The sequence below is a fragment of the Myotis daubentonii genome, chromosome 5, assembly GCF_963259705.1.
Source record: "Myotis daubentonii chromosome 5, mMyoDau2.1, whole genome shotgun sequence".
NCBI lineage: Eukaryota > Metazoa > Chordata > Mammalia > Chiroptera > Vespertilionidae > Myotis > Myotis daubentonii.
In genome coordinates this window covers 66564605-66636693 of record NC_081844.1, presented here as the reverse complement: position 1 = coordinate 66636693, position 72089 = coordinate 66564605, and the positions used below count along the sequence as shown (strand labels likewise).

At 35.5% G+C, this 72089-nt stretch overlaps 1 protein-coding gene across 2 annotated transcripts; it reads left to right on the top strand.

Moving 5' to 3' along the window:
• Positions 1 to 24030: 24030 nt before the first annotated feature.
• Positions 24031 to 65537, top strand: PCDH10 (protocadherin 10). 2 transcript variants are annotated; one of them, XM_059698029.1, is made up of 5 exons: positions 24031 to 27492; positions 29165 to 29223; positions 29775 to 29881; positions 37765 to 38070; positions 62507 to 65537. In XM_059698029.1, exons 1-5 carry the CDS (start codon positions 24853 to 24855, stop codon positions 62524 to 62526), a joined length of 3132 nt encoding a protein of 1043 aa, XP_059554012.1. In that variant the 5' UTR covers positions 24031 to 24852; the 3' UTR covers positions 62527 to 65537. The 2 variants fall into 2 exon arrangements, with proteins under 2 accessions (XP_059554012.1, XP_059554010.1); XM_059698027.1 differs by lacking the exon at positions 62507 to 65537 and adding an exon at positions 44366 to 44635.
• The last annotated feature ends 6552 nt before the right edge of the window (positions 65538 to 72089 follow it).

The following is a 72089-nucleotide window of genomic DNA, read 5'->3' as shown; positions in this document are numbered from 1 at the left end:
TAGGGGGAAAGCTTACCTCCTTCCTATAGCCATCTAAGAATAAAAAGCACATTTATACCAATGTGAGAAGTCCTTTGTTCGCCTTTTACTTAAGTCCTCAAGGTCACAATTACTAGTATACCAGAAGACACAGAAGCAGGGCCAGGTGTGTGGTGTTCCACTCATAGAAGAAAGTCATGTCCCTTTATTCTCTTTGCCCCAGGTTAAGGCCCACTGATTTAGTCTGGGAATCTTCACATCAATCCTTCTTTCGTTATCTTCATCTTTATCATTCATTGTCTGCAAGGGTAACAGTTTGCTTACTTCACAAGTGGGAAGTTTATGTTTAGTGACCTATGGACTGACTTCTGATTTTGAAGCTCAAAAACTGTACTCTTCAAAAATAAAAGAAAAATTACCCTGGAAATAATTACGTAAATGCACTTCAAATCTTTCTTTGAATTGAAAAACAAAAAACAAAACAGAAAGTATTTTTCTTTCTTTCTATGAACCAGTCAGACCATAGAAAAAATAAATATAGCAAGGAAAGAAAAGCTTCTAAACATGATACTTTTCTTTTTTGTCAGCTAACAAAATCAGAAGTCTTATCAGGGCCTCAACTGCCTCCCCCCAACCTTCCACAGCCCTTCCCCCTGGCCAGCCCCACCCCCAGTCACTCCCCCCCTGATCAGGGGCAGGGCTGGCTGGCCAACCTCCTGCATCTCCTCCCCCACCCCCAGTGGCCCAGCTTGATCGGCCCCCATTGGGGCAGGCTGGCCAGACCCCACTGTGCATGAATTTGTGCACCGGGCCTTTAGTGTTTTATAATAAAATATATCACAAAGGTGGAAAAAAACCCATACACTCTGTTTCTTCTGATTTTTGAAATAAGAAATAACTAATTTAATGTGATGTTCCAAGAATTACTTAGCACATATAATTCCTTTTGGTATTTAAAGAAAACAAATACAGTACAAGATTACTCTGAATTAGAGGTGGTTCATAATTGCAGAGATTTTGACTTTAGATTTTGTTCAAGGGTGCTTAATAACCAAAATAATTCTACCAATCATTAGGAATAAAGCCTTTGATCCCAAAACAAAAGGCTCAAAGGCTGCTCTGCATCTTCTCTTTTGCTACTCAATATAATTAGATTGACTGTTTGGATGCCTATATTTACACAAGATCTTCCTACTTTGTGTTCCTTTGAAAAGGTTTTTTCATTTCCGTTCGCCTTCATTTCTCATAGGGAACATTTGTAAAAAAGAATCTGAGAAAACGAAGATTAGGGCTCAAAAAATATTCAAGCATTTGTCCTTTCTTATTTTTTTAATAAGAAAACAAAAGTATTTCTTTAAAAGCATTACTTTGATTTATAATTGATTTTTCTCTCCTTATAATAATACTAGAGTCCCAGTGCAAAATTAGCCTGTGGTAAAATTAGGACAATCCAAACACATGTCACTTGTGGGAAAAATAGTTCTGGAATATTTTCCCTGATAGAAATGCTATACACATTTTTAGTGAAATGCTGTTTTATGTGGCCATGTATATTCATTCAAATTGTGTACATTTCCTTAAAAAATCTTGAAAGAGTGACTTATTATTCTGTTCAGTTGTAATAGTCTACAAATATTCCATTTGCTTAAAGATACACTATAGGTAAAGCATAAAAACTAAACTAATCAGACACCATTCACATCCAAAAGGGAACCATAAATGACACATATTGGAACCACAAAATGCATTTTAAATACTTTGACAGATTGTTTTATATATTTCTAAAAGAATGATTGCATTCACTTAGGACATTTAATCAATAGCATAGTAAAGAAGAATGATTGTCTATTATATGGAAAAGATACCTATAAATGAAAGTTTTATTGAACAGAACAAAAAAATAACCTCTGTCCCAAAAAAATATAGAGTAAAACACATAATTTAATGTATATACTCAGTAGCTATAGTTACATGTTCAAATGTACTGTCTTTAAAATTATTAAAGATGTACCTTATAAACTTTCTGTACATTGACAATATAGTAAATGTAGCAAAATTATACTACTAAGCTACTAACCTTGAGGAATGTCACGAAACTTGCATTCTTCATAGGTGAGGATTCTTAGCCCTTACCTACCAAAGACGAGTGTAAGACTTCTAATCCCTTAGAGATGATCTAGAACAGAGATTCTCAACCTTCTGGCCCTTTAAATGCAGTTCCTCATGTTGTAACCCAACCATAAAATTATTTTCGTTGCTACTTCATAACTGTAATGTTGCTACTGTTATGAATCGTCATGTAAATATCTGATATGCAGGATGGTCTTAGGCGACCCCTGTGAAAGGGTTGTTCGACTGCCAAAGGAGTCACAACCCACAGGTTGAGAACCGCTGATCTAGAAAATCTATTATTTAGCCACCCTCTATGTAAATTGTTAGAGGCAGTCTTCAGCATATCATTGAGATAATAAAGCCATAATGCAATTAAATCCATGACTTCATGCTATTTGGGGCTACACACAAGGACATTTTTGGCTTTTATGTATATGTGTAAGTGTCATGTTTGCAATAGTAAACAACATGTTTTACAGTATTGGGAAACTAAAATTTAAAAGATATCTACATGTAGAAATCATTGCAAATATGTTTCTGAATAATCAATCAGATAGACTCTGCAATGTAAAGAGAAAATCAAATGGCTCATTTGAAACATCAATATCATGAGATTCTAAAGAAAGACAGAATAAATTAAATATGTTTTATAAATTCTTTAGAGTTTCAAGAAGACTTCCTCATTTGGATCTCATTATACTAAGGCCTCATTTAATGTCGTCTATAGGTTCTGCGACTTCACGTGAACCAACATATAGGAAACCAATTTTACCACAGGCTAATTAATATAAATAAGAGTTAAGTTCCCATGGCATCTCATGAACATTATAGCAAAACAGTGTTGATGAAACAACATTACGAGAGTACCTGCTGTACTGAGAAATCTCAGTCCTAAGCAGGACAATAGTAAGAGCCAGGAAACCAGGGTTCTAGTGGCCATTTCACCATTAATTCACTTTGTCACTCAAAACAAATCAATTAACCTATCTAAATCTTACCTACCTCCTCCTTTAAAATTGGCAAATAGATGAGATGATTTCTATAGTAGCCTCTAGCTCTCGTATTCTGTTTACACCTTGGCTTGAGACCAAAAATCTTTAGAGCAAGATAAGAGACTACCACTTAAAGACATTGTGAACTTTATAAATGATATTCCTACAAATGTAAGAGGGGCAAAAGCTTGAAGGCAGTGAAATGAAAGGCTTGTACTTCCCCACAGAGTTGCATGGTTCATTTCCTCCCTTCAGTCAGGGCTCTGTGAAATATCCCCTCGTCAAAAAGACCTTTCCTGAAACAACCCCTGTAACCACTCACCCATCATTCTCAGCACATTACCATTTTAAATTTTTCTTCCTAGTACTCCTTGCCACCAGACATTTTACATTTTTAAATATTTTGGTTGCTTTAATCCCCTATGAATATAAACTCCATAAGAGCTGTTTTGCCTTGTTTTAATTCATGGAAGTGCTTCTATCAGAATGGAGCCTGGCATACAGAAAGAGCTCAGTGAAAGTTTGTTGCCTGAATGATTGATGCTTTGGACAAGTCCATCCATATGACTGGACCACAGAGGTGCCTTGACACTGTGTCGAAGAAAATGAGGCTGGAAAAGTAAGCAGGAATATGGTCATGGAAGGTCTGGTGTAACATCCTAGGTAGGGCTGTCCAATAGAACTTTCTGTGATGATGGAAATATTCTTGATTGGTGCTGACCAATTCTGTAGGGAGTCACTAGCCTTGGAATGAGGCTGTGATTGAAGAACTTTATTTCTTTTATTTACTTTTAATTCTTTTTCTATTTAAATGTAAAGAGCCTCATATGGCTAGTGGCTACCATATTAAGCTGTGCAGTGTTTAAGGGATTTGAAACATTTTGAAAACAAGAAGCCATGGAAGTTTTTGTAGCAAGAATAAATAAATAAATAAATAAATAAATAAATAAATAAATAAATAAATAAATCATAAGAAATATATTTTTGAAAATGATACAGAAAGTAATTTTTAGAATGAATTGGTGTAGAGAAAAACTGGAAAGAAAATGGCTAGATAGAAACTTACAAAAATTTGTACATTAGGAATTGAGGACCTGACTTAGGGCAGTGACAGTATGAACAGAAAGAGAAGAAATGATTGGGAAACATCAAAGAGGCAAAATCCATAGGATCTGGATGTTTTTAACTATGAATGACCCCATGTTTGCTGCTGTAGATGATTACATAGATATCAATATCACTAACAAAAGGCCCCGGGTGGTGGAGAAAAAAGCACACTAGTGTTAAGGACATTCACTGATAAAAATTCAGCTCATTTCGAATACTTTTTAAATCTAGATACCTAAATCTCAATATTTATCCAAACTCCAAATGCATATATTTGGAAAAATATTTTTGCTTGCTTTCCTAGTTGCTCTATAAACAATTACAAAAAACATTTGAATCCAATTTAAAGTTGACATTAAATACTTTTAAGATTAAATATATATGTGTGTGTGTGTAAATGTGTGTGTGTTTACAAAAGCATATACAAAATAAACTCAAAATGGATAAAAGACTTAAACTTATGTCATGAAACCATAAAAATCCTAGAAGAAAACATAGGCAGCAAAACCTCAGACATCTCTCCTAGAAGAATGTTTACTAATGCATCGCCTAGGGCAAGAGAAACATTGGACAAATAAACAAATGGGATTACATCAAACTAAGAAGCTCTGCACAGAAAAAGAAATCATGCTCCAAATGCAAAGAGAACCCACTATATGGGAGAACAAAGTTGCCAATGATACACATATAGTTTGAAAAATAATTTAAGACTTAAGATGCTATTAAATGAATCCACTCTGTTCCTCATTCTCATACAAAGCCACCTGGGACAAGCAGGCGCACATTTTTTTTTTAAATGGAAGAATACATTTTTATTTTAAGTTCACCTCTAAACAGTGACACCCTTTCTATCACAACACAAAGAAGACTTCTCCCATATTGGCAACTGTTTTTATATGGTTGGCAGGTTTCAATGGTTCTGAACATGAATAAAATCTAACTACTCTGCTGGATGAAAAGCTCACAAACTTCCTCTTTTAAAGATGAAGTAGAAAATAAGTGTCAACTGTAAGAAAGCCAAAGAATGATTTAATATTTCATCAACAAAGAAGCCTTGACCCTTATTTGCACCATTGAAATCTTAATATAACAAAGTCATATAATGGGACAGTCAGAATTTAGAAGCAAATAAAATTCCTTGGCAGACTGAGGACTTTTGCCATCTGTATCTCAAAGCAGAAGAAAACGTTCTCTGCGTTCTGACTTGGGAATTAGCACATTGAAGTCAAAGGTGTATTTATATATCCCAAGCTAAGTAGAAATGAAAAGAAATGTTTGCAAGGCTCATGATTTGAATAAAACTGCCTATATTTTGAGAAACCACTCCCTATGGACTTCTAGTGATTACAACAGCAGACAATGGAGCCAAAGAAACTCAAAATTAATTGAAAAGCATGATTTTAAGGAAATTTCCCAACACCCAAAGAATGATAATATAGATTTCAATGTATATCCACTGGTAGGGCATATATTTAGACCACAGCAACCTGATAGAATATAATTCATCTGAGAGACTGCATCTAATAACCACTTTTTATATTCTTCTTCTGAAAGAGATAAGATTATAATTACAAAATATGTGAAGTTATTTTTATTTTTTTTAAATGTTTTTGTTCATTTTAGCAAGAGAGGAAAGGAGAGGGAGAGAGAGATAGAAACTTCCATGATGAGAGAGAATCATCGATTGGCTGCATCTTGCACCCCCTATTGGGGATGAAGCCCTCAACCCAGGCATGTGCCCTGACAGGAAATTGAATCGTGACCTTCTGGTTCATGGGTTGACGCTCAACCACGGAACCACACCGGCTAAGCACCTGAAGTTACTTTAAAGAAGTAGGTGTATGTTAGGATTTCAAACTTATAAACTACTGAAAGTTTTCAAAATAAAAAAAACAGTACCAAGAAGCAACCATATGTAGGAGTATGTGCAGAACATAATTTACTTAGTGGTTAATACTCGTCTGATAGGTTCAGTTGTATTTTGAATAACTAAATTTTCATTAAAATTCAGTGTTATATGGATAATATCATAATTTCTAAGAATCAATTAAATAATAAACTAATTGTTCATAGCCTATGCTAGAAGGCAAAGGGGAATTGGAAAATCTCACAACTGTGAGCATAGGTATTGGATGGTACTTTGTTAGTCCAGACATTGAAGCTTTAAAATTTTCTTGAAAATTTATCAGTTCCTTAACACATGTTCATCTCTTTGTGTAAATAGGATCAAAAGATCCATACTGCCACTTTCCCCCCACTTCCTTGCCCATGCCACGACCTCAGAGATGTGGCATTCATCATTGGTTTGGATTTAGTTCAAGTGTTTGGAATGACTAGTCTATTTTTAAAGAAGAATTCCTGAGATACAAGGTTGGAAGTTATCCCATTACAAAAATATAAATCTGGTTTTCAAGGTTTTAAAGCAATAAAAAAATGTATTCTAAAACTATATTAGCTTAAATGAAAATAAATATCTTGTTAGGAATGAATTTTCAAAAAGGCAACCATCGTCTAATCTACTGCAGACAAATGGTAAATAAGTTTCCTCAACCAGATCTTCTTTTCTTGTCTTGCTCCTATTGGCCTTATTGTCCTTATTTCACTTCTCAGATGTACGCAGTTAAAAACAAACAATGAAGAAGTCTACTTGTCTAAGGAATTGTCTTCCAAAGATTCCTATTACTCACCTAGGAATTCCACGAAGGGAAATAAAATACAGTACATTCAACTGATGTGTAAAACAACAGGAATAACTTTGGAAAGGATAATAAATGTAAGTATTTTATTTGAATATGGATAAGGCAACAATGCTCATAGGAAGAAATTTGGAAGTAGTTTAAATTAGAGCAGGGCTATTGCACTTATTTTTAAATTGGCAGTATTATTTAAAATAATAAGTGAGTTTGTAACTTTAAAGTTTGAAATTGCATATAAGGAAAGTAAAAAAGATCATATTTGAGCATGTATTTTAACTCTTAACTTCCTAACTTGCCCTGGAGTATGTCATTTAATGTTCCTGAATCTCATACTCTTCATCAATAAAATGACCATAGTTATATCTGTATTTATAGCTTTCATGAGATAATTGCAATGCCATATGCAAAAGATCTGGTTAAGAGTAAATTGTCCATGTAGTCTGATACCTAACTAATAGGAAGTGTGACTAACACTGAATAATTGGGGAGATTCTTCATCTGAAGCACTCACAGTAAAACCAATTTCAAACTAACCCTCTTTTGTCTATATTTATTTGATAGCTAAGACCCATCATTTAAAAAAAAGTCTCCAAGAAGACAAAAACAAGAAAATTAAGACTGGTCTGCAAGTTTGCCTGAAAAAAAGTAGGGATACTTAAGTGAAAACTATCATGGAATTTGACTGCACACCTATGAAATTATCAGATAACTAAAATTTAAGCCAATACCATGTACTATACTAGTAAAATATGTGAGAGCAATGGGAACTCATAAACTTCTGATGAGAGGTACATTGCTACAGTCACTTTGAAAAACTGTCATCATCTAGCAGGCATATATCTCACATAAAATTGCAGAGTTATACTAGTATAGACATAAAAAAATGCTCATAACAACAGTGTTTGTAATAGCCAATAAAAAAGAACATAACAAGCACATGCCATAAAAGTAAAATTTATGACTAAGTTGTAAAGGAAACAAATTAACTACAGCCACCTTCAATGAAATATAAGAATCTTATAAACATAATATTAATTTTAAAAAGCATAACAAAATAAACTATGTAATCATGATTAATGTCTTTGAAATTTAAAAAAAAATGTAGATTTGTATTATTTTGCCACATGAGTAACAACATTTTAAAGAAAAGTAATTCCTGTAAAATCAGGATAATTCTAGTGAATAGGGATAAGGAGATGATCATTAAAGAAAGCCATGCATTTTCAGAGTGCTGGGGATGTTCTATGACATATCAATGGGTGGTGTTTACTTAGATGATCACTTTATAATTATTAACACCATTGTACATTTAATATTATGTATTTTTCTGTACTTTTGTTATATTTCACAATTTTTAACATTTTTAAAAATTTGGTCATGCTTATTGTAGTAGGCTGAGTCCTCCCAAAATGTATGTCCACCCAGAACCTCAGGACGTGATCTTACTTGGGATAAGTATTTTTGCAAATGTAATTAAGATAAGAATATCTAGAGACCATCCTGGATTAAGGTGGGTCTTCTTTTTTAATATATATATTTTTTATCTATTTCAGAGAGGAAGGGAGAGGGAGAGAGAGAGAAACATCAATGATGAGAGAGAATCGTCAATCAGCTGCCTCCTGCACGCCCCACACTGGGGATGGAGCTCACAACCCTGGCATGTGCCCTAACCAGAATTTGAATCATGATCTGCTGTGTCATAGGTCAATGTTCAACCACTGAGCCATGCCAGCCAGGCTAGAGTTTCAATGGTATATTCTTTTTTCATCTATCTTAATTGCAGAAATGTATGTTGCACACCAATATGATTAATTTGTTCTGAGACATTTATATATATATATATTCCAAAATTGAGAGATCAAGTAATAGAAATTTGAATGAGCTATTTAGATATATAGGTACAACTAAAAGAAAGAGCTTACAAAGTTCAAATACTGTATTTGGCTTTGGTGATTCAGTATTTTGGACGGGGTGGCTAAGAGCAGAGATCTCTATATTTTACACATTGTACTACTTGGTGAGAATGTACACTAATTTTATTACATTGAGAACATTAAAATAGTTATTTAAGAAACTACAACAACCTGAAAGACATTAAGATCTAAAACAACCAAATATGTCTTAGGAAGATAAATGCTATAATCAATAAATGAGTTGAAACTGTCATAACAAGGTGATTGAAAAATAATGCTTCAAACATCTTCAACTATTTAAAAAACTTGGAAAACTGCTTGACCTCTAAATATGTATACTTTTCCATCATTTTTTTAAATATATATTTTATTGATTTTTTATAGACAGGAAGGGAGAGGGATAGAGAGTTAGAAACATCGATGAGAGAGAAACATCGATCAGTTGCTTCCTGCACACTCCCTACTGGGGATGTGCATGCAACCAAGGTACATGCCTTTGACCGGAATCGAACCTGGGACCTTTGAGTCTGCAGGCCAACGCTCTATCCACTGAGCCAAACTGGCCAGGGCTCCATCAATTTTTTAAAATATTTATTTGTTTAATATATTCTCTTTTTCACTATGTCAAAAAAGTTTAATATGAGACTCAAATTTTCAGAAATTCTAAATTAATCAACTCTGAATTGATGTATGATAGACATTATCATACATTATGCTATATAGCAAAATTCCAAATGCTGGCATAAATGCTGCCTTTGAATCAACCTCAACTCAAAAGCAGCAAAACTGAAAACAATCTCCATAAAAATCTAATATCTTACATCATAAAAATATCAATATTAGGAGAAAAACAAGAAAAATTGTCTCTCTTATCTATCTAAGGGTGAGGTAGGAAATATATACACAAACTGTTCCCCCACTCCATTGCTTGTACACGATCAGGAGACTTCAGTTCTGCGATTTATATCCCCCTGTCGCGTGTTAATTTAAAGAAAAGTTACTCTGCTTTGTTGCTAACGGGAGAGGGAAATGAAAACATGCCTGGCCTGGCCTGGTATCACGCACATGCACCTGGTGTAAAGGTGAAACCTTAAAGTGAAATCAAACAGGGTCCAGGAAATTGAATGAGCTTAAGGATTTAACTATAACCAGGGAATAAAAGGTTATTCAATTTTGCAAAGTCACAACCGTCTCTGAAGAGTCTAATTAAGGAATGAAATTCTTATTTCTTTTACAATAGACCTTTAAACTATTTCTACTCAGCAGTCTCAAAATGATTTCACTAGGAGGGGCCAGAGTTATTGAGCTGAAATGGCAGGTGCTGTTTTTCTTCGTTTCCTTTCTTCCATGACAGGAATGGTAGCTAACATTTGTGTGCAGAATACTTCTCCACTGACAACTCCCCTCTGCTTTGTTTCTCCCCCAAACGTTTAATCTAATTTAGGGCACTCAAACGGGAAAGAATGGGGTTCTTTATTAAAAGTAATTAAAGGCACGATGCCTTTTATTCAGTAGCTTCCAAATTAGGACTGCCCTTTCAGAGAAATATTAAGCTGAAACAGATAAAGTTCATCTTAGTAAATACTACAATTACCTGGGGAAGGAAGGATCTATATGTAAGTCAAGCTCTCCGTGCCTGTGGCTTAGCAATATCCACAGGAAAGGGAGATGAAGCAGCTCTCAATCTGCACTTTGAACTCGTCAATCGATGTCAACATAATAAATCCCTTACTCTTAAAGATCAATGAGGTATTTTCATATTTGAATAGTTTTTTATCATAAAATATATTCAGTGCCTTCCTGGTAACAAGACAGGATTGATATCGACCCTAGATTTAACCATAGATTAACAAGCTTCAACAAAATATTACCTAGACAAATGTATAGAGTTTGAAATTTTTTAGTGAGTCATTTTAGAGTGAACACAACTAAACCAAATGAGTGAGTGGGAAGAAATAGAAAAAGGTGAAAAATCCTCTTATTCAATTAACTAAGGACAAGCTTCCTCAGACTTTTTACAACTAATGATTCTTCCGAGGGTACAAGTAGGCTAATTGAATAGGTACTTTTGTGCTTCTTAATTACTCTAATTTCTTCCAGAAAGATATTATATGAAATTTAGCAGTTGTACCATAGAAGCTAAGATATAAAAGTAAAAACAAAATAAAACACTAAAACATAGTTCCAACATTATGTGATGAAATTAAGTCAGAAACAAGACATCCACAAGTAAATATGTATAAGATAATTCTATATATGTTGTTCTAAAGTAGAGCTTATTATATGTAGGTGGGAAAATGATTTAAATGTGATTCCTTAAATATTTAGAAGGACTATCCATATTAATTGCACTGCAAATCTATAAAGTATAGGAAATTCTTTATAGAAAAAAAACGCACATATATTTTCATGGCAAACCAGTAGGCTAAATATATATGAAGCAATTAAAAAAATAGATTTAGCCAGCACCGGTTTGGCTCAGTGGATAGAGCGTCGGCCTGCGGAATGAGGGGTCCCAGGTTCGATTCTGGTCAAGGGCATGTACCTTGGTTGCGGGCACATCCCCAGTAGGGGGCGTGCAGGAGGCAGCTGATCGATGTTTCTCTCTCATCGATGTTTCTAACTCTCTATCCCTGACCCTTCCTCTCTGTAAAAAATCAATAAAATATATTTTTAAAAAAATAGATTAAGTCCAATCTGCAGTGGTGTCATTTACCCATCAAATACTAAAAATAAAATAAGCCATACAAAATAATTTTATAAAAAAACTTTAAAAATAACTAATCAAGAACTTCACAAACTGTGCAGCTATAAATGTACAATTATCATCATTAATGTAATTTATTAACTTTATGTAAATGTGAACTACTCTGTTGAAATGATTCTGAAATGTATTAAAAATATCTCTACCTCACTGGGAAAAATATAGGCAACAACATATCACCTTTTCTCTTTGTCATCATTATAAATATCAAATACATAGCACTTAACTAAAGTCATCCAGATTTCTGTCTCTCTACCTGCAAACCTAGTAATACTTCTACCTATATCCTCACTATCATCAATCTCCTCTTTCTAATCTATGTGCAGCCATAATCTAGATTGTGGTCCTCAAACTGGGTACTGAACAGGCCACATCACCTTATAACCTTTCATATGAAAACTTTTCATCCAGAAAAAGTGTCGGTAAGTACTTAGCACAATGTCCCAGACATATAGAAGTTCATCTCATAATTTTAATAAGTGAATAAATACATGTGTGAAACTAGTAAGCAAATAAATAAATAAGCTTGGGAGATGGGCATGCTGGTAGAATAAAACAAGGCCATTTTAGCAGAAGGAAGTGTTCCAGCGTGAGCATTTGTGATTACAGGTTTTATAAGCAGCCTGAAAGGTGTGACTGAGAGACCACCGCTTGTCTAATTATATAACTTAATAAGAAAAAACACATAAAGTCTGTGTGGGCTACATGTCTCTACCACTGGCTGATAGCACATTCCAGAAGTGTCCATTATATTGGCATTTAGCATGTGTAGGCATCATCGTTATAACTTGAATATGAATTAAATTTTTGCAAAGGCCAATGGAAGCAGGCTCTTGGGGCAGCCACATTTGACAAAGTTCTTTGTCATCAATTCCCATGGGAAACTTACTGGTTTAAATGACAATAAGTACATTTTTCTTTGCTTTTAATTTCTATTTTTAAATTATCATTAAGTTTTTCCCCGTGAAAGGTAAAGGTTCTGTTAATGCAACCAACAGAGTCCTCTGAACTCTGATGGGAACTCAGTATCCTAAACCAAAGTTTTGCCTCCACTGACAGATTCTTAAACACTACCTTATGTTCCTGCCCCCAAAAAGGGCAACTATCAAAAAAAAAAAAAAAAAAAAAAAAAAAAAAAAGGAAAGCTACTCCATACCAGACATCCCTTTACTTTAAAAACCTTGCCATTAGAATGACAGAGTTATTTTAGTGGTTCTCCCACTAATTTAGTGTTTGGGGCAAATGGCCTAGTGGGAAAACATTCGATTTAGTGGCTAATGAGAAAATCTACTTTAAAGCAATTCCTAAAGGGAAAGTTAAAAAAGAACAGCTAAACTTGTGTTTGTTTTCTCTTCCCATGGCAAAACAACCACAGTCACTAATCACCCACTCTGCTTCATGTCTGGGTCCCATAACCCTCACAAATTTCAAAGGGGGAAAAGTTCTTCATTTTCTATTAAGCAAGCCTCTTAACCTATTCTTCCTTTCCTATTCCCCACAGCACCTTCACCTTCTGACATATTAGATTATTTGCTTATTTAAGACACTCATTTGCTGCCTGTACACACATAAAAACACCAAAACAAAGGTGAGGACATTTGTCAAGTTTATTCATTAACAAATCCTAAGCCCCTTGGCACATGGTAGGTGCTCAATTGGTGTTTCTTGAATTAATCAACCAAAACTTCTTGCCATTTTTTATTTAAAATTAAAGTTGTAGAGAACATTAACCAGTTCATAGTTTCTGGGGGCCCTATATTTAATAAATGTGAGTTCATACAAGTAAAGGGTTTGAAATCTAGATTATCATATAGGTCCATTCATGCACGCACAACCTAAATAAATGATTTTTCCCTTAGGCCTAGCCAAATATGCAAAATAAGTCAAATGTTCAGGTTAAAACATCCTCATTCTTAACTTGCTATTTGACTCAGAAGCTATGTAGGAGAGTAAATTATTCAAAAAATAGGGAGGATATAACCTGGGGTCCATTGCATTATTCCAACCCAGAAAGGAGATTTGGGGTTAGTCTCCTATATTAACAGATTTTCATGTCTTCACTTTATTTTTAAAAAGAAGTTGGCCCAATACTTTTAGCTAATGGCTCCTTCAGTTTCTACAGGTTTATGCCTGTTTTAAACTCCCACTGCTTAAGAGTGTTCAGACTTCTGAATGCTGGAGAAATACATCATATCAAAAAACATTTTGTTGTTTTTTGATATGATGTACTTCTCCAGCATTCAGAAAAATGTATTGGAAAGTACTTAAGAAACATTCAAGTTTAGAGAACTAATCTTACTGACCTTGAAAAAGAGCAGGAAAAAAATCTAAAGAAATAGTTTCTATCTGAATTTCTTTGTCTGCTTATTTGCTTTTAGAATTAATAATGTTTATATATCAGCTGGAGTGAATCAAATGATCCCAAAACAATTGGCCAGCATTAATGTGAGCATTTGCAAGTGAGCATATCTATTTGAAAATTATAAGCTACATATGGGCCAAGAATTGCAAAGTAATTGAGTGCATTAAAATGAATAAACAAATTATGGTGGCGAACAGGACAAGGAAAGCAGACAAACAAAAAACCCACTCTGAAGAAAGCAGAAATACAGAGTAAGGACTGCTTACTTAACAGTGATTGTATTCTGTCAGCCCCACCCTGATAATTATCTACTTGACCCTGGGAGAGTGTCAGTATCTACTTAGTTCTCAATTTCTGCTCTACAGATGAAGAATTTGAAATCAGATAAAAGGATTTCCATTTAAAAGTTCAATATATAAAAGAAAACAACAGGAAAACTGCAGGGCACCAGAGTTGGACCTGCTTGCCTCTTTGACTCTCACTTCCGCTCTCCCTGCACCACCTACCCCTGCCCCCCCATATGTCTCTGAGTAACCTTCAGAAAACCTTTGGATGCGCTTTGTAAAAGTCTCTGGAAGGAATGGTGTCATTGGACCACCATGATGCCTAATGCTCTTATTCTCCATGAGATGTCACAGTACGGTTATTGATCATCAACTTAAGGTTTATTCAGTTCTCTACATCATTTATAATCTATTATCATGCATTCACAGTGGATATCAGGCCTAAAGAATAGCAATTTTGTACTTAGCATTCTTTAGGATAGATATCACCCCTCAGGATAGTAAATCAAGAAAGCATTGCATTTTTACCACCAGGCAATCAAAGCACATTTGCTTGTAACTTTTAAAACAGAAAATCTAAACAGACAGAATAAAAAATTCTCTGTCACTGGTTTGAGATGTAATTCTAAATTCCTTTCAGCTTTAAAATTCTGATTTTTATCAGCTGTTTAGTCAATATTATACTCTTTCCAATACATCTTTATTTAATAACATTTAAAAAAAACCACTTTCAGAATATACATGATATTCAAAATACTTCCCAAGAGCAAGCTATTACCTGAGGGAGTTTATTTGATGTTTTTAAATTAAAAAAAAAAAGGAGGGGTAATTTAGAATGGGGGCTAGAATGACAAAAAGCTTAAATATGAAACTGTTAACCAACTGAAATATCTTCTTTATACCTGCAATAAAACTTGGAATTTAGCTGTGTACACTGCCACCTATAATTCACTGAAATATAACACATTCTTCTCAGATATAAGAAAACAATTCACAAATATCCCCAAACACAGTAAAATTCAGCAGAAACTGCATGAGCATCAACAATTTAAAATTGTCCTATCATATTAAAAAAATGATCTTAAATTCCATAACCTTATTTTTTTCTTTATCCATTTTAGTCATAATTATTAGGGTTAAAATAAAACTAGATCATCAATAACGTTTCTTCCTGTATATAGAAAACTCTGCTTCATGTTTAGGTAAAATTTAAGAGCACCAAAATAAAGAGGGGCTCATGTTACTGTCTCTGTTCTATGAATCAGATCTCATGCTCCCATGCATGTCCTTATTTTAAACATATAAATATTACATAAATTATGAGAGTACTAAGCTAAACCCAAACTACTAACTTTAAGGAGGAGGAAGAGAAGCATTTGTTTTAAAGGGACACTCATTTTAAAATTGCAAACAAATTTTCCCTTTCAACCTAGCTTAATTCTGATGTTCTATTAAAAAGAATCATGATAAAGATCAAGAGATTTTTTTAAGTAAATAAATTATGTGCTCTAGGCTGATCCCTATTCATTCTTTGCCATTCAGAGGTAAACAAATCCTTCTACATTTTAATTGTAAAAAAGATGTAGTTAATCGGATAAGGAGCAATATGCTAAAACATAAATAAGCGATGAAGCAAAAAACTTAAAAAAATTATACTGTATATTTTTGTAAGACGTAACCATGAAACAACCAGTAAGAGCGTTTTCCACCTATCTGTGCATGTTTGAAACAAATCTCACTGTTCCCAAAATCCCTCTCCAATTGGAATCTGAAAAATGGGTTACTATTTAAGGACTCTCCAACTAAAAGAAGCCTCTTCCTTGGGTTTCTGGGACCTCAACACCAAGAAAATGGATTTTAAAAAAATACTGTTAGTCAGGAATATGGTGAAAGGCTACCGGTCTTAACTGCACCTCTTTCCACACCAGTGTCAGAGGGGACTCACATTGCAAAAACAGGCAGGTGGGAAACTTTCAGGCCTGCTTCCCCCTTCCAGAGTCTCCATCCGTTCCCATGACCAGCGGTTTCAGTTGCCAGGGGCTACCCGAGGAGCAGTCTCAGGAGCGGCCAGGTGCTACCCAAGGAGCAGTCTCAGGAGCGGGTACTTGTGTCATGGGAAGAGCTTCCCATTTCTACTATCCCTCAAATATTTGTTTGGGAGCTGTTGTGGGGGTGAGCTTTTCCCCTTTGCTTTCGGAGTTGTGGTGGTGGTTGCCTTTATCAGCCTTTATGAGTCGACCTGAACAGCGTGATGTTAAGCCCTTTTAAGAAATATATCTGGAGTGACAACATATTGGATACATGAAAGGATCTCAATCTAAAATGGAACTGGAGAATAGGAAATGAAGAATTGCGTGCATTTGCCCTCAAACAACTGAGAGACCAATTTCCCTCAATTGCCTAATTTAGGGAAAACTGGAAGTTTTCTCCTGTCCAATAAACATCGGCCAAGTACCTCCCTATCCTCAAGCCAATGAGCTTACTGCTAATTCTCTGGTTGTACTCCCCCCCTTTGCACTCCTTGCCCATAGATATGGCCCACCCCAAGCCCTCAACAGACTCGCCTGAGCTTGCTACAGTTTGTATTTCCAAATTGCAATTCCTCTGCTATTCCCAAATAAACTCAATTTCTGGTCATCTGAGCTTGCCTCAGTTTATCTCTTTATTTAAGTTGCCAGATACTATTATAGGTGTAGCTATCTTATAGTTTTATGTTTTTAAATAATGCTCAAGTCAGACATCCCTCTCGCAATGCAGGACGACTGGCTCCTAACCACTCACCTGCCTACCTGCCTAATGTCCCCAACTGCCTTCCCCTGCTGGCCTGGTCACCCCCAACTGCCCTCCCCTGCCAGCCTGATCGCCCCTAACACCCTGCCAGCCTGATCTCACCCCTAACTGACTCTGCCTCAGCCCCCACCACCATGGCTTCATCCGGAAGGATGTCGGACTTCTGGAAGATGGCTGGTTGACCCGGTCTAATTAGCATATTACCCTTTTATTAGTATAGAAGGGAGAGGGAGAGAGAGATAGAAACATCAATGATGAAAAAGAATCTGATCAGCTGCCTCCTGCCCACCCCACAGTGGGGACTGAGCCCTCAACCGAGACATGTGCCCTGACCAGAATTGACCATGACCTCCTGGTTCATAGGTTGACATTCAACCACTGAGCCAGACCCTCAAACATGCTTCTAAGTTACATCTTCTGATTCTATCTAAGACAGCAGATGTCCTACCATTCGAGCCATATTTACTCATATCATCTAATTTTCTAAGCACAGTGCAATTCTTAGCTTGTCACTGTGACCTAATCAATGGAAAAACACAATTCAGAATACCTGTCAAGGTACAGTTGACCCTTGAACAACGTGGGTTTGAACTACGAGGATCCACTTATATTCTTCAATAAATATACAGTCTGCTTCCCGTCTCCCTGGGTTCACACCCATGGATTAAACCAATCTGGCACGTTGGGAATCCTCGGATGTGAAGGGACAACTGTTTGCATTGTTCGACACTATTTTATAGAAGGAACTTGAGCATTGTGGATTTTGGTATCTGTGGGGGTCCTGGAGCCATTCCCCCATGGATCCCGAGAGGCTACTGTAAGCAGATATTCATATTTATCCAGTCAACATGGTACATATGATATAAAATAAAAGTTAGAAAAAATCCTGAGATGATAGATCACTTTGGAGTACTTGAAGAGAGAAAGAATGCATTTCATTAGTTGTAAGAGATAAAGTATTTTTAACACACTTGTAATATACAGTGGATTTTCTATCTTAGGTAAGATTTCTTTGAAATAAGCAACTTAAAAAAAACCTTTGTCAAATACAGATTACTAAAAACACATCTTCTGGAATTGCGTATAATAGAAATATATTTTAAGATGAATAATAATACCTATAGATATGGGGGGGGGGATATTATAACTTACGTAAAAATGCTTGGCGCACATTGGCTGTTTAAAAGACGTTAGTCCCTTTTACCTAAAACACAAACTAGAAATTTCAATAAAACAAATATTTTACAGTATAGCATTTTCAAGACATTTAAGTAAGGGATCATAAAAATCAAGCTTCTTATATAAAGAGTTACATTAACCAGGCAGTTGAACTTAAAGAAAAACTTTTTTTTGTTGATGCATCTATTTATCTATTCTGTTTACTATTTAATTCTCAAGCTATGTTTGATATTCTTTTCATGATCTGTCTCCAATAACATTGTCAAACTCTTCATAAAATAACACGATGATTTGTAACCCTAATTACAATTTGGGTAATCTCATTCTGTATTTAGAAAGTCAAGGGGCTTCCCCTTAAGAATACAATGAATACTTCCCAGATAAGCATTAGCACTATGCTGATACTAATAAGAAATATACCCACTATCAATAAAAAAAACAAACCCACTGAGGATGGAAAAAGAGAGATCTAGACTCATTTTCTCTTACTCATATAAACTTATTGGGGCTTACAATTAATTTGTGAAATTGTTCTACATCAACCTAAATGTTTAAAGCTTCATTTCTACCTCATCAGTAAACCTCACACATCACCTCTGTTAACAAAGCAGCTGGCTTTTTAAAGGTGATGTCTCGTAGTTCTTATTTACAATCCTAATCACATCATTGATTTCAGTAAACTTTCAGTAAGAGTGATTATTAATGCTGTCAAAAGCAGAAGCTGGAATTCAATATTTTTTTAATAAACCTGAATAATTAAGAGTAAGCCTAATAATGTGACTCCAGAGGCCTCTGGGTAATTAGAACTTTCCTGTGGTTGAGTATTAATATAGTACAGACACTGTCTTCACTTAAAATTCTACACACACTCCAAAATGCTTAGTTATACAAGCCACAAATGGTTAAATAAAAATGATAGAAGTATTCACTCATCATAACTCATTGTAACTAGATTTTTAAAAGTTTTTCAGACTGCAAAACAACCGTATAAAAATTTATCTGATTGATTTTTCTTCTATAATTTAACAGCCATAAGATGTATTTTGTCTATAAAGGGAAAAACAAACAAACAACTAAGGCTATCACCTTTTCACTAACTCAAGTGTGTCTTTAATACACTATGGAATTGAACAATGCTCTGAAAAACAAAGCAAAACAGGATAAAACAAATATGAAAAGGATAAAGACATTTTGGAGAAATGAAATTTTTCAATATCCAAAGCAATGAAAGAAAGGGTAAGATGAGGTAATGCATTTTGATTTACAGAAAAAGAAGCCATGATGTAATAAAGATTGTCATTCTTAATAAGACCAATTTATTTGATTCTGAAGGAAGATGTGGAACAAAATATAAATCCAAAGGACTATTTATTTATCACTAAGAGAGATAACAGGAATGTTAGTATGTTCAATGTTCATCACTACCACCTACCCATACTCAAGAAAAAAATATATCTATTTGCAAGCAGTATCAAACACCATTGCCTAATTTAAAAATATTCTTGGACCTCTTATTGATCAATATCTCTTATAGAAAGGGTGAAAGTATAGCATCTGAACTGAAACAGTACTATTAGAAAATGATACCGTGAGCATTAGGATGTATAATTCATGTTGCTTTCATTTGCTCAGACCATTGTAAAAATCCATAAATCATTTTCTTGTTCATGTATTGCTTAAGTGCAATTTGTCATTTTGCATTAGAGGGCTGCTTCAGCTCATCAGTGCTTTTAATTCACTGTCTAGAGTTTAACAAAATGCTGGCCCTGTCTGCTCACTTGGAAAGACACTGAAGCGTGAAGCCACACCAATGTTAACTAGGTTAAACAAAACAGAGAACATTTCTACTTTGAATATCAAATAAAGCTTCACGGAATAGCTAGTACTCTCAGTCCCCCAAAACACGGATTGGCTTATTCTCTGTTGGGTTCAAAGCCTTAGAACACAGTCACTAAAGAATTACCTGAAAGCTTACATAGCATAGGCTGTATTTTCTCCCCCAGGAATCTCTGGCCCACATTCACTCTTTAGAATAAAAGCGAACACAGTCTGTGGTATTGGCTCCAGAGCTTTGCCTTCCCACCTCTTGTTAGGTTACCCTGCTACAAACACTCCTATTGCATGGCTACCCCGAAAGGATGCAATGCAGCCCAGGCAGGTCCTTTGCTTTTGCTCTCTGCACCCTCCTTGCTGGAAATGACAAGTGCCCAGAACCATCTGGCTCAATCCTGGGCGAGCCTGGAGTCTGAAATACTCTTTATTGACAATTTTATTTTTTTGTCTTCCATTTCTAAAAAAAAAGGTCTTCTCTCAAGGCTCTGGGCACACTGCAATAACAAGAGGATTTAGAAACAAATTGCTTTCAAGTCAAGTTAAGTCACTGCAAACACTCATTTATCCAAACGCTGGTTAACAAACGTGTCTCCTTCCCGCCTTTTCTAGAAAGGGTAAGGAAGACAGCAACCTGGTTACCTAGTTTCAGAATTTGTAACTAGGCATGTAAAACGCGTGTGTGGGATCCTTAGTGCCCCCTATTTCTGCTGCACTCAGAGCCCAATGAAAGAGAGGAAGGTGCCTTATCACTCTCATACACCAAGACTTTCATGAAAATTGATTTTGATATCCTCCCTCCAAATAATCACCGCTTTCCCCTTCTGTTTTAGAACGCAATTTGTTTTGACCCAGATGGTTGGCCCTTCTGGAGGGGCCACGGAGGTGGGGGGCAAGGTTATGTTCGCTAGAGATTGCCTCTCTCTCCCTTGCTGCCCAGGGATGGGGTGTCCAGGGACACAGTACTACATGAGATCCTGCACTTCAAAGGTCCCCAACCCACCACGGAGGCTATTTCTATGCTCATGGCCTCACTAAATTCTGGGTCCACCAAAGAGAGTGAAAAAGAAAAAGGGAGGGGGGAGGTCTGCTTGATTGACACAGCAAGGGAGAGAAGAAACCAGTTACACTTAAGAGGCAAATTTAAAGTGTTGTTTTGTTTGGTGGGTGGCAGGGCGGGGCTGTTCAATGGCTTCAGGTTTCGGAGGTAAAGAAGGCTATCAGTGCCCACCCACTCTGTGAATCTTGGTCCCCAGCAAAATGCTCTTGCTGTTGCCCTTGGCCGGAGTTACCCAGAGGGAGGCGGGCGACTCTGGCAGAAGACCCCGTCGTCACCCCGCCGGTTCCGAGGGTGCCTCAGAGACTACAGGTCAGAGAGGCGAGGCCTCTGCAGGCCCCGGGCCTGCGTGGCCCTCGCGGTCTCAGGCCTTTGTGACCCAAGAAATCCTGCAGAGCCCCCAACAGGCGAGCCCTTCCCCGAGAGAGAAGAGCTCCGAGCAAATTTCTCTGGCTTGCCCTATGCTACTTTTGCCGCTAAGAGGCGCTTGTAACCCACGTTTGCAGAGAGAGTCCCGGTTCAAACACATCTGCTACCAGAAAATAAAAAAATAAAAAGCGGTTCAAGCGTTACAGTGGATGTAGTGGTTATTTACAGGCAAATCTGACCATCTCTCCACATCCTCCTCTCCACCTCAGGAAGCCCTTTGGCTCTCAGCGAACGCCCCAAGTCTGCTCAAACTTCACCTGCATTTTGAAAACAAAAACCTCTTCCCCAAATTCTGGATCTGCATTGTCATTCAGCCGCAGGGCTCTCACACGCAAACACGCACGCACACGCGCGCACACATACAAGCGTGTCCACACGTACATAGGAAAACATGAGAAAATTACCGTCATTTAAAAAAAAATGCTCCAGGGTTCTGATGAGTCAGCTGGAAGAGCTCAAAACCTGTCATTTCAATCCTGCAGTTCTAAAGAAAGCGAAGGGGTGGGGGGGTAAAAGTACAGACGCAATGCCATATTCGTATTCAGATAAACTATAATCCCCTTTTCATTGATCCACAGGTCCTTTTGTAAAGCGCCGCTCCGTTCTCAGTAGCAAGACGTGACGCTAAAATCATTTTAACTGCAGCGGTTTCCACTTGGCTTTGGCCAGTCATCAATTTACTGCAGCTGGAAAAGGATTAGCCATTTTTGCTGGCATCCTTTCCTTCTAACCGCTCAAAGGCAGGACCCTTCACCACCAAAGAGCTGGGGCGGGGGGTGGGGATGGGGCGGGGGGATGGGAAAGGGCAGTAGGCACGCACTCTCGGGACTGGTAGGGGCCTGGCTCCATCTGCAAGCAAGTCCGTGGACAATCGCCGTCCTTAATTCCCTGCCTGGCGGGAACGGCCACGTAGCTTGAGGTCGGGGAAACGGATCTCCTTTTCTCGCAGGTCGTGGCGGTGTTACTCTAGGGTCATTCATTACGAGGAAGCCACCAGGGACCCTCCTATCTCGTGGCTTATGAAGGAAACGGAACAGGGGCTGCTTTGGTGAATCAACACGCCCCCCCCACCCCCCCCGCCGTCGCCCATTACTTCACATAGAACTATGTTTTTAAAATATATTTGTTGGAGAATTGGCATGCAGTCCTCTCTCCAGCATGGATGAGTTCGCTCTGTATTCTAACTTCACAGGAGCTGGGCGTGTGGACGCGCCGCTCTGCCCCCGCTCCTGGCTAGCGGGCACTCGGAGCTCGCCAAGCGCATCCTTTGGGACCCGAGAGTGGGGGATGGGGTTCCTCTGGGACGCACACAGAGCTGTGCTGTGCGCCGCGGCTGGGAAGGATGGATTAGAGCACCCGGAATGTGCCAGCGCGTCCGCCGATCCCCGCAGAAACACACACACGGCCCCGCGTTTCGCCCAGTCTATCCGCCACCCCCACCCACTCCCAAGTTCTCAGCCGCCCCGCTGTCCTCAGGCAGCGAGCGTGCAAGGATCGCTGGGCAAGCACTGGCGCCCCTGTCTAGCACGGGGGGCGGGGGTGGGGGACGAGGGAGAGGGGCTGGGGCATCTCGGATTGTCAGAAATAAAGCCGAAAAGATAGAGCCTGTGCGCGCCGCCGCCGCGTAGCACTCGGCGGGGAGAGGCGCAGGGCTACCGCAGGCTCCTTGCAGCGCCTGGCGGTGCTCGGCGCCCGAAGCCGAGAGGCGAGTGTTCGGTGGGCTGGAGGCAGAGCTCAAATGAAACGAGCCCCTCAGTCTTTGCTCAACGCGCTCGCAGCTCAAACTAGGTCCCCAGACGAGTTAACCTATTCAGTAAGGATATGTGGGTCTGCCATGAAGACGGCAGGAGGCGAGTCTATAGCGTCTGCAGGTCCATAGTATCGGCCAGCCCTGACCTCCTGGGCTGAATCCCACCTCCGACCCACACGCCTGTTCCAGGCGGCGCCTGCAGACCCTCCCGCTCAGCCTGACACAGGCCGTGTTTTATCCGGCTTTTAAATGCCCTGCCCGCCTCTGTCAGAGCTCCTTAACTTAGGTAACCCCTGCCGATGAATAGCCACGCTGCAACTTTTTTCCCGTTCTCGGTCATTTATTTCCACCATCAGTAGCAAGGAAAATACCTTAAAGGAAAAAGAATGTTAGCGTCATCGGAAACCCCGCTCCTGAGAGAGGAGACCGCTCCTGTGGTTGCTATTATGATCTCGCAGTTGCTGATGCAAACGGGGGAACCTCTCTATTCCCTCTCGGTTCCCTGCGGCTGGGGACTGGGAACTTTCCGCGCCAGAGTCCCCAGCCGGCGCCGCGGGACCGGCGGGGCGGTTCTCGCTCTCACACTCACACTCACTGCTACCGCCGGGGCGCGGGTTCTCTCCCGCCCCGCCCGGCTGCCAGGTGACGCGCCTACTTGACGGCCAGTTCCGCCAATTAGCAGTGGCTCGGGGGGTGGTGCTCCTCGGGGATTGGTTGGCAGAATGAGGGCGCTGCGCAAAAACAGAGAAGCGTTGCGCTCGGAGCTCAGAAACTGCCAGCCGAGATCGCAGGCTCCAGGGCTGAGCCGGAGGAGGGAAAGGCTGGAAGGAAGAGCGACAGCTTAGAGGGAAAGAGGCTTGGGAAGGAAACAGCAGGAAAGAAACTGCTCATCACACCTGCAGCGAGTCAAAGGACCGTGGGAATGAGGACGGAGAGAGACAAGACTGTGGAAGCCAAAAAATACAAATAGAGCGAAAGAGGAAGGAAGAAGAAGAAAAAAAATGCCTAGAACATTCATCCGGAGAAATGAAGAGAATGAAAGTTTTATGCTGCAGAGCCGTTATATGCTTTTCCGGCACAACATTCTCTCCCTGCTTTTAAGCCCTTTGGCATTTGCCCGCCGTTGACATTAAGAGGCATGTTCAGCGGTGCCGGCAGCATCTCCTCTTCCTTCTCCTCTTCCTCTTCATCCTCCTCCTCCTTTCCCTCCTCCTTCGCCTCCCATCAGCAGGAAGACAAACCGAGGACAGTCTTGAAATATCGAAATTTCCTCCTTGGGATTTGCCAGCGTCGCGTTGCGCCAAGACTGTCGGAATAAAGGACGCTGACTATTGTATTATTATTTTATTAATTGGTCAGTGGGAAGATTACAGATGAGGAAAGGGGACGCCTGCCACTCTTCCTGCGCAAAGATTGAAAAATGAGGCTGACCTGGGGGAAGCCCTAAAATGAAGCAAAAAGAATAAGATTTTTAAGGACAGAAAGCCACAGGATCCCCCCCCCCCCCACACGTAGAACACTTTTATTTGTATTTAATTTTTTTTTTTCTCGAGCCGGTGGGGGAGGTGACTGGCGGGCTGCGGGAAGCTGCTTCCTTCCCCGTTGGAGATGATTGTGCTATTATTTTTTGCCTTGCTCTGGATGGTGGAAGGGGTGTTTTCCCAGCTTCACTACACGGTGCAGGAGGAGCAGGAGCATGGCACTTTCGTGGGTAACATCGCGGAAGATCTGGGCCTGGACATTACAAAACTTTCGGCTCGCAGGTTTCAGACGGTGCCCAACTCTCGGACCCCATACTTGGACCTCAACCTGGAGACCGGGGTGCTGTACGTGAACGAGAAGATCGACCGGGAGCAAATCTGCAAGCAGAGCCCCTCCTGCGTCCTGCACCTGGAGGTGTTCCTGGAGAACCCCTTGGAGCTGTTCCGGGTGGAGATCGAAGTGCTGGACATCAATGACAACCCCCCCTCCTTCCCGGAGCCGGACCTGACCGTGGAGATCTCCGAGAGCGCCACGCCGGGCACCCGCTTCCCCTTGGAGAGCGCCTTCGACCCAGACGTAGGCACCAACTCCCTGAGGGACTACGAGATCACCCCCAACAGCTACTTCTCCCTGGACGTGCAGACCCAGGGGGATGGCAACCGGTTCGCCGAGCTGGTGCTGGAGAAGCCGCTGGACCGAGAGCAGCAAGCGGTGCACCGTTACGTGCTGACCGCGGTGGACGGGGGAGGCGGGGGAGGAGGAGGAGGAGGAGGCGGCGAAGGAGGGGGAGGCGGCGGGGGAGGGGGCCTGCCCCCCCAGCAGCAGCGCACCGGCACGGCCCTACTCACCATCCGAGTACTAGACTCCAACGACAACGTGCCCGCCTTCGACCAGCCCGTCTACACGGTGTCCCTGCCCGAGAACTCGCCGCCGGGCACGCTGGTGATCCAGCTCAACGCCACCGACCCAGACGAGGGCCAGAACGGCGAGGTCGTGTACTCCTTCAGCAGCCACATCTCCCCCCGGGCGCGGGAGCTCTTCGGGCTGTCCCCGCGCACAGGCCGGCTGGAGGTGAGCGGGGAGCTGGACTACGAGGAGAGCCCGGTGTACCAGGTGTACGTGCAAGCCAAGGACCTGGGCCCCAACGCCGTGCCCGCGCACTGCAAGGTGCTGGTGCGGGTGCTGGATGCGAACGACAACGCGCCGGAGATCAGCTTCAGCACCGTGAAGGAGGCGGTGAGCGAGGGCGCGGCGCCCGGCACGGTGGTGGCTCTGTTCAGCGTGACCGACCGCGACTCGGAGGAGAACGGGCAGGTGCAGTGCGAGCTGCTGGGGGACGTGCCGTTCCGCCTCAAGTCTTCCTTCAAGAATTACTACACCATCGTGACCGAGGCCCCCCTGGACCGCGAGGCGGGGGACTCCTACACCCTGACCGTGGTGGCCCGGGACCGGGGCGAGCCGTCGCTCTCCACCAGCAAGTCGATCCAGGTGCAAGTGTCCGATGTGAACGACAACGCGCCGCGGTTCCACCAGCCGGTCTACGACGTGTATGTGACCGAGAACAACGTGCCGGGCGCCTACATCTACGCCGTGAGCGCCACGGATCGCGACGAGGGCGCCAACGCCCAGCTGGCCTACTCGATCCTCGAGTGCCAGATCCAGGGCATGAGCGTCTTCACCTACGTGTCCATCAACTCCGAGAACGGCTACCTGTACGCCCTGCGCTCCTTCGACTACGAGCAGCTCAAGGACTTCAGCTTCCAGGTGGAAGCGCGGGACGCCGGCAGCCCCCAGGCGCTGGCGGGCAACGCCACCGTCAACATCCTCATCGTGGACCAGAACGACAACGCCCCGGCCATCGTGGCGCCCCTGCCCGGGCGCAACGGGACGCCCGCGCGCGAGGTGCTGCCGCGCTCGGCCGAGCCGGGCTACCTGCTGACTCGAGTGGCCGCGGTGGACGCTGACGACGGGGAGAACGCCCGGCTCACCTACAGCATCGTGCGGGGCAACGAAATGAACCTCTTCCGCATGGACTGGCGCACCGGGGAGCTCCGCACCGCTCGCCGGGTGCCGGCCAAGCGCGACCCCCAGCGGCCTTACGAGCTGGTGATCGAGGTGCGCGACCACGGGCAGCCACCCCTGTCCTCCACCGCCACCCTGGTGGTGCAGCTGGTGGATGGCGCTGTCGAGCCCCAGGGCGGGGGCGGGGGCGGGGGCGGGGGGTCGGGGGAGCACCAGCGCCCCAACCGCTCCGGCGGCGGGGAGACCTCGCTGGACCTCACCCTCATCCTCATCATTGCGCTGGGCTCGGTGTCCTTTATCTTCCTGCTGGCCATGATCGTGCTGGCCGTGCGCTGCCAAAAAGAGAAGAAGCTCAACATCTACACGTGTCTGGCCAGCGACTGCTGCCTCTGCTGCTGCTGTGGCAGCGGGGGCTCGACCTGCTGCGGCCGCCAAGCCCGGGCTCGCAAGAAGAAACTCAGCAAGTCGGACATCATGCTGGTGCAGAGCTCCAACGTAACCAGCAACCCGGCCCAGGTGCCCGTGGAGGAGTCCGGGGGCTTTGGCTCCCATCACCACAACCAGAATTACTGCTACCAGGTCTGCCTGACCCCTGAGTCCGCCAAGACCGACCTGATGTTCCTTAAGCCCTGCAGCCCCTCTAGGAGTACGGACACTGAGCACAACCCCTGCGGGGCCATTGTCACTGGCTACACTGACCAGCAGCCCGACATCATCTCCAACGGAAGCATTTTGTCCAACGAGGTAAGGCTGAAGCGCAAGGACCACCATCTCTCATCTCCTCCATCTGAAAGCCTCCTCTAGCCTGGCCCCTGTTATTCCTGGTGCACTGTGTATTTATTTTTAGGATATTAGCTTATTTGTATCTCTGTGGGAGGGTGACGGGGGGGGGGGGGGTCACCCTCTTCCACTCCTTTGTGTGTAATCTAAACTACATGTTGTCCCTTATTTTTTGCGCTCCACCCCTCCACGTTTATTTTCATTTCCTACCCTCACCCTTGGTGCATTGCCACCTTGGACTTGCTTTCTTCCCTCTGACATCTTGGCTTTAAAATTCCACCCCCCTCTCAGTCCTTTCCCTTCTTAGAAATCTGGGAGTGAAGGGGCAAGTGGGCGGGGACAGGGGGAAGTGGGGTGGAGGAACTTACTGGCACTGGCAAAGGTCTTTCCTCTTTGCGTCTGTCTCAGGCGTTAATAAAGTTCATTGTTTTGCCCTGTTTATCGATGATGCTTTCAGTCGCGTGTAAAAGTAAGCTGTAGATTGTCTAACTTTGCACAGTTGTCTAAACTCGAATGCATGTTGTAGTAAACGAGTTATCAGATTCCTGTCCTCTGAACTCGGGTTGCAGAAAAGCCTTCAGTTCTGTTCTGGACAGCATTTACAGACGCTCTTGAAGCCAAAGGCCCACACAGTGTGAATTTGAATGAAGTTGCTTTGGCACAAGCCCCTGTAAGCATAAACTAAACGGAAGGCTTAAACAATTGTTGTCTTAAATATATCTCTTAGCTAATAATCACCTTCTTGCCACTGTTTTTTTGTTTTGTTTTGTTTTGGTTTTTTTTTGATAAATTACTGCTGTTGGCTTTCTTCATCAAAGGGTTTGGCTTGTCAATTCTGATTTATTCTTGAAAGATGGAGAAGTGGCAAAGTTGGAGGGAAGGAAGGAAAGAGGGAGGGAGGGAGGGAGGGAGGGAGGGAGGGAGGGAGGGAGGGAGGGAGGGAGGGAGGGAGGGAGAGGGAGAACAGAGTTGATTCATATAAAAGAAAGTTTGGACCAGAAGAGGTGTATGGGTGGTGGAGGTGGGAGGAGGATGCAGAGGGCCTTTGGAGGGGGAAAGATTTTGGTGGGAGGGAAAGTTATGAACTCCTTTCTTGGCAGGTTATTTTATTTATTTGAGTCTTAGATATTATTAATTGACTTTCATGAATATTTGTACAGCTCATTTGTATCTTAAGCACATTTTGAAAATAAACAACAAAATAATTCCATAAACCATCCAAACTTTTGCTTATTGAGCGTGCTGTTTTTCTTGTGTCAACCAGTACTCACCTGAACACTTTTTTAGGCCGTTGATAGAAAGACTACAGAGGATAACTAGGTTGCCTCTATTGGAGACAACCCTTTATGAACCCCAGCTGTGAGGTCATTGGCATTCTCTCCTTAAAAACGCCCACACATTTAACATTGGCCTTTTACACCTGCATTTTTTTAACCTTTACTGAAAATCTAGACTGAGGTGTCTTTTCATATCTCCATGCCCTTTCCCAGCAATTGGGCTGAGATCTTAGGACAACATAGAAATCCATAAAAATGTCCACAATTACTTAAGTTAGAATTAGTTTTCAACCTCAAAAGCAGACTATTAGTTAACCCTTAGCATTCAAAGGCTCTTGATTTATTTATTTTTTTTCTAGACTAAACATCAGAGAGCAGAGCTCAGCTATCTAGTTGACAGACCTCGCCGAGTTAACAGGTATGGACTCATTTTTTACTTCCTAGCTTGGTGTATGGACAATCTACTACCCATTGCAAGTAAGAATTAGGTATATTATTCAATAATATAATATAAAACATACAAAGTATTTCCAATTAAGGCAGGACATAAATACTAATTAAGTTGGGTTTCCTACTTAACATTAAAATGTGGGTATCTTATATACAAGTGTCTAAATATTTTTGAATATTTTGTCAGTTTTCGCCCTTACACTGTTTCTGATAGTCTTCCTAACTGTTCCAGGTATATATACACACCTGCTGTGTAAAATGATATACACATATGCGTAGCCCCAATGGTAGAATTCCTATTGCCTAAGCTTTACATGCCTTAAAGGGCTCAAACTGACTGCTAATGCTCAATTTTAAAGAGTTAGGCTTCAGCTTATGAAAACAAGCTTTATGCAGAAATAAAGCCAACTCAGAGGTCTATGAATCTGCAGCGCCACCGGCGACCATGTGGTGGCAGAAGAATGTTTTGTGTGTAACTTCACCTTTTTTATTCTAATGTTCACATTTTTGTACTTCTAGTTCTGCATTCCAGGAAGCGGACATAGTAAGCTCTAAGGACAGTGGTCATGGAGACAGTGAGCAGGGAGATAGTGATCATGATGCCACCAACCGTGGCCAGTCAGCTGGTAAGTGTGATCAAAGAGCAATCTAAATGCTGGCTTTTATAGTTTAAAAAAAAAATCTAGAAAAGATGATGTCCTAAGTAATTTTTTTTTTTGGGGTAAATTTAATGTTGCTACCTCTACAGGAAAGGACTGCGTCATCCTATGTTGATAACTGTATACCCAAAGAGGATTCTAAAAATGCAATGTTCCTTTGGAGAGTTAAAGTTAGAAATTCATTGTGGAATATATTAGAATTTGAAATATTTCCTCCTTATGTAATGTGCTTCAATGAAATTATAATGCATGCAAAAAGCCATAGATCTCTCACCTGGGCCAGTCCCCAGTCTTCAGTCAATTAAGATATTATTAGACTTGTTTGTGGATGAGGTAAGTGAAGATGAATGAAATTGATTGACCTGTACAAGGTCACAAGAGGCTAAGTGGATAACTGGGGCTCAAATCCACATTTCTTTCCATACAGTGCATTTTGCATGCCACCAAGTAGTGAATTTGAGAACAGATGGTGATTGAAAGTCATAAATAGGTTGAAAGCAGGATTTCCAACCCTGGGTTCTTAGGCTTCAGGACATTAGCAAACATTTGATAGTGTGTATTTCCTGACATGTGTTAGGTTTCCTTGTATTTTCAACAGGGTCCGTGACCTGTCAGAAAGTTGGACGCCATGTATATTTATATGTGGGCTTAATGGTAGTCACTGATTGGGCCACAATGGAATAGATATATTTTATTTTATTTTATTTTATTTTATTTTATTTTGCTTTAGTTTTTCCATATGAATTTATTCTTGACATTTTAGAGGACCCTGATAACTCTAATTACTAATTCATAAAGGAAACACTTAAGAGAAATAACATGTGTACCTTAACATAATGAAAATAGTCTCATAAAGTTTGGATTTTCTTTCCCTTTCATTTGCACTTCATCTAAAAGGGTGCTTGTGAATTTTGTTTTCTTTTACCTTTTATTTTCTGATCAAGTTTTGTGTTTATCTGATACATAAGAAAATGGAAAGGCAAGTCAACTTTTGTAACTTCTAAAAACTCCCACCATTGGACCGTCTCTGGGTCAACTTCTTTGGCTTGCGATTTGAGCTTTATTTTGATTAATGATGTAAGCATGGAGTGATAGGGTCCTTTCTTCAAGGCAGCGTTGGTCCTCGAGAGCACCCATTCCTCAACACACTTGGTGGACCTCTGAATGGGGCTGAGGCAGTGTGTCAAAGGGCAGTACACGCCCCGCGGTCGCCTGGCAGCAGTGGCCGCTGCAAGCCTAAGACTGGGCTAATGTGTGCTGTGTCTGAGGCTGCCTTAAGCTTGGGAAACACAGGCAGGAGGAGGGGGGAAAGGCTGCTCAAGGGTCTCTTTATTTTGCTGCAAGTCATTAATATGCAGACCTAATGAGACTTGAGAACTGCCAAGAATCCCCGGAGGTCCCTGCCCCTTGCAGGCCTTCACGCTAAGTGAACAGAGCATCTATTTAGTGTCTGGGAACCTGACAACAAACCAGCTCTTGCCAGAAGTTTATATTGGAGTACAAAGTCCCTTTCATTTTTGGCCTATATATGGCATATGATTTATTGTTATCTTAAGAAGCTGTACATTCAGAATCATGCATTCCTATTCTTTTCTCGGAGTGTCTAACTTAACAGTCAGCCTTTTTTAAAACAAAATCTTTAATATAAAAAAACTGAGTATCTGCTGAGTGCTCCCTGGGATGCATTTTATTCCTTTCCAACTCTACCACTTTGCTTGGTGTGTGTGTGTGTGTGTGTGTGTGTGTGTGTGTGTGTGTGTGTGTGTGTCTTTGCTTTTTTTTTCCTGTGGCACTCCAACCTCAATAAACATTTCAATTAGTTTAGTCCCTCAGACATAATGAGCTATAATCACCTAACCAAAGAAAGAGAAATGAATAAACATCTGCAAAAAGCACTAAATTTGGAAGGTGGATGGGAATATATTCCTGCCCATGCACCTTCCAGTAGTTCTTTTATTTCATAGGCACTCAGTGTTGCCATTTTGGGGATGTTTCTTTCCATGGTTTGAGATGTCAAAGCATTAAAAGGAAAATGAAAATACTAAACTATGTTCTGAAAAACATTTTTTAAAAGTAAGACAGTTTTTTATTTTTCTTTATCAAAATGGCCAGTTCTCCCCATCCTTATGTTTTTAAACATGTGAAAGTAGCACAGAATCTACAACCTGTGTATTTCATTAACAGTTTATAGGGCAGCCACTGCATACTGGGCACAAGAACAGCTGTTTCAGAATTGGAACGGCACACTTTTATTAAGAAGTAATCGCACCTTTGTGTGCTGAATTGCAGTCTGTTTTAATATGTCTAATTTCATTGTAAGAATGATTTTGAATGTTTTCTTTTTAAGCATACAATCCTAAATGCAGAGAATTAAAATGCATTTACTTAATGCTTTTTTCCAGTCAAACTGGTGTTGTGTATTATAAACCCACATGAAAAAGCTAAAACATTTTCTAAAAGTTTAGTCCATTTCAGGATATCCATTTCATTTCACTGAAAAGCCAGGTATTAACGATCTTCCAATGCTGCAATATTTAGGAAATATTCAAAGCACATGCATTTTCAGGTTTAGGATATGAAAACATTTCATACTAATAAGCAAATCTCTCTCAGCTGGATTTTAAGGGGAAGAAGTTAGATTATCAAGGGGAAATAACTCTGGAAAGATATAGAAATCTGAATTTTCTCCTTTAGCTTGCACTGCATTCCATACTGCATTTCATACACTGTTGGGCTTAGTGCTTCGCCTGTTTAAACTTCCTAACTTCTTCTTTATTCCCACATCCTTTTTCTACGTTAACATTACGTTATAGGCACTTATTTAGATATGGCTTCTATTTATTCTTCTATGAATCGTTTTCCTTTTTTGTTCTCCCCTCCCCCCACTTGTCCTCTTTCTAAGCCATTTGAAGTCACCAATTTTGTTCATAGAAGGGCTTTAAATACAGAGGCAGCTGCACAGAGAATCACATAAGCTTTTTCAGTTTCCCACTGCACCTGGATCCTGTGTAAAATTCGTCAGATTGACCACTGCTCTGTGGAACTTTTTTTCCTATAGCCTTGTCAAGGTGCTTTCCATGTCTTTTTCGGTGCGCTATTGATGTATTGGTCAGATATGGCAAAAGTCCAAGGAGATGTGGTAAATGCATGCATAAATCATCACAAGAAGCAAAACTGATTAATCACAGCTGAAGTAGCCAAAGAAAGTCAAGGTGGATTTTAAAAGATATATATTTTCAATTTTGTTTATTTTATCATTAGATTAAAAGATAGGCTTTTTTTTTTCTCATTTAGAATACTGGTACAACATTTTTTGTTGTATATCCTTAGACATTTTCATATTATTGGGAGTACAACTAAGGAGATCTATTAAGTTGTAAGAAGTTGCTTTTTAATTTAAAATACAATGTGCATAATACTAGAATTAAGTATGAATTTATTTTTCATAATTGTGGCTTCTGAAAAAAATATATTGCAGAGGAGAACCCTAATAAGTGATTCTGTAAATGTTACCTCAAAATGTCAAATTGCTCTTAATTTTTTCACTTACAAGGGAACTTAGCATCTAAATGTATTTATTTCTTAACTAATTATTATGAGATTGATACATAATACATGGTCAAATTTTGGCTATACATTTTTAAAAAATGATTTGAATTATCAATATAAACTAGTAGGTAAATTATATCATGAACTGTATTAATATCAATAAGAGAATCCTTGAATTACCATAAATGTAAATTTCCCTTTCCAAAAACTCTAAGAATTTAGAGACTGGCAAAGTTTTTGGCTTTATAAATAAATTGAATTACACCATTGTTTGCAAAAACTCACTAAGGTTTGTGGTGAATGTCTGAGCTACAAAGATTTGTAATTAGAAAAATACATGACAAAATATTGAGAGAAAGTGGAAAAAAAATAAACATTTTGAAAAAATAGGTAGAGAGAAACTATGATAGACATGTTTTGAACTTAATGTTTGAATTATGTTGATAAATATCTGCCTCCGAACCACATTATCCTAATAATTATAGCAATTTCTATGGTTATAATTAACATCTCTCAGTTTCCAGTGTTATGTGGTCAAAGCAATTCTAGAAATTTCCTCAAAAAATTTAAGTGTTGATTTTCTTTAAAATTAACTTATCATGTTTGAAAATAATAAACATCTTTTATGAAGGTTTGGTGCATAAGAAATGTACACATAGTTTTATATTATTACATTCATCAGGAAACAGTACAAGTTAAATACAAATATAACATCTTTGAAATTATAATTTGTTCTCAGTGGTACTATCACTGTCTCCAACAATAAGGGACAAATTATTTGCCAGTTATAAAAGACATATTTTAAAAATTGTCTAAATATATCTGTGCATAACAGGCAGTCTATCACATCAGCTGTTATGCCTTGTAGAACAGATTATTCCTGAGAAGTGAAGAAAATAAATAAGTAGGAGAAGATTTGCAAGTAAAAAAAAAAAAAAAAAATATATATATATATATATATATATATATATATATATATATATATATATGGAAAGAGATTTCTTAGAAACTACCATACCTTCAAAACAGGCTTGTTCTGCACTTTACTGCTATACAAATCCTATAGGTACTACAGTAAGAGCATTTGAATGAGGACAAAAACAACAAAAAAAATCAAGTTAAATTTACTTTCCCTTGGGACTTCAATTAGAGCCATTAAAAAATTCCCCAAGCAATGTGAATGTCAATATGTCATTTTACTATGCCACATGGTAAAATACCGGGCATTCCTGTGCATCATGTAGTCATTTATCCCAATAAACTTAAATATACCTCTGCCTACTTGGTCATTAAAATAATATTTAATAGAGCTAGTGATAAATGAAAAAAGACAAAATAATGTTAGGCTTTCAATGGCTCCCTAAGATGAGGACTGGTTATGAAAAAATGTTGCTTTCAAGCTATATATAAGAAAGAAAGAAAAAATTCATTTTCAATAAATATTTTTATTCGTTATTTTAAATTTATTGATGTACTATTTGTGTTATTAAAATTATGGCATTTTCCTTATAAGAAATGTGTACACTTGCTTTACCAGTAAAACTGGTAAAACACATTCGTGTATAATTTGTGACACCTTATCTTTCCGTCTAGTTATAGAAAGCTGTGTGTTATCACTATGGTAATTCTATTTGAAAGGATTAGTTCACAAATTTCTCAAGAACATTATCCACAGGTGTGTTTTTTTTTCTTCAGTCAAGTAAGATTCTTCCAACAAAAAACTTTATCTTATTCCACCACTGTTCTTTTTATTCATATGTTGTGTTATCTGTACAGGTTCTCAACTCATGAAAACTTTATTAGATCATCTTAGGAACTCTTAACTAGCCTTTAATATTTACAAGAGGCAGAACAGCATACACTTCAAGAGAACAAAGTGGGCACAGTTGAGTATAAACTACCCATAAAAACAAGTTCTACTAAAAGTACCTCCTAATATAATCACCTGCATAATGATGTTGAGAAACCAGTTTATTCAAATTTCTCTGTGTAAGATTATTACTAGTATATGCATAATTATAGGAAAACTGGGTCCAGGCCCTCAAAATATGTGAAAGATTGTTAATAGTCTCGTCATATATTTAAAATGGTATTTTCAGTCATGTGATGAAAAATTGTATTAATTCTAAATTTTGCATTAGGTATCCATTTTGATCAGGATCCAATAATACAATTCTATCTTAATATTTGAATAATTCCATCAACTTCGAATTCCACATAACCTGAATTTATTTTAAAAAATAAATAATTGCTGATAATCATTTTAGTCTTAATGTTAGTTCCATCTATTACAAATAAAGCCCCCCTCACCATGCACATTATTAATAGGGAGCATGTATATAAGTACAGTATGTCAAAATACAAGTCTCTCTGCTTCTCTAGCTTCCACCTACCTGGCATATCAATGCATCGGAGACATCCCTTTCCCTCTTCTCTTTTTCTCTCTACACAGCTGCTTGCAGAAATAGGATTAAAAAACTGAGCTCTGATGTCTAGGGAAACACTGACGTGTCTTACATGTGGACCTTATCCTAGCTTCAGCTCACGTTTCTGTTCCTCAACAGTTCACTGATCAGTAATTTATTTGCAGGCTTATGCACAATAACTGTCAATGGAGTGTTATAATCGAAGTTAGACTTTGCATTATGTTTAATTTAAATTTCAAAGGTCATTGTAAAGTGAGAATCATATGTGATAAGAAGCTTGGTGTTATTTCCTTCAACATAGTTTATGTAATCAATTAATTTTAATTCATGGATAACCTCTAGGGTTAGTAATTTTGCAAAATTAATTCTCTTTATTTTATATATACAGATGTTAACATATACATGCAAATAAATAAATCAGTTTGTGACAGAATCCCATCAGGAATTTAAAACTTAAACTTGCTCAAGAACTCAAATCACTTATGGTGTTTATGAAAGAAACAATCAAGTGTGTTCATTAAATAAATATTACTCTGTTGGTTAAACAAACAAGAAAAATCCCATGCAGACCAGACATGCATTTGAGTTTCTTACATACAGACCAATCCTACTTCGGTTATTTCAAATTGACCATGTTTAAAGACATATTCAATAAATGTGTTACTATGTTTAGAAAAAACATTAAAATGCTATCTTGGTTTATGACTTGTTTTTCTTCATTAGTGCTAATTATAAAAATGAATATCAAATAGTATTCTATAGTGCTCAAAATCGTTATGCTTTATTTAAGAAACTAAATGAGTTTTCTCGAGCCATAATCAGATAATGTGTAATAGTCTTGTCAACCTATGGGACACAATGAAACTTGAAATTGACATTTGAAATCTTGATACAGCAAATCCTCACTTAACATCACTGATAGTTGCTGTGAAATGACTTATAATAAACCAGTTATAGCATAGGCCAATTGATAAGAAAAAAGAAAACGGTTAAGTTCCTATGACATCTCATGGACATTACAATGAAATGATGAGACATTATTCGAGGACCTGCTGTATTCTAGGATTAGTAAGCAAACTGTGCATTGACAAGGACCAGATTTTTCCAATATAGACCAAGTAATAAGGTACTTGTCAATAGTATCTGCAGTTAACTCCCCTTGCGCTTGGTTACCTTGGTTTCACTAATTATAGTCATTTGTTCTGAATTTGTCTAAGTTGGTAAATGATAAGTGGTTTGTAGTAACATGGGCTACTAGAGTGTCATGGAGAATTACCTTTTAGAAAGTAATTTCCTGGGAAGCTAGGGAAGCATGTTCTTGACCACTCCTGAAGTCTTATTTCATTCTTGTTATTTACTGCTTTATCAATACGCGTGCCAGTTTTCTGTTGAAGTTCACTTTTTGTTTCATGTTCAGATTGCAAAAGCTAAATATCTTTTAAAGCACTTTCGTGCTTTGCATATATTTTTTCCAATTTTACTTCTAAGGAAAAAAAAGTCAGATGATTTATTATCACAAGAGATTGTGGATTATGAAAACTTGGCACAATTTTTTTTTTGTTATGAACTTCACCAGAGATTTTTTAAAGTATTCCTTTTCTTTCTACTCACCATTTCCAAATTATTTTTAAAAGTTTAGAGCCACTATATTTCCCCCAATAAGCAGTTTAGAAACATCTTTCCCAGACATCTCTTTGCCCAAAGCCTTATCCTTAACAAAGTAATACAAAGAGATTGTGGGCGGCTCTTAGGTGAAGACAGGAACATTGTGAAGACCGGACATCACTCTGGGCGCTGCCTGCCATCTTCCAGGGCTGTGCCGCGGGCCACGTTGGTGACGCCTACATCTGCAGTCTCTCTTTTTCCTGCTCCCAGGTATGGATCTGTTCTCCAACTGCACCGAGGAATGTAAAGCCCTGGGCCACTCGGATCGGTGCTGGATGCCTTCTTTCGTCCCTTCGGATGGACGCCAGGCTGCCGATTACCGCAGCAACCTGCACGTCCCTGGCATGGACTCTGTTCCAGACACCGAGGTGTTTGAAACTCCGGAGGCGCAGCCGGCGGCAGAGCGGTCCTTCTCCACCTTCGGCAAAGAGAAGGCCCTTCACAGCACGCTGGAGAGGAAGGAGCTGGACGGACTGCTGTCTAGTACACGAGCGCCTTACAAACCGCCCTATTTGAGTAAGTATTCCGTAAAAGGCTGTATCAAGCTGTTCCCTTTGCGGGAAGAAAGTTCAACACGTCATGCTTCTTAGTAAACATAGAGGCGTTCAGATGGTCTTCAGAAACAAGGAGAACAGTGACTGCTGGACGCAGGCAGCACTTTACTGTGGAAAAACGAATTCCTGAACAGGCAGACAGGTTTCTGGGCTAGGACATTGTTGTTGACAACAATCAAAGGCAATGCTTTGGATGTTGTTGGAAACATTCTTCAACTGCTCTTCGTAGTTCCTTGGAATATTCCTCTCTTGCTTGCTTGGTTTCCATGCTGTTTGAAGGGCTTAATCCAGGTAGAAAGACATCTCTTAACACTTGAGGCTCTGAGGGATCTCATTTCTATGGATGTCAGCAGTATTGCTTAATCGCCCTTTACCACAGTAGCATCGAACACATCACCCTAAATTCAGAAATCAGTGCAGCCTTTACTTTGACCATTCAGCATGGGTGAGTATGTAATATGTTGGTGTGGATTCAAGTCTGATTCAAACCAGAGGCACTATGTGATGAGAACATATCAATATAGCAATATTCTTCATTTATTTGAAATAATAGGAAGATTCTTCTAACATTGAAACTTAGATAATTTCACTCATCTCTTTCAATTTTGGGACCATATTCCCTAAGTGGGTTATTTTATACAACCACTGTGAAAAATAAAACTGCTTTGAGATTCTCTGTAGTTTATTTCCTTTGAGGATCTGAGAAATGAAATTATACTATTTATTGTCTACTACACAGGAATCTTTTAGTTAGTGGGTAATTGCTACTGATAACTCAATATTTTGGTCAAACCATGGGAACTAATATTTCATGAGGATGCAATTCATAACAAGTCAATCAAAAGATGACGTTTATCGTGTTTAGCAAATCCATCATACATGATGTTTTCTTACTTTCATTGTCTAGTACAAAAATAAATAAATAACTCCTGGAACCATAAGCTAAAAATGAAAGATGAGATAGATTGCAGATGTAGCATTACTTTTATTACTTATGAAATGGGAGGAAAAAAGAAAAAGTACTTAAAGGTAGAAGAATGCTTATGTTAGTCGTTATGAATATAAATGTGAAAGGCATGGATTGGATGCACCGAGGACCTGGCTACTACTCTGGCCGTTGATAATAAGAATACACAAGTGTCATATAACTAAACATCTGCCATTGAATACATACATTGTGATAGCAACAAAGGTCAAATGTTGTTTAATGAAGGATCATGTTCAGCTTTTCAAATTATTTAGAAATGCAATTGCCCTAGTATGATATAGCGATTTAGGATTTCAGAATCAAAGAATTGTGTCTCCCTATAAATAATTGATAACTGTTTTGATTTATTTTTAAAGTTATAAAATACAAGGAAAACACAAATACTTAAATATTGAAACATCTAATCTAATAATGAAGATGCAATTTAAATGCTAAAGTACTAAAGTTTAACTCACATATCTACACACACTAGTGATTTAAAGTAGCCTAAAATTAAATTTTAACAAGGGAGGACTATTATGCAGTCTTTGCCCCTCAAAATGAATTCTGGATTTTAAATTTTGTTACCAAAAAACAAGCTTTTCCAAATTTTAAACAATATATTCTCAATTTAAATTAATAATACACATTATAGAGATACATTATCAATGATTTCAACACAAAAGGTCAAAGAGCATATGATTCACAGTAATTCAAATTTATATTTCTAAATAAATGCATATATTTACTGTTGCTATATATCTATTGGTAAGTCTGCATCAAATATAGTGAAAAATTGATTCGCCTTCTTTTGTTCTTAGTGAGTACGGATTTTAAAGTTTTACATTCAGAAGTGAAAATTTAAGCATTTACAAATATCTTTCTCCACTGACTAGTTTTTCTTTTTAATTTCAAGTTTCACAGTAACAATTTTATTAATGCAAATGTTAATGCTGCTTATATTTTAATGAAAATTTCTCTAATTCCTAAGAATCTAGTGTTTTCGTTTAGAAATCTAATTTTAGGGATTATGAAATATGTTAACTGTTATGTGTGTCGCTAGAAATCAATGAATATGTCTATTATATTATCAAGAAAATTGCATTTGTTTGCGTAGTATCCAAATATGTATTAGAATAAATTAGTTTTCAATAACAATTTATTTTTTCTGTTTAGCCAGCTCACATTATTCAAAATTTAGGGCATAGGATGAATTGTGACCTCGATGAAAAATAAGTAGAACAATAGCTATTTTGCTCTTACGTATATTGTCTTTAGTTCTTCATATAATTTTAATCGTGTCTGAATATTTTTAAAACATCTAGTGTTTCATGTCATCTTAGACTCACACAATTATCTTTAAAATTACATCATGGCTCTGATTTAACAAGCATAATCAATTTTAACCTAATAATGCAAACTATAACCCAAAACCATTCCTGATCATTTTGCCCTCCAAATTCACATGATGATAGTTGTTAAAAGATGTATCATTTATCATTGGCAATGGAAATATCCTGATCTTCTAAATTGAAAAAGCACATCCCTTATGTAATTAAAGAATCTAAAAATTGACTCTAATTATTTGCTCTTAATGAGAATGTTTAAATAATTATTGAGGTAGCAGTTTTTCTTTTGCTAAACTTGCATTTAGTTTTATAATGAACATTATATACATTTTGATGTTCAGAGCAGTAGCTGTTTACTTAGTTAAAGCTCTAAAGAAAGCTCAGTGAGGCTACCGCTGTCATTTATGAAATGATGACAGGAAAATAGTGACATGCTTAATAATACAAATGCGATCATTGTTTATACCCAAGAACTTTCCATTTCTGTACCTCTGCTAAGGTTAAAATTGAAAATGGCAAGAAACCAATTTTTACACAAAAGTACGTGTTAAAAAATTGTATTTTGTGTTTATAACACCATACCTAAATACAGTCTCATGTTTCCTTTCGTTTAAAGAAAAGATTCATGAGCGTATACACGATGCATTTAATGAAAAAGAACCTATTTTTTTTTTAACCAGGAGTAATTTTGAAAACACATCTCTAAATACTTGCTCCTCAGTCATGAGCACTTTATGAACATGCTCTTATTTTTGTTACAATGTCGTCATTTGCTAATACTCTGATAAGGACCAAAGTGACACACTTAAAAATTAAGAAAAGAAATTTAAACATGTAGAATATATTTATCATGAAATAAAGTCTACACAGTGTTTAGATTTATCTTAAAATGTTAATGAATTTTAGCTTAACCTCAACTTATATTTTTATTAGAGTAATAAAAATACTTAAATCTTACTTTAACTTGTTTTCAGAAGATATCTTTTTTTTTTAGCTGTCTCCTATGATACTTCATGATGTTCCTTCTACTTGACTGTATGCTTTTTTTTTACATGCTCAGCATGTAAAAAAAAAATCTATATTGTTGAAAGTATTACAGAAGTCCTTCTTTTTCCCCATTGATCCCTAACCAGCACCCATGGCTAGTCTCTGAGGTTTAAAAATAACATATTTTTATGATGATGAATTGAAGAATTAGAATTATAGGCATCTTTAAAAAATAACGTAGTCTTTCAAATGACACAATAAGTTATACATAAAACAATCTGGATTGTCACAGCAAATAAGAACAAAAATAATTTAAGAATATAATTGGTAAAAGTTATTAATATAACTTAGAAAAACCCAATAGTTAAAACATCTTTAATATTATTTTTCAATCATTCTTGCTTATAATTTTGTCTTCACATTTTGATCAGATCTGGTAAGATTTTTGCCAGTAAATAAACATGTCTTTCAGTAAATAATCATCCTAAACAATACAGAAGTAATGGTATAAGTATTAGAAAAATTGTTGATTTTTTTGTCAATAAACATAGTCCCTAAGAATTGAAAAATTGAAGACAATCATAGGATAAATAATCAAAGAAATTTTATCTAAAATATATTTGTGAAAATCTTTCATTTATTAAAATCATACAACAATAGATTATACAGAATAAAGTGAGAAAAAATACGACATACTAATTTTCAAAATTCTAAATCCATGACATTTCCTGACTTCAAAGCATGCCACATTTAGACTAGTCCATATGTGCTGAAATATCATGCTAGCTGCTTCCTGACCTCACTTTAGTTTTGCCTACTTTTGAGCCTTTTTGAAATTTCAATGCTACTCATCCATGTCATAACATAAGAAAAGATGTCGGAACTTCAAAACATTGCCTTTAAAATATTGCTGACATTTTACCTAGACTTTGTTTTTAGTAAACCTCCCATTGGGAAATTTATTTGGGGCATCTATATTAATTCCACGGAGTACTTGAAGTTTTTATTTGATTGGAATTATAGAGCATGTTTTGTTTAGTCACATCTCTTCCACTCCCTTCATGACGTCAGGCTGCCTGCTGTACGTTTTCATGATTTCTTGAACTCAATAGTGTGGCAAGAACATATATAGAATTGAAAATAAAATGTCTTATTGATACACATTATCCTCATATTTACATACTCTTTTGTAGTGTTTTCTCTGAGATTTGTATATTCCTCTAATGTCATAAAGATAATCCACTTTATCAAATATTAAAGTCCACAAATGCATATTTTTATATATGACCTTTTCAACATTTCTGTCTCATAGACCCATACATCACTAAATGGATGGACACCTTTTTTGGATTTTTGTCCTTTTCCAGCAGATATGTTTATTCCTGTTCACTTTTTTTTTCAAGTTGTGCTACTTTTTTTTTTTATAATTACCTATGTCTGATATTTTTGTACTCTCTTCTTTATAAGTATATATCTAGATTCATAAACAACTGATTTTCTCACTTTTTTAGTGTATCTCATTGTGACAAATCTTTGGTCTTTGAATAACGCCAGTCTTAATATTTTTCCATTGAATTCCTTTTTTCATGAATTAACAATCTCTCATAATCAACATCATTTGCTCTCCTCACCTCTGTGAGCAAGAATAAATGATAATTCAAGATAAAAAAGTACCCAACCCCAATTTATATTCTCTGTGTATCTACTGTTTAATTTAATGATCACTGAATTTTAAGATAGTTTACTTTTTTGAAATAGTTCATCTATTCACATTTCATATAATTACTCCAGTTAACTGATTCAGCAGCTGACTGGAACCTCCCTATAACTTTTGATAAATGAGATATAATGTTACCTCATTTCTTACTCATTAGGTGTTGGTTAATGGTTTATCTCAACTAGTATGATTTAGAGTGAAAACTATAAAAGTCTTTTGTAAGGTACAAATGTGAAACAGAGAACTTTGCCCTTCTGGCAATGTCTGTAGGCAACATGTTTTTTACTTCTTCAGACATCAGTGCTTTTGTGACATCACTTCACTAAAAATGTGTACCTTTGGGTACATTAGAACTAGTAGTAATCAATACTCTTTTGGGCTATTGGACTGATTACCCAGTTATATATATTATAATTGCTAAATAATTATCGATGAGAAATGAATGAATGGATAAATAAATAAGTGTTTTTAAAGTAACCCAAATTTCTTTAATGCTGTCCTCACACTTTCCTTGACACACACACTTTTTGATATGTCAAGGGAAACTTTCTTTTTTTTCTTCAAATTAAAACATGTTTTAAATTAGTTGTATTTCTCTCTAGCTAATACCTACATTTTTTTGTGAGAGGAAGTAGAATTTGAATTCATTTGAAATATTAAAATGCACCTAACTAGGGTATTTGCTAAAATATGAAGTTAATATGAAATTTTTTAATACTTTGAGATTTTAAATTTCGTTTGATTGGTTCTATGAACTTATTTTATATCCTAAGAAAGTATTAAATTTGTTTTGTATTTATTGACATTCTTAGAATTGTAACTAATTCCTTTCTTACAGGGTCTGTGAGACAATCTTTTTTTAAAAACATATTTTATTTACTAGGAGCTTTCCTATTTTAGCTCCCATTTTTCATTAAACCAATAATTATATACTTTCCCCTGAATTAGCCACTTATTTTTTTATTTAATCCCGATGCAGGAGTTATTTATTTGCATATTCCTAGTTACAGTATTAAGTTTTCATTGAGATACTTACAGTTAAATAAACTATTGTACATTTTTTAAGGGAATGTAGAGAAGACCATTGATAAAGGTAATTTATATCTGTATTCACTAGTTTACACTCCTTGGTATGTGAGTCTTCACCTATTATTTAATGCAGTTTATTTATGCATACTTTGCATATTTTTGAGTTAACATTTCACATATTAATTATATACCTCATTTTATATTACAGATCATTTCCATCCTCTTTCTTATTTTGCACATTGGAAATAACTTCATTTAAGCATTTGTCCATCATGTGAGCCTAACAAAGGAAGATTAGCAATTAAAATATAAATAGAATTATTCACTGAAAAGGAATATTTGCTTGGGAATTTTTCCTGCCTCATCAAACTGAAGATTTATGAGTCTAAATTCATTAAGTTATAAAGATATTGTAAATATTCCAGAGTATAAAGATTCAATTGCTTATAAATATCATTAAACATCATTTAATACTCAATGTGCCAGACTTTCTTTGAATGAGTATGCGTCTTCTGAAATTATTTTAATAGAAATTAGATGGTGTCATTTAGACAAGATAACTTGGAAACTGCTTTGGTCTGCGAGGTTCAAGATTGAATAATACCACTGAATAAAGACTAACCTCAGCATAATGAGTCAATTAAATGTTTCCCAAATATAATAAAAACCAGGGCAGTTTTATATGAATGTCCAATAAGAACCTCTCATTGGTGATCCCTAATTATCTACATCAGTTTACATGGGGAGAATTGAGGAGATTTGAAAAAAAAAAATCCCCAAATGTAATTACATACACATGGATAAAGATACAAACAAATGGTAAACTAGAAATTTTGTGAATAAAAATCATAAGTTTGTTTCTGATTCTATAATTGGTACATTACATTTGACATTATATCACTTTATATTTATATATTATGCCTAGACGCATAACTGTATGTTTTGTCCTAGAAATACATTTTTAACTCCAAGAATTGAAAAGATTATATATGAACTTCATTTCAATAAAACTTCTATAATCTGTACAACAGACTTTTCTAAATTACCAATGACAGCTTTTGAATCATTGAGTTCAACAAGTGTTTATAAATGTTTTCTGCATTCTATTTTTATGATTCCATCATATGCACATTTGCACATATTTGCATCCTGTATACAGGCATTCTATTTTTAATTTAATTTAATTATATCTATTCATTACCAGAGAAAGACAATGATTATGTTTACCACAAGAGTGGGTTTATTTAACTAATAGCTATTTCATTATCTGAAGCTGTTAACATGACAATATGGTGCTTGATGATAAACAGATAAGAGATAGAATTTTGTTCTGCTCCTTTAATTTTTAAGGTACTGGTTGAATATTTGAGGACCAGTTAATAATATATAGGTAGCAAAATTAGCCATGACACTTCAGAAGAAATAGAGGTTTAGTTCTAGCGTTTATGTATTATGAGGAAGACATTATTTTTACTACTTGTAAAAATGTTGTAATCATTAGGGCTTCTTTCTCCTTTCAATGTTGGTATTAGCCAAAATTCTGCACTAGATCCCAATATTATAGGTAATATTGTTGGCTATATCATGGTATATTATATACATACTAGAAATATGACGTCAGTTTGTTATCAAGTCTATTAATTATATTGCAGCTGAAAATTAGATATGACTACATTATTTAATAAAAAGCATATTTGCAAATGTTCTTGTCAAAAATTTTAAGCACATGTTTTAGAAAAGAAAAGACCTAAACATAGAAGTAATACATTAATCAAATCAATATCAAACATATATTTCCTGGATTAATTTTTGAATCACCCCAATTAAAGAAATAGCCAAAGTTGAGGAGTTCTCATATCATATTAAACATATCATTGGGTTTTGACTCAAAGTGCAGCATATAGTAGAAAGAAAATATTGAGTCAATAATGGCAACAGTAGATAAAGTGAATATGATAGGTTGTTTTGATGATGTATGTCAGATAAAATATTTCACATGTAGGTTTAATCAAAATGGTGGTAGGAATAGGTAGGAGAGTAAATGTTACAGTTTGACAGTTGCTATTATTTTATTCTTAGAAAATGTATAGAAAACTTGGAGACTGACCTTTAAAATTGGTATAAAATTCTTGCCCTGGCCAGTGTGATTCGGTTAGTTGGGCATGATTCCGGGCACTGAAAGGTGAAAGGTGGCCAGTTGGATTCCAGGTCAGGGCACGTGCCCTGGTTTCAGGCTACATCCCCAGTAGGGAGTGTGCATGAGGCAGCTCTCACATTGATCTTTCTCCCTGTCTCTTACTCTCTCTCTGAAAGTGAATAAAAATATTTTTAAAAATAAAAAACAAAATAAAATTAGTATAAAATTCGTGTACCTTTTTTTTTCACTATTAATAAACCTAATACCAGAACTAATCCCTTTGCAAGTCACAAATAGTGCTGTTTTAAGGTTTATTTGCCCCAGAATTAATTACTCATCAGATGATTATATTGACATCATGAAACCTAGATATGTTTTGGTAGATATATCTTGATTTATCTCAACTTTTTTATTAGAACAATGACAATAGAGAACAACATTAGAATGATATTTAGTTCTAAATTATACTTTTTAAAGATTTTGAAAATAATTGAAAAATTTAAGTATATACAAAACACAGAGAATAAACTCTCCATTTTCTCCAGTTTAAACAATGATCCATTCTTTGCCAAATTTGTTTCAACCAAAGCTAACACAACTCCCCCTTCACTGAGATTTTTAAAGTAAATTAAGAGATCCTACTGTTTAATTATTAATATTTCAGCATATGCTTATTAAAGATAAAGTTTATTTTAGCATAACCACAATAACAATACTCTTCTTAATTTTTTCTATCTTTGTTATTCACATTACCACAGTTTTCTCATAAATATTATTTATATTTACAGTTAAGTTGTTGACTCATGATTAAAATAAGGTTCATAGATAGCAATTAACTTTTATTTTTAAACTTTTTATTAAAGAATACTACATATGTAGAAAAAGACAAAAATCATAGATGCATAACTCAATAAATTTTCACAAAATGAGAATGCCTGAATAATCACTGACCAAAATATTAACAAGGCACTATGTTCAGTAGCCTCAACAGGACTAAGTATCTCATTAAGCCCAGAATTTCATCCCCTTCTACTTGGCTACTACTACCCAAGCAATTACCACTATTCTGGCCTCTAACCAAAAATAGTTTTTGGGGGGGTTTTAAAATTTATATAATTTGACTAAATGAAATAGTGAGTATATTTGAGTCTCATTAAATTTTATTAGCCATTTATTCTCTCTGGTAATATAAGGAAGCAGTTAGCATATATACCAGCATATAAATTAAAAAGACAATTTAGTTCAGATGAGTTCTCCTTGGATCTAATTTTTCTTATTATCTTTGGAGTTTTCAAGTCTAGTCTTTTAGAAATGTTTGCTACTCATCTTTATATCTTACTGTTTGAAACATAATATGATATTTAGCGCTATTTTATAGAAACAAATATTTCAATATGTTAACTTGAATACTAGATTATAACAAAAGTGTAGAGAAATTCCAATGTCTGTATTTCACATTTCTTTCAGCCTATATTAGAGGATTGTGAGAAATTGGAGACTATGACGCTTAAAAGAGACGGAATACAGTAAAGAGATTAACATTTTGGGAAAGAGCTTATCTGAAGAGAGTTTAAAAGGATCGAGGAAGTGAAAATTGAGAAGAAAAGGGGAACGGGACATAACAAATGTTAAGTGGTTAAACAAATACTACACAAGTGAGAGAGTGATCAATCAGTCTTTATTGAGAGCAAAGAAAAGAGAAAATGGATCTATATTGCATCCTGAGAGATTGAAAGCACACATTACAGAAAATGTACTGCCCCCAGCATTGGCATTTGCTCCTGAGAGATGAGGAAACACTTCACCTAGTTTGTAACTTTACAGACTAGGAACATACACGCGTGCCCTGTGATGTGGAAGAATAGCACTTAGTAGCCCTGTGATGTATTTCCTGCAGGACGCTCTTCCCAAAACTGGGGCTGCTAACGGAGTGAGGCTTAATTTTACTGGAGGACGAAGGAAAGGCAATTAAGAAAGCCTTGTGGGATTTTTAAAATTAATTAATTATTTTAATAGTTTGCAATCAAACATTTATGTATTAGTTTCAAGGTGTACATCACAGCGGACAGGCATCCATATAGGTTACAAATGATCCCTCCCATAATTTAAGAGCCCATCTGGCACCATAGATGGTTGTTACAGCACTGTTCACTATATTCCCTATGCTGTGGTTCACATTCTGCAAGCCTATTTTGTAACTAACAATTAGTATTTCTTAATCCCACCACCAAGAAAGCCTTGGTTTTTATATATTTCCTTTCCTTCCTGTTTCTATGTGGATGACTTATCTTTCCTACTTTGGAATTTTGAAAATTAAAAAAATTTGGTTTCTTAAACTCTTTTTCCCCTTCACACCTTGACTTGCTGAGAATGATAAATGTCCAGGAACAAAAATGAAGAAATTGTAGTTTTAGAAGAAACTTGGGGAAATGTGTAGAGTGCAAAAGCTGGGTATGAAATTACTTATTGCATGTATTAGTAACAGATTTTGTCTATTAAAAGCATAGATTACAATTTGAAGGTGTAACACTTCTAATCCATGATAGCATTTATAAAAGAAAGACAGAGGATTATAGATTTAAAAAGTGTAATTTTATTTGTTAAGTATTGCATCGTCCTTTTACTGTGTTGGTTTATTTCTCTTATAATAAGAATTTTCTACTTCTGTTATTATATAATCCTCTGTGGAATTTTAAGGAAAATTTTTGGCTTTTCTCAGATACTGTGAAATGGCTCACAATTAAGCAAAAATGAAATGGCCATCATTAATAATTCAAGGTCAATCTGCTTACTCTCCTTAAGCCTAAAAGTAATACATGCTTTCTTAATTATTTTGGAGGATATAATAAGCAGGATATATGATTATTATTTTTTGGTTGAAATTTTGGAGAGTAAATTAAAATGTAGTTAGTATTAACCTGGTAATGTGGAACTTTAAATTAATCGCACAGCTAAAAATATAACAAAAGGGAAAATAATTGTTAGCTAAACATTAATGCTAAATTTAATAATAATAGTATTATACTACTGAGTGCCCATTTTATAGGCATGAGAAGATGAAATAAGACATAACCAATTTCATAAATATACAACCAGTGTTACAAAGTGATAGTTATTCTCGTCATTCAAGGACCATGAAATAAGCCCTGTGAATTTCAGGCTATAGTAAATAATTTTAGAATTAGATACATTAATATTTTTATTATGTAAGTATATCTAATTTCATATAGGCAAAGGGGTTGTTTAGTATTAGACAACATTGTGCATTCTAACTTTTAGAACCTGAATTAAGCTAAGGGTTTGGAAAATTTATATTTTTAAGTTATGTTTAATTTATATTATGGAATGGTGTGGAGATAATTATTTCTCAAATTATAACAGCAAAATATTGTTTCTTTTTTATTTTTTTGATTCCTAATTTGCACTCAGGAATGAGGTAGCATATTTTAATTCCATAAAAATCTATCATTATCGTGCATTTACAGTATTAATATAGAAGTATATTTTAAAATGTTTAACTACAACTAAATTGTTTAAATGACTCAAAAAATATGGTCTATGATTGAAATTACTAGGAAAGGTAATTTTTTAAAAATGCAGGCTTACATTAGAATTTTCTTTAGGAAATACCTGACATTGAAAAATTTACTTTTCATCTCTCACTTAAGCTTGAGCTTGAGTTCTGGAACATAATCTTTGGAAGCTTAAATTGTTTGCTTTGTAGGAATTTTTCACAGAAATTATGTTTCTATGATACCTATAAAATGTGTGCTAATATATCTATTATGAAGGAACATTATTTGGGCTTTAAATAAAAACACTTAAGGTAGTTTACAAAGGGCATATTTTATTGCTTAAAAGTTAATTTTAAGGTCTTTTTCAATCTTTAAAGGTAACATTTCAGTAACTTTCTAATTTCAGAGGGATATCAATAGGTTCTATTACTCGTAGTACTAATGTTTATTGCAAAGCAGTGACACAGTAATTCAGAACTGAAAGTTTTTAACCAGCTGCCTTCGGCTGTTCAAAACTACTGACAGTGTGATCCATATTAAAGAATACTCATTGTTGAGCATGCACAGTGGTCTCAGGGTTGTTTGCCCTAGAACTTGGTTATGTAATTGTTCTCAAGGCTTACTGTATAGGAAAATGATCATGGCTCATGAACTCATCACAGACTGATGTGAAAATATGATCACTGTCCCTCAGGAGCATCAAAATGCTCCTGGGAGATATCCACCGGAAAATGAGAAATACTGGTTGAGCATAAAAAGGGCATGAGATCAACTTCATTATTAGTGATCACAGGTAGCCTCACTCATCCTCATTTAATCGAAGGATATTGCACCTCCTGCACAGATCAAAATACTCATCAGGCCATTTCAGTGTAACCTGCCCTGGTCGTCATAGAAACACGCAAAAGCATTTTAAATTCTTGACATCCCCTGCCTCAAACCTCATGCAAACCACCAGCCCTCCTTTAAGGTAATTTTGAAATATGACTAAAACAACCTCAGGCATATTACAGTACTAGTGAAAAGTTTCCAACTCCTTTTATGATGTACATGAACCTGCTTCTCAGTTGGACTGTGATGTCCTTAGTAAATACTTGAAAAACACTCTCATAATTTTCAGGCTAAGTTTTCCTAAGCATCACTAATTTTACTTATTTTGACTTTATGATATTGGAACTTTTAATTTCAGAAGAAAATGTCATGCACTTCCTTTTGGACTTGTAGCCTACTACGGAAGTACGGGAATGGGCTTTACTACCGCGCTCGTGTCAGAGAAGTGATGTGGTGTAGTTAGGACCTCCGGTTATGGGGCCAGTCAGTCTCCCAGGGTTCCAACACCGGTCCATTCAGGTACCAGCTGCGAGACCTCGCTCATTTCTTTAACCTTCCTGTAACTCATTTTCCTCATCTTTGACATACATCCTCAGAAGCTCATTGTGGAGATTAAATTATTTAACGTATTTAAGTCCGTGAGTGTCTGGACCAAAGGAAGCACTCATTACGTGTTCAAGGCAACCATATACGTATTCAGTTAAAATTGGAACAATGACATCAGCCTGATATAGAGAAAATTAAAATTCTGGGCTAAAATAGAACTAATCACGCTCTCTTTTATACTCCCAGGGGAAAAAAAAATCATACTCCAAATGCTCTTTTCAAAATATATCACTATTTTACATCTGCAGCATATATTCTTTCACATAGTACATATTTTAAAAGAACAGTATCCATAGTCGGCCCCCTCCTTTTTTTTTTTTTTTATCAGTGAAACCAATGGAATAGATAGAATACAACCAAAGGTGTGATGCCTAGAAAGATCGTTTTATTTGTTTTATGATGATGTTAGTCATAAAGCTCGGTGATATATTTTTAATTTTATATTCTCATCATTTTACTTCTGCATTTACAATGAGTGATGACACTTGCTTATGTACAATAAACAGTAAATGCAAGCTGACAAAAAATACTCTTTTTTGGAACAACAGGTTTTTATTTTAGTATTGGAAGCAGCACATTGTATAATGCTTGTAGAAAACTTAAAAAAAATTATCTCTTCAGATCAAAATTTTTAAAGTGATACAAATGGCCATATTCAATTTGACCTAATCTATATTTGTACAATTTTACTGGCCTATTAGTGGAAATTCTGGCCTATTTGAACAGAAGCTCAGATATCTTCTTCTTCCTATTTCTTCAATAAAATTATATTATCTGATAAACCTGGTAGTCACAGTCAGCCCTATATTTATATTTTTGAACCTTTGTCTTTCAAAGTCAGATAAAACTAGCAAATGATGTCAAAAGCCCATTTAAGAAATGCCTAAAAAACTGCTCAAATTTTACTTTCTGATAATGTTTATCCACTAGACTCTCTGTGCAATTCTCATGATGTTTTGATTCTGCGTGTCTTCTACATTCTGCCTTTCACGTCAGTTTCTTCCAACTATGGAAGAAATGAAGTTTTAAAACAAACTTGTTTTTTATTTAACATATCTGTGAATAAAGTGACAATGTCTTTTCTTCTTTTTTAGCTTTTCAAAAAGGTATTTTTATTGAGTGCTTCCTATGTCCCCAGCATATTTTTTACAGGCTCACATTTAATTTTCACAGCAATTTTTTTCAGGCAGTTATTGGTGTCCTCATTTTAGAAATGAGAAACCTGATTGAGGGAAGTTAGGATAAGCAGCTAGAAAATGGTGAAACGGAGATATAAACCCGTCTCTTATTCTTTGTCCCTGTCAGCCTGCCTATTGCAACATCACTATTAAAGTGGAGAGTATGTTATTTTATATTCTGCTATTTTAAATTAGCACTATGTGATAGAATTATCATTTTTAAAATTTTTAATTATTATTACACTTATTGGGGTAACACTGGTTCATAAGATTATATAGGTTTCAAGTGCACATATTGCATTGTGTGCCCACCACCCAAAGTCAAGTCATCTTCTGTCACTATATGTCAACTGTATGAAGCATTTTCTCTGTTTATCAAAATATGCTTGTTTTCAATGATTCCATGTACTTTTAAGTTTTACTATCTCATTCAATGAGTAGAATATTTACTTTACTAGAATAAGATGTCTCTGGTTATCTTTGGGAAAGATCCATTAGAGGGCAGTCAAGGTAGAATTTACAAAAATTTACTTTGAAGCCAAAATTGGAGCACTACCGCATGGTTTTAACTGATGGAGAAGAAGGACCCCTTGGGGTATAGAGTTGCCTGAACAGAAGTGTGGAATTAGAGAGAAAATTAACATGGAAAAGTGAAGATCCTATATTGCCAAATCTATAAAACAAATTTAAGGGGAACAGTAGAACTTAAATTTGAAAGTTATGTTTTGGATAGATTAAGACATGTTTTGAATGATAATACCAACAGTAAATAGTTGGTATTACCAACTGTTAAGAACTTGTTATGAATCTGGCAATATTTAAGAACTTTTCAGATACTAATCCATTTCAACCTTACAATAACCAAATGAAATAGGTATTGTTACTATCTGAATTTTACACATTATAGAATTAAGAAAAAAGATAACTTGACCATGGTCTCATGGCCAGTAAGGGAGAGCCAGGCTTTCATTTGAGGCCATCGGATTCTAGAGTAAGCATTTGTAACCAATTCACTACTTAAATCCCAGGCTAAACAAATTGGACGTTATTCAGAAAGAAGTCAGTAAAGATTAGTTGTATGGGGTTGTATTTTTGTTTTTGTTTTATAGTAGAGTATTGCAGTTGGCAGACTTTGTGGTCATAAAGGCCTGGTACACAATGAAAATGAAAGGATTATTATTAAAGAAATTTTGAAAAAATATCTATAGTATTGGAAATCTAAGAGTAGCAAAAAAAGGTGAAGAAAGCAGTTATCAAGAATGGTTCTCAGACTGGGTGATTGGGAGAAGATTGTATTCCCAATGCTATTACTAGTATTTCTACTACCAACACTACTACTACTAACAACAATAATAAAGTTTATGTGCTGGGAGGGAATCAGTTTTGAAAGGAAAAAGTGTAACTTCTTTTTTAAATTAAGAACTTTGGGAGTAAAAGGTGGCATGAAGATAACTGAAAATACTAATAGATTGAGATAGATAATAGATGATAGATAGATAGATAGATAGATAGATAGATAGATAGATAGATAGATAGATGATAGATAGATAGCCGGGGTTATTTATTTTGGGATAGGAAAGCCTTGATCAAATATACCTGACCTTTAATCACTTAAAATATGTTATTTTGAATGCCATAATTAAAATCATCACTGTGTCTTAACCATTTCTGTGAGTTACAGACTAGATGTTTCATAGGGTGAGATTTACTTGTGTGTCTCTCTGTGAAAGAATTAAGAGGAAAGCAATATTTTATTTTTTAAGAAGTTTCAGCTTCATAGTTATAAAATGAATTTAACATTAGTTTATGATCAATATCTGCCTTATTTTTTCTTTGTTAAAATTTGTGGGGAAAATGTTCCATATTTTTCTCTAGGTTTTGTTTTTGTTTTTAATGCTGTTGTCACTACCCAGGGCTTGAGATAATGGGATAGAATCACTCACTTCCCTGAGCAGCTCATTTTACCACTTTTTTTTTTCCCTTTCACAATTATCCTTAGAATTGAATTATCAGCCACAAACACCCAGACCGTCATTTTGAGTGCCAAATGTTTTGTTAAATTTGGAAGATTTAGGGTGTTGAAATGCAAACTATTTCCAGATATGTAAAGTATAAACCATAGAACCACTTCTGGGCTCAGTGAGGAGACTCACGTATATTATCTCTTGTGTTCCTCTGCTTAGTTTATTACCAAAATTAGCAAGGATCCCAATCCTTTTGCATCGGGCTTTTCTGTCAAATAATTAGAGTATTTATTTGTATCTATAGACACTTGACTTCATTATTGCCTTTAAAATTTTCGAGAGGCATTCTCAAAATTACGTGCCACAATAATGTTTACATTTTTACTTGTTTTAAAGGTTTTAATTTATTTTTAAATTTAAAATCTGACTACAAATTTTGCTTTATGTCATTCAGTAATTGTCAGCTGCTTGAGACACCCATGTTCCAGGCCCTTGTACTTGCACACATTCTACTCTCCCTGGGGAATGCTCCTCACCATCTGCTTGGCCCTCTCTCACTCATCATTCAAGATTTTACCCTTTACCTTTGAGGATCCTCCCCACACAAAGAGAATATGCATTATCCTGGCAACTTCTTTTAGATTTTTTATACAGGATTGCTGTTTTAAAATATCTTATAAAACAATTGTTTGTCTGATGCACTGTTAAATCTTTTAGAGAGAATCCCTGTGTATTCATTTCAGAGTCTCAAGTCCCAGAACGCTGTCTGGAACAAAATAAACACCCATAAACGCTTATAGACAACATCAATGAATCCGTAAATGAAACATCCTAAAACTAAGGAAGCAAGTGCATTTTTTTTCTCTTTAGTAATCTAGGCATCTTCCTGGCTTATATAAACTAATATAATTATAGTAATCCCTGAATGACACAACAAAACAAAAAACACCCAAAACCTAACCATCTCTGCTCCTCACATACTCCACCCTGATTCCATCATCTTTCAACCTTCCATGATTTCCATGTTCTTCTTATTCTGACCTTGTCCTTAGCTCTTTTATTCTTTTTATTTTTTTTTATAACTGATCACTTTCTCTTTAACAACTCCTTAAGCCTCACATTTCACCATCACTGACTGCTAATTTCACTAATCGATGTCTGTTCAATTGTCTGTCACATATAATTTACAAACATATATGTAAACATTAAGTAGGTATATGGTAATCTTAACCATGAACATAAAAGGGATCATTTGTAGATACTGATCATGGGCAGGAGGTTGTTGTAAAGGGTAGCTATGGCTAGAGGCAGTTTATCTGATTTTCCTTTAGGTTCTTGGCTTTACATGTAACAGTTTTTAAGTGCGGGGTGTTTTTACTCATCATGATTATCCAATAAGTTATTTTCAATGTTTTTTTCTTAGATATGTATTTTTTTATGGCTTCATGGTATCTAATGAGAATCTAAGATACTTTTAAAAAATAATGATACAAAATGTTGATTATTTTGATGATACCTTCATTATAATATATGTAGGTGGGTTTGTATTTTGTCATATTTTGATAATGATATAGATATTTTATATATAAAAAATACATTGCCAATACTATTTAACCAGAATCTTTTACTAGCCCCAACAAAGGTTGATTACTTAAAATTTTAACTTTTTCCTAGATTTATTATATTTTTCATAGCTAATTCATATATAACATAATGAATAATCTTATTTTATTATATGATTAAATGTTTACAGTAATTAAGATGAACCCAATCAAACACAAAGTTTAAAGTTCTGGAATGTAATAGAAATATTTAAGGATCTAAATCTCGTCATTTAATTAGAACATAACTAAAGTGATTTTAAACCTTAACAAGAAGGATATAATCTTATTTCAACAATTTAGCACTTTTGTGGTGGTTTTTAAAACTGAATTTGATTCACTGCCTATCCCTGTTCAAATCTCTAATTATCAGATGTTATGTTAACTTTAAAGGTAAGAAGTGTCTAGGATATTACTAAAATTGAAATGTATATGTAGGGCTAGAGTTTAGAATAAATGATTTAAAATTATGTTTACTATGCAAAGAAGAGTGAACATTTTATCTAGTATGTTATATTTCTCTCACAAAGCAAATAGCTCACTCCACACAAGGTTAAAATTTTAAAATAACTTAAGTAACAATTAAAAATGTATTCATGTATGATATTTAAGCAATAAGTCACTGAATATAAATTTACATTTTAGATAATTTTATTTTCTTTATCTCCTTTCGAACTCTGACATTTTATTTTAAAATATTTTTGGTAGAAATATGCATGAAATTTATTACAGGAACTATAGTGTTACAAAAGAATTAGAAAATATAGTGCAACGTTTTTCTAGAAAACAGGTAACATTTGCCTCAGTGGCAACTAGCATGTCACCTGTGGTGTTGCCTTGAGGACAGGTGGCCAGTTTTAACAAATATTGTACATAACACCAAAATATTGTATGGAGCATACATATACTAACCAATTAGTCCTCATTTACCTGAAATTCAAATGCAGCCGGCCACCCTGTATTTTATCTGGCAACCTTTCTCAAGGTGTTATTGAAGCCGATATGGTCACGGTTTCTAACCTGCTTTAGTGTGGGAGTGTTTTTCTCAATACAGAAAAACAGTGGTCAGCTTTTACTTCTCAGTGTGTCAGCATGTCAGCATCCACTGAGCCAGCAATTCCTGTTTTAAATCTGTTTGTTTTGACATAGAAGTGACTGTAGCATGTTCGGGGAAATCAGATCAAGTATATGAAATAAATAGCCATGCTTTTGCACACAGTTTCTAAGTCGTTTTATGTTGCATGTGTCTTTTTAGAAAATAAACATATAAATTACAAGTATTTTATGTGCCAACCGAGAAGATTTTCCATTTGTTTTTGTGGCTTTACTGCTTAAGTTTTTGGTTAAATTATTTTGAAACATTATCCCTGTTTAGAAGGCTATTACTAGTTAATAAATTATATACATGGCTATGTCGTTTTCAAATGAAGGTTTTACATACTTGTTTTTTATGGTTCAATGCTAGAATTCATGCTTGGTTTTCATACTAGTTAGTTAACTCGTAGCTGGTCTAATATGGTGATACAATGATGTCATTTGTTGTAAATAGATCTATACGGGTGCAACATCCCTATATTTATAGGAATAACCAATCCCATTCAGGGATCTTTCTAGCCTCCTGCTTTGAAAATTAATGTTAATTTCAACCTTACAGGAAGTAAATAATTTGATCTCCTGATAATGTTGTTTTGAAGTAAAATACTTGAAATACAAGTATCTAAATGTCAATCAATACTATCAGCTCCATAATTATCAAAGGAAAAAGTTAGGACCAATTATAAGGAACGTATGGCTATCTTATTAGAATCTTAGATACTAACTTAAATGAAAGTATCTCTGTCACTATTAAAATAACATATAACTTTATTATACTTAGAATGAATTGTCTCCAAAAGAAATTATAAGGGTACTCCTTTGCTATGTGAAAGATATCATTTCAGATGGTTCTGGAACAAATCAGAGCTTAGTGGATTATGGTACAGAATCTCAGAAAAGTGTTCTATGACATTATAAAATGGAGAGCAATATATATTAGAGTTTCATTTCCTAGACACATGCCAAAGTAGGAGTGGAGCATCTACAAATGAATCCAGTCTCCAATTTTGATTTTAGGATACTATGAGGCAAGGAGGTTGTTTATCAGAGAGAACCTGGTATAGTGGCCAAAGTGTCCTAGATAAGGCTACATCCTATTATTTATTTTTCCACTTAGGAAAAAAAATGTTAAGCTTCTAAAGCACAATTTTTAACATTTCTAGAAATGTTTAGAATAGATCCCTTCAATATATAGAATTCTATACAAGTGAATTATCATAGTAAGTTTTGTAAACCAATAATTTAAGAGTTTAATATTTTTAGTGTTTAAGAAAGATATTGCCAATTCTCATGTCTCGATGGAAAAGTAATGCATGATTACTGTGTCTTTGGAAATCTTACTCAAATCAATTCAGATAATGATAATAATCAAAATGTATTGTCTCATTAAAGGAGTTGATACACTATCACTGGTTTTTGTGGCAGAGTTCAACGCACTCTTAATTAATATAATTGTTTAGAGAGAAATAATTTTAAACTGAACAAAATTGAGTTACTATCATTACACAATCCTGTTAAAAGTATTGGTGGCAGTCGGCGTGGCCACAGTAATTCAGAGTAGATATTTCCTTTTGAACCAGTTGTAAATGTAGCACTGCCTTTTTGAGAAGGTAGTTTTACATTACACACACACACACACACACACACACACACACACACACACACGTATATAGGAATTTATAAAAGCCCGTGGGTCTTCTATTTAGAAGGAACCCCGTGATGTTTCTGTCTTTCAGTGATGATCCGCTTTTTCACAGGGAACAGAGAGCAGGTGTTTCTGACTTCTCCAAGGGGTAATGGGCTTAAACTCGTGTATGCCAGATTCGCCTCAGATATAAAGAAGTGTCCTGATGGGAGGCTCATTAAAATTTGGATGAGCTCCGGAGTCCGTTACTGATCTCAGCCCCTGAAGTGTTTCACTGTGGTGGAGAGTCTCAGTCACCTGGGATGTTTGAAGGCCATTCTTTCTTTCAATTGCAGAAATGGATTAGATCACCTCACAAGTTTTATTTATTGCTTTAGCTTCTAGTTTATACTGTCAAAAAGTATAAAGGCTCTTTGGCTTCCTGCTATGCAAGCATAGGAATGTGAATATTCAAATTGTCATCTCAGTATATTGCACAGAATTATTTTTCCAGGCTATTATGTTACTATACATGATATAAAAAGGATATCAGTCCTGAAAATCGTACAATTGTTTTGCAACATACATGTTTACACTCATTCTTCTTGTCATTCATCAGAATGTTTAAAAGTTCCATAATTTAATATCATACTTCACAAATTATCAAAGGCAATAAGAGGATTCCACAATATAAGGCAATATATGCATCATGAAACTTTCATTAAAATTATATATAATGTTAGATGTATATGTAATATACATACTGAATATACACACATATAGATGCTAAATCATAAGAAGGTATGCACTTGAATATCTCTTTTCCACAGAGTGATTTTTGCCTGTAGTTCAGAAAGTAAGATTAATGTCTTAAATGTAGCATTTCTATGACTCACTATGAAGAATAAATGCAGTGAATGAATAAACAGAGGTAAAAAAGAATACTAACAGTCTCTTTCTTATTACTTTGGATTTGACCAAAAAGAAAATCATCCACATCAAGTGACCAGTTCCCCACATATGTTGATGAATAGCCAGAGGAAAATGCATTTGTGAAATTCTCCCACGAGGCTTGATTAATTCCAAAACATATAGAATATATTAGAAAGCAGAGAGACTCAAAATAGTTGCCCCACTCTTTGCAGCCTGAAATGTGTCAGCAAATGCACAATTATAACTAACACTGTGGAATAACTGTCCGAGGCATGGACTCTAAAATGTAATAACATTAATTTTTAAAAAAATAGTATTTGTGTGTTACTTGTCCATTAGGAACTCATACAGTCCCCAAACAATAATGGTTACTCAATATTCAAACCCACTCCTCAAAAACCTGGAAAGAAAATGTGTGTGAGTGTGGCTTCAGTAATAATGTCACATTTCATTTTCTCTAGTTTATCTGACAGTGCTTCACCTTTGGCAAATCAGCTTCCGTAATGAAGGAAATCACCTTCCCCGTTCTAGTTTGTACTGACCTGTTTACATGTAGCTTCCTGAATTAACAAAGTGGTCGGAGGAGGTAAATTTAATAAAAGGTGATTATATTTTTCAGACAACTACTGGAATAAAAGCAGCACACAGTAGCCCTAAGCAGTAATTAACATATGCCATTTAAGCTTATGTTTACTAGTATATTTAAGATATTGAGTATAATGCTAAACTTCTGTCTTCTTATAATTGCGAACCACTTTAATGACATAATTTCTTTTTGTATTCTAAGTCAAATGAACATAGGACACTGATGCTAGTAATTTTTCTCCTAAGTAATCTTTCTTTTTATAAAAATTTCTTTATTGGTTAAGGTATTACAAATATGTCCTCATCCCCCCATTCAGTAATCTTTCCATCTAATTAGAAATATTTTACAGATTTAAAATTGTGTTTGGCTGATTCATTTCAGCATTTATACCGAGATGTAGCTTTTCAGTATATTCATTTAGTTCCTTTTTCCTTGAACTACTAGAATGATTTTTCCTATAAAACAGTGTTTTCTCACATACTATTTAAAGAAAAAACTTCAACCTGTAAGTAATAGCTCTAACTTATTTTGAAAAGAGCAATAGTCTTTCTAGGGTGATCATATTTCCTGGGTTGTCTGGGAAAGTATAAGATTATATCTTGTGTAATTGTTAAGGTGTTCTCTTTCACTCACACAATTGTTCAGTTTGGAGTATAAGTTAATTGGTCACTATAATTATTGGTTTCAGTTTATTTTATAAACCTGAATTTCTATGGTGGTTCACTATTCTAATTCACCAAATTATTTTCAATTCTGATTGGCATAAACAAAATATATTTGAATCATTTTATACTCATTTATCGTGAAACAGGAAATTGAATTCAAGGTCATAGAAAAAACAGGATTTGATTCTTTTAAAAGATTCTTTTTTAAAAGTTCCCATTTGCTAAGAATATTCTCTGTATGTAGCATTATGACCAGGTAAGTTATAATAGCTACGATGTGGTCCCATGTTGCAGCTAACTCACTTTATAACTCATGATATTATGTGATATAAAAAAATATGTTCTGATTATTTTCAATACTGGTTATTACACAGGACATGCATCTATCTCTTCATTTGCACTTTAATTTCTGGCTAAGATGGTGACTGACTTCCACAATTTTAATTGCTATGATTCTGCTAAAAGGTGAACCGGTGAAGGAATGTTTGACAGTCTGTTTTGAAACTGAGTTTGTGAGTAAAAATAAATAATAAAAGCAGGAGAAACAAATTAGGAAAAATATGTAATTAGATAATCTACTTGAAATGAGTGGAAATTCCTTCTCTGATTAGCATATTCTTACATTTTTAAAAAAGATAAAAGCCAACAATTCATCATATTAAAACAATTCAGTTATTCCATTTAGTTAAGTTCTTAATTTTTAATGAGATATACACATATGTGATTTTTATCACAATTGGACAATCTTGATTTTCAGCACATTTTTATCACACATCCATGATGAGCCAGATACTGACCTAAAGGATGCGAATTACTGTTCTCATTGTGCTCGTGGTCAAATATTACAGAGTTTAAGGATAGATGGGAAAAATAGCCTTAATCATTATAAATGTATATAATACTTAATAGCATAAAATCTGGATGATTGAGTCTGAACATAACTTAATACATTTTGTAAGGCTGGATCAAATCTGATAATATCTTTTCCTCTCCTTTGCTTTCCCTCATTATGAGAAAGCTCTTTTATTTCAGGGAATAAGTTTATGTATTTTTAAAAAATTGTAGGCCATAAAAAGATTTGGTTTTCATATATTTTTAAAATAATATTAAATAAACCAGAATATATGAATCATCCTTTACTTCTTTAACTACATAAACACTTTCTGGTACAGTATTTTCTATTATATATTGACTTACTATATATAACTTAGAGTTTATTAAATTATATCATAACAAGTTGTTCATAAATATTCTAAAATAAGAGCCACACATTTTTAAATATTCTGATTGTGTGTGAATAGTGAAATAGGGGTTGATTTATACATGATTTTAAAAAGTTAATCTCACATAATTGGCGGCTTGTTTATAAAGTATACATTCCCCATGCAAAACCAATTTGTAAAATGTTAAAACTGTCATCTGCAGAAAGCCCAACAACAGAATGACTGTGATCATTAGAAAACCAAGGTAACACTGAAATATTTTGACATTAGGGGGGTCTTTATGGGGATACAATTCATTTCCATTGTATTTGTGTCTGTTACAGTAATGTTCAATTTTAAACACCCAAAGTCAGGCTCATTTTCTTAGAGTATTTTTTTTTCTTTTTCACAGCACGGAAAAGGATATGCTAGTCAATTCTACAGGACTTCCCTGAAGCAGCATGATTTGCACAAAGTCGACCAACAAAAGCATCAACTTTTCAACTTCATTATCTTGGCCATCCAGTTAGTTGTGTGTAACTGAGTATTAGATTGCCTCCGCAGTCATCCTGGCCAATCATAGGACCTCCTTGCTCTCAGCAGGCCTGAGAAATGAGTTGAAATGTGCAGAACTGTAGAAACTTTAGGCAACTGATTTTGCCTCTCCGATCAGTGTGTGCCTGTTTACAGCACTATATATCTTACTCTCTCCAAATGTCACTGAGCCCTTTAGATGTTTATATTCACCACGAGAAGCCAGTCATAAGGATAAAGGAAATTTGTGCATTATAAATGCAATATCACTGTTTTAAACTTGACTGTTTTATATTATTTTTGTGTGATCAAGTGTTCCCCAAACTATTCCAACTTTACAAGAAAGATTGTGATTATGTTCTTTTCACCTGTGGGTTACAAAAAAAATGTTATATTCTGAAGTCCCACAAGTTATCAAAGACATTCTGTAGTTTATACACCGTGTTGCAAAGTGTTTACTGTACTATTTCAAAGCTTCTAAATAAATATAAAATATATATATTATATTATATAATTTTCCTAAAATGTGGTACAACTCAGTTGGTTTTTAAATGGATTCATACAGTCCACATCATACAATAAAGTAAAAAGGTAATTCAGGGTCCCAAAGATGAACTTACTAATAAAAAAAATAAGCATTAGTAGTTTCCTCCCAGTTTTCATCTTATTCAACCCTGTTTTTCCTTGTTTAAAAGAAAAAGAAGCTCTAAGCTACAAAAATTTTGTCTAGAACTTGTACTGAATTTTCAATGCCAAAGATATAGCTGTCGATGTTATCAGAGAACCACTGAACATGTACTATCAAAATACCTAACAATCTACATTATTTCGATTCTATTTCTATGGCTTTGAATTTAGAATCATTTAAAGCTTTTATAAAGACTCTATACATTCATCCGTATTTGTTGTTAGAAGAAAATCACTGGGTGTCTGTACATTTTTTGGTGTAAAATATGTTATTGAAGATGACTATTTTAAGAAGTCCTCAATCATAGAACTCACACAGAATTTTATTTTACATAGTTTTGCATAGTTTTGTGACTTCAAATAACACATGCATATAAAATCTATTTATAACTCTATATGAACATATAGAGATATATAAATCTCTGAACTGGTAATGAATAACTGTAACATATAAAGAACCTCTAAATTTAAAGCAAATTTAATAAATTTGGAGATAGAAACATGGTACATCATTGGCTCAGTATTATCCTATGTGTGAAAATTTTATAGCTTAAGTGTAGTCAGTGTTGTATTAATGAGAAAATTCTTCATGTGTCAGCCTTGAAAACTGAAACCTGTCATTTACTTTATGTCAAAAAGGTTAATTACTAAATTCAGTAGAATTCATTTTTCCTCTACATATATCACTTTTTCTACTGTTTATTGCTTATTGAAACACAATTGAGAGAGAGAAAAACTAGAGGATGTGAGATAACCTTCTAAACAAAAAACAGAATTGTCACAGATTCCCATTAAACACACACACATACACAACCTTCAACATTATAGCTAAAGCTTTGCCCAATCTAAATTACAGGCCCACTTTGAAACATTTCCCTTAATTTTTAACTGATCTTATTTTCAATGATAGTTTGAGCTATGCTATGTTAATGTAAACATAAATGTTTTCCAACGCATTTTATATCATTTAAATGGGAATATTTTCCTTAGATTTAACATTAAAATGCATACATATGTTCATAGGTCCTTGATGTGAATAGTTGAGTGATATCTTAGTATCAGTTATTTGTCTGTCATTGAATTAAATATTTATGTCATAATCACAATCAGTTTATATAACAAAATAATGTGCTCATTGTTCTAGTCTTTTAGGGACCCTTTAAAAATATAAAGTTATTTCATCAAATGTGAAACAAAAAGCACATATATTCATTAAGTGCAGCAGTAAAAATTTATCAAAAATTTGGCATTACTACATTAATATTTGGAATGATGGGCTATTTTAGTAAGAATATGTTTCTATATAATTTAACTTAAAAAGTGTGTTTCTTACAATTGCTTTTTTAAAAAGAAAATTATTTTTTGTTGAATCACCCTGTTTTAATTAAAAACTTTCATTTATCATTTTACAATTATGGGAAAAACCCATATCCATCTGTCTTATTATGTGTGTTGAAAATAAGGTTATACCCACTTTATATATAATGGCTATATTAATTCATTTGACTTATTTTTTCTTATTATTTAGCCCTTTATATTATTGTATATAATCTCCTTTGAACCAGCTTCTTATATCATATATTTGTGCATTCGTTTTTAAATATATCGTATTAATCAGTAATACTAATTTTCATTTTATTATAAGGCTACAGAAACAAAAACAACAAAACTTTTACCTAATTGTGAGACAAATAGAATTATTTAAACATGACATTCTAACTGATTAGGTTATTAATCAACTACTACATTTGGAATAAATCAGAAATTACAACAGAATAAGGTATGATTTTAGTACATTGGCTAAAATGTCACATGTTAATGAAGGGGACTATTTAATAGAAAATGCAACCAACCAATAATTGAAGGTTTCCAAATAAGCATTTATTAGATTTACATGCAAAGAATTGTACAATAGTTTTTCTATTTACTTTAGTCATCCTAATATCAAATTTTCATAATTTTATATATATCAAATAAATAACATCCAAATTATAACCCAGTATTTCATCAATAATTTATTTCAGAAAAAGAATAATTATGATATTTACTCCTTGTTAACATAGTTAGTTTTAGAGTAGTAAAAAGTCAAAATATTTTCCTGTGGAAACAGTGTCTTAATGTTTCAATGGTATGTCAAATGACAACTTCTAGAAATATTTCAGCCACATGTAAAATTCTAATTTGTAACTGTGAATATAATTATGTGAAATCATTTTAAGTCAAATATTTAAATATCACAAAGGAATTACTTTACAGATATAGTGATGTCTGTTTCATTAAAAGTGAATCATCTCTTTTGGGGAGTATTAAGGAAATATGTATATTTTATTTTATGAAGATATTAAATGCAATGCCTTTATCAAACATTGCAAATTAAGTAATACAGAAGAGTTCAATATCTTAATTACTCATTCTCCTGTTTTATTTCTTAGTAGTGTTATTATTTACTGTCAGATCTTTTATAATGGAGATACCCTGTTGCTTCTCCAATAAGAAGATTAAAACAAAACACCTCCAAATTCTCAACATAAACTTCAATAACTGTGCATTATATTGAATCTTTTTACCTTGCAGAAGTTACTTGCTGGAATAAAGTCCATCCTTAACACAATTACTCAGTCAAAATTTTTCAAATGTTAAGCAGGATATAAAAAAAATATTCAAGTTACTGACTACTTATAACAGATATTGTTCACTGCACATGATTTTTCTCTCCCCCTCACATATCTATGTGTTCCTTTACTGTCTGAGGAACTAAAAAAATACTTAAAACATTGGTATACTTGATGATTTTTCTGAAAATCTTATATATTTCATATTGCAATTTATTTACCTTTTTCAACTCCAATTTTGTAGTGATAAAGGCTTTGCACTTAACATCCTTTTTATGTTCATTTTTAACAAGGAAAAACAGAAAATGACAAAATTCCATATTTTTATTCCATGGAGTAGTAAAATTATTTTATATATTGTTAACACTTCAAGGAATAGCCCTCTGCCAAGTCAAACAAAATCCTTAGACAGTAATTTGTGAAACTACTGTTCAGTAGAGTACTTTTTTTTCTAAAAATTGGAGTAGATTTTAGATGATGGCATTCTGTGAGAATGCAGGTAGATGGGTGCCATCAGAGTATTGCAGGCAATAATATGACTAAAATTCTAATACCTTCAGTGTGCATGCGTGTATTTCTAATCACTGTTATTTTCAAGTATTTGTAAAGTTAGAAAACTGGCTTTTATTTCTTGAAAACTTGTCACATGTGTAGTTTGAAGTTTTACACTCCAGATGTTTTTGAGTTGCGTGAAAATATTGCATTAATGATGCAAAATGTTTCTAAATTTTCACATGAGACTCAAAAGCTTCTGAACAATAGAACTCAGACGTCCAATTCATCCATTCATCCTTGAGCTGAAAGTAAGCAGGGAATTTCTGCTCTAAACACATTTTTGAGACAGTTATCTGTGAGTGAAAACAGGGTATTATAACAAAAGATGAGTTTAAATCTTAACTATAGTGTTTGTTACTGTGAATGCTATAAAATACATAAGTAAAATGAGTGTAAATGTAATATATTATTTTATACTGCTGTATACATATGAAATAAATAAAACTAGGATACATATTATACCAATTTTCCATGCATGGATCTTCCACTGACGTCGGTGGGATCTTAGAATAAAAATCAGTGGCAAAATATAGCCTAATGTTTAAAAGCAACTTATGCTGATTTAGTAATTTTAGTTTTAATAAACAGGTCTAAGGGGACATCTGTTCAAAACTGAGTCTCATTTGAAGCAACATATGCTAGGTTTAAAGGATTTCACTATATTTATAGTTTTGAAAGTCGGAATTTAGTTCCATATGGTTCTCATGATAACCACAATGAATATTTTAAACATACACATATATATATCATACTTGATGTTATATTTTCCTTTTAACTTTTTTGATTTGTAAGACAGAGGGTCTACAAGGATTAATGCCGAGGTTGTACCTAGAATATGAGTGCCTTCAAAAAATAAAAGGAAAAAACATTTTATGTAAAATTTTAGAAACAAATTATTTCATACTAAGTTGATGGGAACATAAGAAAAAATAAAATTTATTTGAGTATTATTTTCCTGAGAAAAAATATAAATTAAGGAATAGGTTTTTTTAAATGTAAAAATAATCTGAGTGAACTTATATTAATTTACATTCTGAAATAGCTGAAAGGTAACAGAAGAAATATTGTGTTTTTTCAATTCCATGTGTGGTTTGTAAAATTTTTTTAAGTTCAAACTACACATATGTGGATAGAGGTTAACTTTATGAAGCAACAAAGGAAAAGACTAGGTATTTCTCTTGCTTTGAACAACTAATAAAGCCAACGTTAAGATGGAAAATAACTACTATCAGAAATGATCGTTCTCAATGACACATTAACGGTTATAATTATAAGTCGCTTTGGTTCCCCTGTAGACCTGTGCCGCCTGCCCCTTACATTTCCTCTTCTTGGGAATCATCATGAACTCTTCTAATTAACCAAGATTTTGAATTTTCAAAGGTACAATTAAATTTTATCAGGTTACAAATGTATTAAAGTCCAACAGCGATGGGATGTAATAATGCATTCTAGTTGGCTTTGGGAACTAAGGAAATTATAGGAAAATATTAAATAACACCTTATAAAATAATTAAGTGATCAAAATTTGTGGTCAAAACCAACAGGAGGGTCATGAGAACAAATTAATATTTTAAGAAAATAACATAAAAGCAAAAGAAAAAATGTAGAATGAAATAGTATTAAAAGATGATTTATGGTAGAAGCAAATAAAGCTTTTTTCAGATACATGTGTCAAAGAGGTCACAACGTGAAATATATTTCTTACTGTGAATCATTTCCCCAAATGTTTGAAAAGCACGGCACCATGTGACCTCTATTTCAAATTAAACTTATTTAATGCTGTGGAAAGACAGGAAAGATCTTTTCAAAAAGTCACTTCTCATCTGAATCTGAATCTTTACCTTTGTAAAATATGGAGAAGTGCCCTTGTAGAACGTTTGTGGGAATTAGGTGAACTGACTCGCATGAAATGCATAACACAGTGCTAACACACAATAAGTGGCATATTATATTATTAATATTATTTGCCATGACTTTACCACTATCCTTGGTTACCAAAAGTATGGAAAATGGTCTACAAATAGGAAAAATTCTTTTTCAAAATTGCAGACTGCCTTAGAGTTGTATGTAGGCAGTGCTGATCTGAAAATGATAGGCTTGACATAGGTATGCACTGCTCAGCTCAGTTCACCTTTGCCTCTCTACTTATTATTGGTGTGGAGTCCAGGAAATAAAACTCACAGTCACCGAGTTCTAGTCATCTCCCTCGTCTCCCCCCTTTCCCTACTATTGAAATATATACGTGTATGATTGCACCAGGACATATTGATCTGAATTTTTCCTTTGACCCCAATGTGCTTTCTGAATATCTTCCCATTCCCATGCAAATAATTGTTTGTTGGACTTAGTGCATATTTGACAGAATCATATTTTTGCATGTGACATATTATAAAATTGAGTTTGGGCAGTATTCCATATCTGCTCAATAGAACTAGATTTTTAAAAATGATTCTAATTGCAGAATTCTTGATGTTCTCGTTTCTTAGCTCAGCAGATCAGACCTTGTTCTCTAGAGCCGTCCCTTTGGCTGTTCAAAAATTTAAAATGTTTTCTCTTTTCTCTTTAATTAATTGAAAGTTTTATTTCTTCATCTTGAAATCTAGATTTTAAATTCATTAGCTAAAATGAGTTAGTTCATATCAATCTGTGACTAAGTTAATGTTTCTCAGGAGCATTTATATTTTAAAGGACATGTATTAATTCATGTAAAAACTTCTATTGAGAATATTGGATGGATAAAGATACTTTTTGTTTTATTTCTTTTTACTTCTGTCCTCTTTGACAGCTGTTGATAATCATTAGGCAACTCCTCAACCAATCTTGCTGGGAGTAAGGAACATTTAATTAGCTGCGCTACCCCCTGAACCGGAACACAATCCCCAACCCTTCCTTCCTCTTATCAGTGAGACTAACTCCTCTCTTTAAAATGACAAAGGGGAAAAAACAATTGATATTTGAACTGCCTACACCTGAAATTCTATTTATAAAATAGAATATAAATTCTATTTATAAAATAGTTCTGTTATTCTTAGTTAGGTTTCCTAATTAATAATGAAGTAAATAATCAATTCTAAAGTTTTCTGGTAATACATTTCTCTCAAAATTGATGAGAGAGAGAGAGAGAGAGAGAGAGAGAGAGAGAGAGAGAGAGAGAGAGATGGTGAAATGGTATGGTGACAGGTATTAATTGACACAAGGGAGACTCATGTGTAGAAATAATTGAAGAGAAAGAATAGTCTCATAGGTAAACACATTCTGTGGCTTTCTATTGATTAGTGTTTAGAATATCAAAGTGCCTGGATGGAAGGTAATAATATTTGATCATCAATAAGCTGGCTTGGCTTGGGCTTTTCTACTCTTAGACAATCAGTAATCATTTTCTTTTGACATGGTGTGAAAACTATCCTCATTTATTACTGGGCTGCATAAACTACAAAGAGACAACATAATTGCTATCATAAAATATTCCAAATAAAGTCATATTAAAGAGAGTGGGGAATAAGAGAGAGAAAAGAATACAATTACTATCTTCCTTCATACTTCAATAAGTTTTAAAAGACTGAGAAGTAGTTTTGATTTTTGAGGTCCATGAAGTTATAACCTTATGTAAGTTAAAACAACGAGAAAATTAATAAAAATAAAAGAATTTAGGTAATTCTAATTAGAATATGAAGAATGAAGTAGATGATACAGTATGCTCTAGGAAGGAGTAAAAAAGAAAAGAGATATGTGCATTTCATTTAAAAATATAGTAATACCATACTCACTCATTGGGGTGCCTTCATAGAAATTTGCTTTGTTTCTGACATTTCTTTGACAAAGATGTATGGATTCATATGCTAGTGTTGGCAAATATTGCTCATTTCAAAGTTGTCTCAATGATCCTAAGATAATGTACTTGCAATTATAGGGACCAGAAAAGGGGGGAAATTGGCAATATCAGTAACAGATCCTGTGGAATTACCTGACATTAGCATAACATGTCATCAAGCTTTATGACAAGGGGCTAGTACTGTGATGATTGGTGAACGGCATTGTTACTGAGGTGGGCAGCAAGGTCCCGACTGCAAATCAGTTTCATGGAGTGAACAAGTTGTATTAGGTATTTTTAAAGTTTAGATATTAGCACAGTTAGTGTAAATGTAATATTTATTTTAACAATCTTTCTAGAAGAGTCTTTTCTAGTATTAGATATAACGATTAAAAGGTGAAAATACATGTTGCAAATATCTAAGCATTATCTAATATAGATTTAGCAAGATAACTCATAAACTCAAAAAAAGAAAGAAGAGAAATTGGCATAAGGAAAGACACCAAGTTGCTGTGCATCTCTAGCTAGGCAGCAAAGGAGAACAATGAACTTACCGATTGGACTAGTAGCAATAGAGGAGGAGAGGCAGAATGAAGAGACATTTCAGAAGACAAATAGGACATACTTCCTCTCCCCAGGGGTAGGGAACCTTTTTATTGCCAAAGGCCATTTGGATATTTATAATATCATTCGAAGGTCATACAAAATTGTCAACTTAAAAATTGGCCTGTTATATTTGGTCAAACGTTTCATTAAGTCACTCCTAATGCCTTGGCTGGCCCGGACCAAATGATTTTGGAGGCTTTACAAGGGCCAGCGGGCCAGACGTTCCCCACCCTGGATTGGACTGATGACAGAGACAGAGAGAAACTACCATGGCTGGGATTTTTGGTTTGTTTGAGTGGATCCTGTTGCCTTTAATAAGATGACATAAAAAAAGGGGAAAAGTTTGTGAGGAAGGTAACTTTATTTGTAGAAGGGCTTGCTAATTTTCTCTTTATCACTCACGTTTACTACGCTTGCTATCCAAGTGGGACATGAACTTCATTATACATATCTTAACATTTACAGAGAATTTTAGATTTTTTTCTTATGTTAATTGGTAGTCTCTCCACTGTATTCCACTTTATTCTCTATAATAATTGATGATTACTATTTAATTTTTATTAATTATTTATTTGGAAATAATTTTATAAATATGTATTATGTAAATTATAAATATTTTAAAGGTGTTTTTTTCGTGTGAAACTTTCACTAGTCTATATGCCAAAATTGGTCTTGACCAATTATAAAGGACACATTAAGTCAAACCCTCTGCCTTTTTGTGTGACACATACATGGTACTACATAATGAAGAGAAAGAAATGTAAATAAAAATTATTAAAAGATATAACAGTTGTAAAAAATTATTTACCTTCCCTTTCCAACTGAGTTCAAAATATGTTTTCAGCAAATAATTTTGAAAAAGTCCTAATGTTGTTAGACCTGTATTTATCAACTACCATCTAAACTCTATTAGCAATAAATCATATTTCTATGTTGTTGCCTTTAAGGTGGACCCACAGAATAACAGAAATTTAGTATAGGACAGGGCTTGGAAAATATTCTGGTCCTAATCTTACCTATGAAGAATTGGACAAATAAAGACAGACTGATGGAAGACCCTAAACATAAACCTAACGTTTACCCAAACCCTTTCTCTTGACTCTGAATTTTCAACTTGTCCCTGGCTCACATTTCTGGTCTCTGTGTCTTATTTTAACTTGAAATCTTAGAAGTAACTATACTTAAAAATA

Bases quoted from the DNA above. Each gene is read 5' to 3' on its own strand.
- PCDH10 (XM_059698027.1), top strand. From the start codon at position 24,853: ATGATTGTGCTATTATTTTTTGCCTTGCTCTGGATGGTGGAAGGGGTG. The intron at 29,224-29,774 runs GTATGGACTCAT...TTGTACTTCTAG, and splicing joins AGACCTCGCCGAGTTAACAG to TTCTGCATTCCAGGAAGCGG. The intron at 29,882-37,764 runs GTAAGTGTGATC...TCCTGCTCCCAG, and splicing joins CAACCGTGGCCAGTCAGCTG to GTATGGATCTGTTCTCCAAC.